Consider the following 72,089-nt stretch of genomic DNA (forward strand, 5'->3'; position numbering starts at 1 on the left):
CACCCAGGGAAAGAACTCTGGGAGATGACTATGAACCACTACATAGAATTCCCAATCCCTCTATTTTTGTCCGCCTGCATTTTTTATTTCCTTCACAAGCTAATTGTACACTATTTCAAAGTCCAACTCTTTTTGTACAGCAAAATAATTGTCTGGACATATATACATATATTGTATTTAACTTATACTTTAACATGTATTGGTCAACCTGCCATCTGGGGGAAGGGGTGGGGGAAAAGAAGGAAAAAGTTGGAACAAAAGGATTTGCAGCTGTCATTGCTGAAAAATTACCTATGAATATATCTTGTAAATAAAAAGCTATAAAAAAAAGAAAAAAAAAGATAAGTGGAAAAGAACTAAAAAAAAAATGTCAAATCGTGGTTTATCCATTTACTTCTTCCAACATTGTTTTTCTGAAATAAAATTGATCAGTCAATTGCTAGTTCCTTATGATAATAGGGAATTTTAAAGAGATTTTCTGTTCCAAACTCTTCAATTTGTAGATGAAAAAACTGAAGGTCAAAAAGGGTAAAACACTTCCTCCAGGTTTCTTAAACAGAAAAAGATCTGTGAATCAGAACCCAAATCTAACATTCTTTTTATTGTATGCTTTTGATTCCCTAATGCTAATGTCATGAGGGTACTCATTTTTCTGTATTGTTCTCTTCCTGAATCGGTTGAAACAAATCACGATTTTCCATATCTTACAGGGAAATGATCAGAAGGAAGTAGACCTAATTTAGAGTATGAATATAGAAGTATAGACCTTGGATTCTACACTGTCTTGGTTACCTTCCATCATTTGTTTTTATTTGAATTCTCTAAGATGTGCCAAATCATGATATCTTACTTACTCAATATTTTAATCCATTTATAAGATCCAGAGAACAAACCCAATATATTGTATCATCTTCACTGACATTGCCTCTCTCCTTTTATGTGACAGTTTGAAAAGAACATTTAATTTCATTAGCACTCTACAACTCAGGGAATCAGGAAGACTACCGATAATATAATCCAGATAAAGTATGAGGGTTTAGGAAACCTTTTAAAATCATTGAGAAAAATAAAATGTTCAGTGTATTCTGAAGTTTCAGTGATACTCTTGAATATTTTTCTAATCAGTTCTGACAAACCCACTAATAATTTGCAAAGAAGAGCTCTAAAGAATTTCACTGGACAGACACTAATGAATAGATATTCAAGAAAGAAAACCATAGATCCATCATCACTTGCCTACTTACATTATTCTAACTACATTATACTTTTAGGATGGGAAATTATGCTTCGTTGGCAGTGAAAACAATCATGTCAAAGATAGACTGGATCTACCAACAAATGTATAATGATCCTGAAGTTTTTACTGCATTAAAATATCTAGGAAAGAACTTGACCAGTGGGGAGGGGAAGTTTTACTAATCAAATTGAGCCTAAAATTATGAAAAAAATTACTTTTGGGGGTAAACAAAACAGAACATCAAACTAGAGAACAAACGAAGCATCCTAAAATAGATTATCTAGATCCTCCAGTAACCTAAACTAGTACAACAATGATGGTTTCTCTTTTAGTCTGTTTGACTTTAAAGTTAAATACTTCCCCAGAAGGTAAATCACTATAGCAAACATTCTAACATGTAACCAGAATCTGGGGAGACAAGAAGCTAAGTAGAGATAATCTCCATAAGAATTAATTTTAGTTATAAATTTTATAATTGCCCAGTCACATCTCATCTAGTTTCCTGACAGCATTAGCAGTGGGACCTATATTTTGTTTAATTCGTTTAATTTTTGGTTATGCATTATGGAATATTATTGTTCTGTAAGGAATGACCAGCAGGATGAATACAGAGAGGACTGGCGAGACTTACATGAACTGATGCTAAGTGAAATGAGCAGAGCCAGGAGATCATTATATACCTCAACAACGATACTGTTTGAGAATGTATTCTGATGGAAGTGCATCTCTTCGATAGAGAGCTAATTCAGTTTCAGTTGATCAAGGATGGACAGAAGCAGCTACACCCAAAGAAAGAACACTGGGAAATGAATATAAACCGCTTGAATTTTTGTTTTTCTTCCTAGGTTATTTATACCTTCTGAATCCAATTCTCCCTGTGCAACAAGAAAACTGTTCGGTTCTGCACACATATATTTTATGTAGGATATACTGTAACCTATTCAACATGTAAAGGACTGCTTGACATCTGGGGGAGGGGGTGAAGGGAAGGAGGGGAAAAATCAAAACAGAAGTGAGTGCAAAGGATAATGCTGTAAAAAATTACCCTGGGATGGCTATCAATAAAAAGTTATTAAAAAATTTTTGGTTATGAATTTGGCTCTTTCCTTTCTATTATATTTCCCCCTTAAGAAACACATTACCTGTTACAGGTCTAAATGCATAATTAAGCAAAATATATTTATACATTAATCATCTATATGTCATACTGTATATTCTATGTTCTTTTTTTTTCCCTGAGGCAATTGTGGTTAAGTGACTTGCCCAGGGTAACATAGTTAGAAAGTGTTAAGTGTCTGAGATCAGATTTGAACTCAGATCCTCCTGATATCAGGGCTGGTGCTCTATTCACTGAGTTATCTAGCTGCCCCTATTCTATATTCTTGAACACTTATTTTGTCTATAACCCCAGAGCAAAACCCAACTGTGTTGGTTATCTACAGACACAACATCTACTATATAAGAATATAGATAACAGGCAGAACTCATAATTCATTCATGGATCACTCTGTTCATTGCACTCCAAATAGGAATTTGCTAGTCCATTGTTCACTCTCCCCAATTTCATTAGCAGAACAAACTTTATTCGTCCACAGAATAGTTCCTCTATCTCCATAAACTAAGAAACTACTTAAAAAAAAAAAAAAACACATCTTGATTCTGATTTATCGTTGGTCTATATGGAATAGGGAAAAGGGAGAATGACAATTGTCCCCAGTAGTTCTGTCCAGAACAACGTCACATTAATCATCCACTTTTTATCAACAAAGCTTTATCCCTTAAAAAGAGACTATCTCCAAAGAATAAAAACATACATAATATCTTCAACTGTCAAGAGGAAAGAATAACAGAATATTAAATAGTAAGGTGAACATTAACTGATCTAAGTCAAAGATAGAAAATGAAGTTGGGCTAGTTTCATGCTTGCACTGAGTCATCATCCTTGGTAAATTCTAAGCTCTATATAATTCTGTGAGTGTAGACAGCCTTCAGGCCCCTAAATGTCTCCTTCTTGGTGGTTGTATTGAGTGCTTATTTGGAAAGTGTAGTTAACATGGAATAAGTTCTCAGCTGCTATTATATTGACAAAATCTTACTATATTTGAAGTTGCTATATTTCTCTAATAATGACATGACCTTGACATAATGAAATGATCTCCCCATAGGAATGAATAACCATAGTTGGCCATGATACAGCATATTCTACTTTTTGGCATTGGTCAGTAAAAAGCAATAAAACATTTTGTTATTGTAGGCTCATGTGCAAATCTCTCTCAGATATAGGTCCTTATGTCTGACATCATTCCAAATCCAGGAGTTCTAGGAAACATGTTACTCAATATTTTTGATTTTCATGGCTATTCCTCTTCAAGTAGACAAAGAAGATTAGACTACAGTTTGCTTTTGATATTTGATTCATGGACTTTGGGGGGCAGAGCCAAGATAGCTGAGAGGACATACATTTCTTTCTGACCTTTTCCTACATCCTTCAGACTAATTAGTAAATCTAGGCTCTGAATTAGTTCTGGACTGGCAGAATCCATGAATATTGGAATAACCAGCAGAAGATAATTTCTAAAATCATCAGAAAAGATCTGTTTCCATTAGAAAGAGGAGAGAAGCAGGCTAAGCACAAGCATCTGAGTGCAAACACCAGTGCAGACAACACAGAGCCCTGGGGCAGTGCAGAATCCAGGTGGTGAAGAATCTATGGAGACCAATCTACATGAATCTACACAAGTGTTGGAGACTAGGCAGAGAAGTTATAAAACATCCAACACAAACACAAAAGATAAATAGTGAATCCCAAAATGCCAGAATCTCACCTGGCCATGCCTGCACCAGAGCTGGGGCCACTTGGCGGCCACATATAGAAGAAGCTTGGAAAACCTCCCTTGCCCTAAAAGCAGACCTTAACATTAAAAAAAAATGAGTTAAAAAAACAACAGAGAACTCTTATCAGAGAAATTTTTTTACGGTGAAAGAGAATAGATTTCAAACTCTGAGGAGACTAAAAGCAGATCATCTCCAAATGAAGCCCCAAAAGGCGATATAAACTGGTCTCCATCACACAAGACTCTCCTAGAAGAAATTTTAAAAGGATCTTAAAAGAGAGCTAAAAAGAAAAATGGGGAAAGGAAATGAAAACTTTGCAAGAGGCATATAACTCTTTAAAAGATAGATTTGATAAAATGAAAAAAAGAAAGCAACCCTCAGAAAAACAGATTTGTGAAACAGAGAAAGAAAATAACTCCTTAAAAACAGAATTTGTGAAAGGTGAAAAAATTCCATAGAACAAAACAACTCATTTAAAATTTTAATATGACAAATACAAAAAAAAAGTTAAAAAAGTGAATTCACTAAAATTCAGAACTGAACAAATGAAAATGAATGATTCAATGAGACAACTAGAATCTGTCAAGCAAAACAAAACAAAAAAGTGAAACAAATAGAAAAAAAGTAAAATACCTAATTGGAAAAACAACTGACCTGGAAAATACATCTAGGAGAGACAATATAAGGATTATTGGACTCCTTGAAATCAATGATGAAAAAAGAGCCTAGATGCTATTTTTCAGGAAATTGTCAAGGAGAACTTCCTGTATATTATAAAACCAAAATTTGAAAGAATTCACCAAACATCTCTTGAAAAAGACCCAAAAATTAAAACTCCAAGGAATGTTGTGGTTAAATTTCAGAACTATCAGACCAAGGAAAAACTATTATAAGCAGCCAGAAAAAAAAAAAAAAAACACAACAATTTAAATACTGAGGAGTCACAATAAGGATTACTCCATTCTTAGCAGCTTTCACTTTAAAGGAGAGAAGAGACTGGAATCTGAAATTCTTAAAGGCAAAGGAACTTGGAATGCAGCCACGAATAAATTATCCTGCTATATTGAGCATTTTCTTTCACAGAAGAAGATGGACATTCAATGAAAATGGTCCCATTATAGAAAAAGAAATAGAATAAGCCATTAATCAACTCCCTAAAGAAAAATCCCCAGGACCAGATGGATTTATATGTGAATTCTACCACACATTTAAAGAACAATTAACTCCAGTGCTATATAAACTATTTGAAAAAAAATAGGAAATAAAGGGCTCCTACCAAATTCCTTTTACAACACAGACATGGTACTGATACCTAAACTACACAGGACAAAAACAGAAAAAAGAAAATTATAGACAAACCTTTCTAATGAATATTGATGCAAAAATATTAAATGAAACATTAACAAAGAGATTACAGAAAATCATCCCCAGCATAATACAACAAGACCAGGTAAGATTTATAACAAAAAATGCAGGGCTGGTTCAATATTAGGAAAACTATTAGCAATTGATTATATCAATAACCAAATTAACAAAAACCATATGATTATCTCAATAGATGCAGAAAAGCATTTGATAATATCCAACATCCATTCCTAGTAAAAAAAAAATCCTATTTATTAAAAAATAAATGAACTTTTCCTTTAAAAAGTCAGTAACATCTATTAGAAACCATCAGCAAGCATCATATGTAATGAGGATAAATTGGAAACATTCCCAATAACATCAGGAGTGAAAGAAGATTGCCCATTATCACTATTACTAGTCAATATTGTATTAGAAATGCTAGCTTTGGAATAAGAAAAGAGATTAAAGAAATTAGATAGGTAATAAGGAAAACCAAATTATCACTCTTTGCAGATGATAAGATGTTATACTTAGAGAATCATAGAGAATCAACTAAAAAACTATTAGAAGTAACCCATAACTTTAGCAAGTTGCAGGATACAAAATAAATCTATACAAATCATTGGCATTTTTATTTATCACTAACAAAATCCAACTGCAAGAGATAAAAAGAGAAATTCCGTTTAAAATACCTGTCGATAAAACTAATGCAAACAAGATTAGAAGGGAAGCAATAAGCTGGGAAAACATTTTCACAGTTAAAGGTTCTGATAAAGGGCTCATTTCCAAAATATATAGAAAATTGACTCTAATTTATAAAAAATCAAGCCATTCTCCAATTGATAAATGGTCAAAGGTTATGAACAATTTTCAGATGATGAAATTGAAACTATTTCTAGCCATATGAAAAGATGCTCCAAGTCACTATTGATCAGAGAAATGCAAATTGAGACATCTCTGAGATACCACTACACACCTGTCAGATTGACTAAAATGATAAGAAAAAATAATGATGAGTGTTGGAGGGGATGCAGGAAAACTGGGACACTGATGCATTGTTGGTGGAGTTGTGAATGAATCCAACCATTCTGAAGAGCAATCTGGAATTATGCCCAAAAAGTTATCAAACTGTGCATACCCTTTGATCCAGCAGTGCTACTACTGGGCTTATACCCCAAAGAGATACTAAAGGAGAGAAAGGGACCTGTATGCACCAAAATGTTTGTGGCAGCCCTGTTTGTAGTGGCTAGAAACTGGGAAATGAATGGATGCCCATCAATTGGGGAATGGTTGGGTAAATTGTGGTGTATGAATGTTATGGAATATTATTGACAAGAAGGATGAATACAGAAAGGCTTGAAGAGACTTACATGAACTGATGCTAAGTGAAATGAGCAGAACCAAGAGATCATTATATACTTCAACAACGATACTGTATGAGGATGTATTCTGATGGAAGTGGATTTCTTTGACAAAGAGAAGATCTAACTCAGTTTTAATTGATCAATGAGGGCAGAAGCAGCTACACCCAAAGAAAGAACACTGGGAAATGAATGTAAACTGTTTGCATTTTTGTTTTTCTTCCTGGGTTATTTTTACTTTCTGAATCCAATTCTTCCTGTGCAACAAGAAAACTGTTCGGTTCTGCACACATATATTGTATCTAGGATACACTGTGACATATTTAACATGTATAGATTTGCTTGCCATCTGGGGGAAGGGTTAGAGGGAGGGAGGGGAAAAGTCGGAACAGGAGTACAAAGGATAATGTTGTAAAAAATTTCCCTGGCATGGGTTCTGTCAATAAAAAGTTATAATTATTTAAAAAAATAAAATAAAATACCTGTTGATAGTATAAAATATTTGGCAATCTATCTGCCAAGGGAGGTTCAGGAACTATATGAGCAAAATTATAAAACACTTTCCACACAGATAAAGTCATATCTAAGCAATTGGAAAAATATCAAGTACTTCTGGAAAGATTGAGCAAATATAATAAAGATGACAATACTACCTAAACTAATCTATTTATTTAGGGCTATACTAATAAAACTCTCAAGAAACTATTTTACTGACTTAGAAAAAATAACAAAAGTCATCTGGAAGAACAAAAGATCAAGAATTTCAAGGAAATGAATAAAAAAACCAATCAAATGAGGGTGGCCTAGCTGTATCAGATCTAAAACTATATTACAAAGCAGCAATCATCAAAACCATTTGGTATTAGCTAAAAAATAAACTAATTGAGCAGTGGAATAGATTAGGTTCACAGGACAAAATAGTCAAAGATAAACTTAAAGACCCCAGATTTTGGGATAAGAATTCAATATTTGAGAAAAACTGCTGGGAAAATTGGAAACTAGTATGGCAGAAACTAGGTATAGATTTGTATATCAAGATAAGGTCGAAATGGGTTCATGATCTACACATAATGAATGATAATATAAACAAATTAGAAGAATATAAGATAGTTCACCTCTCAGATCTGTGGAGGAGGAAGGAATTTGTGACCAAAGAAGAACTAGAAATTATTATTGATAACAAAATAAATAATTTTAATTATATTAAGTTAAAAAGGTTTTATAGAAACAAAACTAATGCAGATAAGATTAGAAAGGAAGCAATAAAATGGAAAAACATTTTTACATCCAAAGGTTCTGCCAAAAGTCTCATTTCTAAAATATGTAGAGAATTGACTCAAATTTATAACAGTTCAAGCCATTATCCAATTGATAAATGATCAAAGGTTATTAATAGACAATTTTCAGATGAAGAAATTGAAACTATTTGTAGTCATATTTAAGATGCTCCAAATCATTATTGATTAGAGAAATGCAAATTAAGACACCTCTGAGATACCACTCCACACCTGTCAGATTGCCTAAAATGACAGGAAAAATAATGACGATTTTTGGAGGGGATGTGGGAAAACTGGGACAGTCATATACTGTTGGAAGAACTGTGAACAGATCCAGCCATTCTAGAGAGCCATTTGGAACTATGCTCAAAATTTTATTAAACTGTGCATCCAGCAGTATTTCTACTGGGATTATAGCCCCAAAAGTACTTAAAGAAGTGAAAGGGAACCACATGTTCAAAAATGTTTATGTCAGCCTTTTTTGTGGTGAATTAGAAACTGGAATCTGAGTGGATGCCCATCAGTTTGAGAATGGCTGAATAAATTGTGGTATATGAATGTTATGGAATATTATTGTTCTGTAAGAAATGACCAACAGGATGATTTTAGAAAGGCCTGGAGAGACTTACATGAACTGATGCTAAGTGAAATGAGCAGAACCAGGAGATCATTATACACGGCAACAAGAAGACTATACGAAGATCAATTCTGATGGACGTGACTCTCTTCACCAATGAGATGATTCAAACCATTCCACTTCTTCAGTGATGAAGAGAGCCATTTCCACCCAGTGAGAGACTCAAGGGAACTGAATGTGGACCACAACAAAGCATTCTCACTCTCTCTGTTGTTATTTGCTTGCATTTTGTTTTCTTTCTCAATTTTTCTTTTTCTTCCTTCTTGATCTGATTTTTTCTTGTGCAGCAAGATAACTATATTAAATATATATACGTATATTGGATTTAACATGTATTTTAACATGTATTGGACTACCTGCCACTAGGAAAGGGAGTGGGGGGAGAAGGGGAAAATTTGGAACAAAAGGTTTTACAAGGTTCAGTGTTGAAAAATTACCCATGCATCTGTTTTGCAAATAAAAAGCTTTAATAAAAAAATTGATTCATTAATTCAATATGGTTAGTCATTAAATAACAAATCAGCAATTCTAGACCTAGGTTTTTACTCCAGGGAATAAAGATAGAAACGTGCTTCACCAATACCTTTCTCATCTATTTGATGGTTGTAAAGAAAATCTGATCCTGCTTGATATAGGTAGCTCATTATATATGAAGTGGAGTGAATGGACTCTATGAAAGAGTCTTACTTTTGCTGCTGATAAACTGCCTTAGCACCTCTTTGTTTCCTTGGTACCTTTAGTCCCATGGTTTCTCTGCGCTATTGTGGATTTGATCAATCTATTTGCATATTTTTCCCAATGATACTCAAAGCCCATCTACTTCCAAGAGAAGAGGAGAGGCAGATACAATGGGAAGGACCCTAGAAAAGAATTCTGAGCAAAAATCTTCCTAGAATCAAGTATCAGACTAGAATAAAGGTATGGGACAGCAGCTCATAAATCCTTCTCTCTCTCTCTCTCTCTCTCTCTCTCTCTCTCTCTCTCTCTCTTTCTCTGTCTGTCTCTTTTTCTTTTTCTTTCTCTCTCTCTCATATATAGGTCTGTTTCGTGTATAGAAGGATTCCCAAAAGGGAATTAATATTAATATCTCTTTTCTTGTTTGTTTGTTTTTCTCACTATCTCTGCTTTTAAGAAGCAGTTAGCAATACAGACCATCTTCTGTATAGTAGTAATAGGTACTTAGAAAGTATTTTAAGTTACATAAAATGTTCTATATTAAATTTTACATTTGATCATCACAACATCCCTGTGAAGTAAGAATGACAGGTATAATTGTTATGCCCTGAATAAAATTATTATGGCCACCCCACCTTTCTTACCATTAGGACTGGGAGAATTGAGTCAGGAAAAAACCTTGAAACTTTGACCACTTTACATACCATTGTGTCATAAACTCCAGGTACATTATCTTGGACAATTGCCCCTTGCATTGCTGTCTCCTGTCTTTCACCTTCTTATTTTAACCTTTATTCTGTCAGGATTAAGTAATGATCCTTTCCTGGAATTATGGCTTGGCTGCCCACCAATGTCCTGGTCCCCCTCATCTGCCTTTGTTTCCCCTATAAAATTGTATACTCAGGTTATGTATTCTGTTTGCAAACTCTAATTAGTTAAAACTCTATATAAGTTCCCTGCCTCAGTTCCTTGTGGCCTGAATGGTTTTGACATGAGTCTCATGCTATCAGCTAGCCCAAACTCTCCACAATAATGGATTAAAAAATAATTTATCTTGCCTCAGTTTCTCTGTTATTACATAATTACCCTCATTTTACAAATGAAGAAATATAAGAATTGAAGGTAACAGAATTTAAGGGACTTGACTTGGTCATATAGCTAAAAGTGCCAGAAGCAGGATTTGAATTTGTTTCTCCTGACTCCGAGTCTAGAAAATTGACATTCAACTCATTCTTATCCTTAATCTCCAATATATCTTATTCCATGGCTTAAAGATATCTAGTTGTTTTATGTGACTGTGGGTTTGCTTGTTCCCCACAATTTCTTCATTGAACAATCAGGGCTAAATTATTGCTTTCCATTACTATAAGGCTGGATCTCCATAGCATTTTGCCTTAAATTGACAAAATCAGTCTCAACTACATCTACTACCTGGAGGCAGGTAGGTTACCCAGGAAAACATATTCCTGAGTTCAAATTGAGCCTTCAACACTTATTAGCTGTGTGAGTCAGGGCAAGCCACTTTTAAGAAACCTTAGTTACCTCAGTTTCTTCATCTACAATATGAGCTAGAGAAAGAAATGGTAAACCATTCCATAATATTTTTGTCAAGAAAAGACAAAATAGGGTCACAAAGAACTGGTCAGTGCTGAAATAACTGAACAACAAAGAAAAACTCTACACTCGATTTATTCCCTTTCTCTAGTGTTTAGAGAGTTAGTTTTGAAATCAAGGATAAAATACTGATTATGACAAATACCAAATAACTATAACTCCAGATATACCCATATTGGCTATGTGTTGAAGTGGAAGAGAGGAAGAAATCATAAGGGAGCTGGAATATTATATGGTGACCAAGATAAAATCCTTCATATAGAACATTTCTGTGCTCTACCTTTGTATTACTTCTAATTATTATCTTAGTTTTAGTTTTCTTTAATTTTTGCTTAATAAGATAGCAGTGTAATCAGGAGCTTTGCATACTATGTATAGCATGAGCTAGATTAGATCAGGTCTATCAAACACTAAGCTAAGTGCATTTCTATTTTGCAAAAAACTTAATTTGTATATAAAATGAAGTAACTGAAGCAGAAGGATTGGAAAGAATGAATTATATTAGTAAGTACATTATATTGTAGATATGTAATAGAAATGGGTTATTCTGCTGCCTAACACTATTTCATTGAAAAGAGAACCCAGAGAAGAAAATCATACAAAGCAATAACATGTCATGAGAATGTCTTGCAATCTTATAACCATTATAAGCAAAAGACCACCGTGAAGTTAACATCAGCTTAATTTACAGGATCTGTTAAAGAGGATTTAAAGCTAGAGAAATTCTAAAAAGATAACGATTTTATCAATACCACTTAATAATTATCATGCTTGATAATTTAAGAATCATACTAAAAATAAGGTAAAGTCACACTAAAGAATCATGGAGCAGGAATTAATAGTTGTAATTGGGAAAATACAAAGCTAATGAAATATTTCAAAATATTTGTAGCAGCTCTTTTGGTGATGGTAAAGAATTGTAAAGAAAGTAGAAGCCCATCAATTGGGGAATGACTGAACAAATTATGATATATGAAATTAATAGAATATTATTTTTCTGATAAAAATAATGAACAAGATGATTTTAGAAAGGCCTGGAAAGATTTACACAAATGATGCTAAGAGAAACAAGCCGAACCAGGAATGCATTGTACACAATAACAGTAAGATTGTGCAATGATCAACTGTGAAAGCTTTGATTGTTCCCAACAGTTCAGTGATCCAAGACAATCCCAATAAACTTTGTGATAGAAAACACCATCTGCATTCAGAAAGATGAATGTAAATCAACATGAATATAAATCAACACATGCTATGTCCACCTTTTTCTGTTTTTCATTTCTCTTGTGTTTTATTTCCTTTTGTTCTGATTTTTTTTCTCCCAACATGATTCATGAAGAAATTTGTATTAAAAAAAGTAATAAAGATGTATAGCCAGAACAAAATGAATCCCTCTCCCCAAAGGAAATATTTAAGTGCAATGAGAGAGGTATAGTGTCTAGGCTTGGATAGGTAGTCTTTGTGGTATGCAGTGCTCAGATATCATTTGGAATATTATGCATACTTCTAGATATTAAATTTTAGGAAGGACCTGGAGAAGCTGGAGTGTGAGGGGTGGGATGTAGGGAAGGATATTTACAGAAGAATAAGTAGGATCGTTTGTGATATTGAGATCATGTTATGTTAAAATTGGTATAAATAATTAGGAATATTTAGTTTGGAAAAAGGAGATATGGGAATACAGGATAACTGAGTTCAATTATTTGAAGACTGTCACATGGAAGGAAACATGGAATTGTTCTGCTTATCCCAAAGGAAGAACTATGGTATAAGTTTAAGAGACACAATTAGGTTTGATGACATGAACAACTTGCTAAAAGTCCAGACAAAAGTAATTATTTAAAAATATTGGTTGAATTACACTTAGATCAGACAGACTGCCTGTACTGCAATAAATGAAAATGGAATGAGTACTCACATTAAAAAGATTATTGATTCAAAATATTATCATTAGAATATGTTAATTAACCTATTTTAAATATGTGTTTTAAAACGTAACAATATAGAATTTTATGTTATCTCAAAAGTAGTTGGAATATTAGGAAGAACACTAAATTTGGAGTCAGAAAACCTGAATGTTGGTGCAGTATCTAACACTTATGAGCTTATGTGAGCCTGAGCATTTCATCTCTCTTTGCCTCAATTTTCTCATCCAGATAATTGTATACAGCTAGGCTCTGATTCTTGCAAATAATTAATTTCCTGAAGTGGTAGCATGTATTATAGATACATATTCATACTATTTTAGTTTGTAATTATATAAAGGCAATTGGTTCTAGTCCAATAGAAGTATGCAGTACAAATCTGAATATTATCAGCCCAAGGGAATTCATCATACTCAATTTTTAGGACCTAGTAACAGTCCTATATTCTTTACAGACTTTTTGTGAGAAAGATGGTCTATAAACCTTAAAGAACTGAACAAATATGTGTTATTATTATCCATAAAGTTCTTTTAAAAATATGTGATATGTGTCACCAAAGTAGTTGACTACTACCTTCCAAGTTAATTAGCACTCTGAAACAACTGACTTCATAGAAAATAAAACAAACCTAAAGCCACAAAACTCTATAGCCTAAGTTGGGAATTCTAGAGAGTCTATGCTCAGAAAAGCTGCATCTAAAACTTCCTGATCTGAAAACTTAACTTCAGACCAGATAAAACAGCTTCATTCATTTCTTTGACGGGTCATAAAGCAGGGTCAGTAGTTATGAAATCCCATTAATTGGTTCTAGGAAAGTACAACTTCAATGGAAATGAATTAGGTTCAGAGAAACAATGTTATAAATGAAAGACAAGTTCCTGGGCAGCCAAGATTTTGACTATAAAAATTTTAAATGGGGCTTTTACAGAGATCTTAGTCTCACTAGAATATGTCAAAGCTGGGATAAGCCAACCAGGGATAATTGGATAGTTAATGGACCTAACGCAACAAGAAGCAAACACAAATTCAGTGATTTTGTGAAAGAACCAAATACTTTCCTCTCTGGGAATTCCCAAAAACTACAGTCTGAAATCTAGAGAGAACTTCTTTCAGATTAATGTAGTCACTGTTTCTAACATAGAAATAACTGAAATCCACATAGTGCTTTCAGGTTTGCAAAGAACTCTACATTTCTCTTTGATGTTCAAAACATTAGGACTTGGTTATTCTTACCCCTTTTTTTTAATAAAGGAAAAAATTGAGTCTCATAGGAGTTAAATATTTTACCTCAACATTATCATAGCTACATAATAGTTATCAGATATAGGGTTTTAAGGTTTGCAAAGTACTTTTTAAATATTATTTTATCCTCAACTCTAAGAGGTAATTTCTATTAAATAGCTGAGGTATAAATATCTATTTTGCTAAACATCTTGACTTGATGTCCAAAACTCTATCCTATTCCATGCTATCTCTTTATATGGAATTTTATATCTATGTATACATACGTAGTGTCAATATTATGATATATTATGAGATAATATCTATATAGATATACAATCACAGTTATAGCAAGTTCAATCAATCTTCCTAAAAGATTAAAGAACACCTGAAAAGTACTGAATACAAGACGTGTAATAAAGAGAATAATTTATAAGAGCATCACATTCTGAAATCAGGAACCAAACTCAATGTAACAAACATTTATTAAGTCCCTGCTATATTGTACAATCTCTACAATGTGCTGAGGATATAAAAGCAAAGATGAAATATTTCTGACCTCAGATCTTATATGCTTCTGTTTCCCTTTCCTATGGTGTGGCAATTAGTTTGACGTCTCTGTACTGGCAGGGTGGTTAGAAGAGAATTGTTTGTATCAAGTAAAACTTAAAACACATTATTTCTCTCAAAATCAGAAGTTTTCTGCCTATGGGAAGTCTAGAAAAAATATTCTTCTGTCTGCTAGGTTTGTTTTGCTTAGTTAAGCTTTTTTTTATCAAGAGTTTCAAAGTACATTGACATTGTAGATGATTTCTATATAGCAATTAAATGGTGAGTAGAATTTTTCATTTATTTTCATTTCATTCATTTTCATTATAATTAAAACTGGTACATTTTTTATCAGATACTATAATAAAAGAATAATTTACCAGAGCCATCCTACTTGGGGTAAAATTGACCAAGACAATTTCACTATATATACATACATAAGTGTGTGTGTGTGTGTGTGTGTGTGTGTCCATTTATATTTGGAAAGAGAGAGAGAGAGAGAGAGAGTTTGACCATCTGATAACTTTAATTAGAATACTGTATTTCTAAACACTGCCTATTAAATGGAACATCAGCAAATGAACATTCTCCTTACTCTAAGCTGGCCTACTACATTAACTATCATAAATTCAATTTCAGAGATGTATGGTTATTGAGACATATTCATCTAACTGACCAAATGGACTGAAATCAAAAAGCTTTAATATAAAATATATTCATGGTTTTGAAATTTTAACTGATAACCAAGAGTATTTTGTGGAAGAATAAGGGAGAATATATTCACTATCATCTTCTAAAGGTATAAATCTTTGATCAGATTTGTTGGTGCCTTATTGACATGATCATTGAACAATTAAAGAGAATCAGCTGATGATCGCTAAGAGGACTAGCCCAATTGTTTGGGCTCATCCTTATGTTTCCCTTCACTAATGTAGATGCAGGACACTTAGAACCTGTTCAGGTGTGGGACAAGTCACTTAGAGTTTGTTTGTTCTTTGAAATGAGAGAGATGGACTAAAGGGCCTTTGATTTTATTTCTACCTCAAATAAATGTTGTTTTTGTTTCCTATCCGTTTATAACTTATTTTGTGTGATTTAAGGCCAAGTTCTCCTTTAATTCTTGATATAGAATTTGCTCAACATGTAGGATGTTATTTCTTTGGTTCTTTGTTATTTCTTTGATTAGGGATTCAAGTATAATGGAATCATAGGACTTCGATTATTATCCCTTGGTCTTAGATGATCAGTAACTCATGAAACATTAACACAGATCCTAATTAAGATACTTATATTAAACCTAAAAGTATATTGCTTTTTTAAAACAAGAACATTAACATTTACTTTTATCTACTCTCTCATATTTGAAAAGGAACCATATAGAAAAACAAACAAAAAATTATTCTATGAGCATTGCAGAATTTTTCCTCTTCCTGCTTTTGCTACACTATCCAGATTTATTTCTAGTTAAGCCCCGCAACCACCCACTAATCACTCAGCTACAAGTAGAGAATGGACTCAGCTCCATAATGACTGAAAAAAGGTGTATATTTTTCAGGAGAAATAAGGCTTCTGTTGCTGGGGAAAAAGGGAAATGAAACATGATAAGTAATTGGAAATTGGTAATGGTTGGCTTTCTATAGAAATCCATTCTCCTATGTCTTTATTCTCCTCCTCCTAAGTCATACTATTTTTGGAACTGTTTGGTTCCCTTCTGTTCATACATATATATTAAATAATTCTCCACCATACCTTTGATATTACTTCTCTATAGCTCTTGTTGTTGAAGAAGATAGCCTACATTTGTCATCTAGCATCAGGCTGTAAAATCTAGCAAGCTCCCTAATTATATACAAAAAAAGTAAATTTGAAAAGGAGCTAGCATTCTCAGGACAAGGGTAAGTAATATTAAAACATGCTAAATGCAGCTATTCTATTTCTTTCCTCTTCACTTGTATTGACTATTGATTTAATATTGATCCTATATATTTGCTAAAAATTGCATGAATTACAAAGGTATTATATAGAATCTCTGCTTTTACAGATTTATTTAATTTAACTGGAAAGCCAAAGCTACATTTTGTTTTTCAGTTGCTCATAAATATGGACAGCATGGCTTGTTAACAGACTGGAAGCCAGAAAACCATAGTTTCACATCCAATTTCTGACCTTGAACAAGGTACTATCTCTCCCTTACTCTCCCTTAGCCTCACCCCAATTTCTCTAAGCAATTCCACATGATTTCCAAGAGGGAATTTTTGGTCTAAGATTCCATATTCTAGTGAAATCATAGATTTAGTTTCTATCATATTCCACAAGGAAATATATAAAGAATTGTTTCCTTGTAAGCCATAAATGATGAACATTAAAGGAATTAAGGGAAAAGACATACTAAAATAGGTGAATATGTTTATGGAGCATTAAACGGGAGAGAATTGGTAATCAGGACAGATCTTGCCATATGAGAAGAAATTCCCAGGAGGAGATTTAAGAGCACAAGCAATGGCAGATCAGTCTGACTGGACCACAGAGTTTGCATTGACCTGGCTTATTTCCTGTGTTTACTTTAAGCAACATCTTGACTTGGACAAAACTGTCACTAGTGGTTTCTCTTTTTCTCTTGCTATTTCTTAGGTTTTAACTGTGAATATGTTTGTTTTATTTTTGTTCATTATTTTTATTTTTAAATCCTTTTTCATAAAGAATAGTTCACAATTGACTAAAGAATTTTTTTTCAGGATTCCTTGACTTGTTATCTAAACATGAGCTATTTTCCTTCCCAGAAAGAAGCTATTTGTACTTTTTTAGAAGATATATCTAGGTGATAGATATGTGACAGAGGATTATTTTTTATCAAAAAGTATAGCGCAGCAAAATAACACTATTTAGAGTCAAGAAAGCTACAGAATGAACGAAAGTGGTGAAGAAAGCTAAATACAACCAAAAAAGATTTTTTACTTTTTTTTTTTAATTTCTGTTGTTTTAAGCTTTGTTAGACACAGAAAAAAAGGATCAAAGAAGCCATGGAGCTAATTTCCTACATCAATAAGATGATTAAAATTAAAAAGAAAGACAAAGATGGAACAGTTCACTTTCTATTTTTCCCTTCTTTTTTCTCTGTTTAGAAGATAACCTTTGTCTAGGAATGACCTAATGAAAATAGCATATATGAATGGATACTAAAGAAATGTAATGTAGTAGTAAGAAAGGGGTAGTAAATGATAATCTAGAAAAGGAAGTAGTGGTCACAAAGGATAAAATGATAACTTCATCAAGAATAGATCATCTGACTTTTTTTCATCTTTTGACAAGATTAAATTATAGACCAAGGACTTATTATATAAATTATTATATATGTAATACATAATACTTATATACAAATTTTACAAATACAAAGTTTAACTAACTCCTTTTGTTTAAAATGTACATAATAGATTTGCAGTTTCATGTGTAATCATCTTTATTATTCTTATTATATCTTATTATATTGTGTTGTAAAAAAGCTTGTTTTTTAATGAATTAAAAGAAAATGTAGTTATATGTATGTATATTTAGTATATTTAAATTTTGGAGCAGGGAGGAGGATAGTGGTTAAATAGGAATTGTAGACCAATGATTCAATGGTGAGCTTTGCAGATGTTCCAAGAATCTGATTGATCCGATATATTTTGAATTTTTCTCAATAACTTAGAAAAAAAAGAGCATTTTCATAAAATTTTCAGGTGCTACTAAATTGAAAAACATACTTGTTTGAGAGGCAGAATACAACAATGTGCATAGCAATGTTAGGACTGTTTATAGTCAGGAGAGTTATAGTTCAGAATGACCTGCGGTGGTGAGAAAAGAAGAGTGGTATTACATTTAAATAAAAATGATAGCTATTAAAGCATAACAAAGTATGCCTGTGAATTGCTTTTATGAAAAAAAAACAATAAAATAGATTAAACATTGGTAAATTTGATGAGAAAAAGGAAAGAGGAAAATCAAATTGTTAGTCTTAAAAATGAAAAAGGGAATCTTTCCACTAATGAAGAGGAAATTAGAGGAATGATTAGGAGTTACTTTGCCCAACTTCATGTTAATAAAGTTGATAATCTAAGTGAAATGGATGAATACTTACACAAATGTAGTTTGTCCAGATTAAGAGAGGAAATAAATTGCTTAAATAGTCCCATTTTAGAAAAAGAAATAGAATAAGTTATTAATCAATTCCCTAAGAAAAAAATCCCTGGGACTAGGTGGATTTACATGTGAATTTTACCACACATTTAAAGAATACTATACTATATAAATTATTTCAAAAAATAGGGAATGAAGGAGTCCTACCAAATTCCTTTTATGATACAGACATGGTACTGATACCAAAAGCAGGTAGAATGAAGACAGAGAAAGACAATTATAGACCAATCTCCCTAATGAATATTGATGCTAAAATCTTAAATAAAATATTAGCAAAGAGATTACCAAAAATCATACCCAAGACAATATATTATGTCCAAGTAGGATTTATACCAGGAATTCAGGGCTGTTTTAATATTAGGAAAACTATTAGTATAATTGACTGTATTAATAACCAAATTAATAAGAATCATATGATGATCTCAATAGATGCAGGAAAAGTATTTGGATAAAATCCAACACCATTCCTATTAAAAACATTAGAGTGTATAGGAATAAATGGATTTTTTACTTAAAATAATCAGCAGCATCTATTTAAAACCATCAGTAAGCATCATATAGAATGGGGATAAACTGGAAACATTCCCAGTAAAATCAGGAGTGAAACAAAGTTGCCCACTATCACCATTACTATTCAATATTATATTAGAGATGTTAGCTTTGGCAATGAGATGAAAAAGTGATTAAAGGAATTAGAGTAGGTAATAAGGAAACCAAATAATCATTCTTTGCAGATGATATGATGGTATACTTAGAGAACCCCAGAGAATCTGCTAAAAAGCTATTTTTAAAAGCTTTTTTTTTTTTTTTTTTTTTAGCAACAAAGTTGCAGGATACAAAATAAATCCACATAAATCATCAACATTTTTATACATCACTAACAAAATCCAATAGGAAGCCATGCAAGGAGAAATTCTATTTAAAATAACTCCTGAAGCCCTCTTTGTAGTGGCCAGAAACTGGAAACTGAGTGGATGCCCATCAATTGGAGAAGGACTGAATAAATTGTGATATATGAACATTATGGAATATTATTGTTCGGTAAGAAATGACCAACAGGATGATTTCAGAAAGACCTGTAGAGACTTACACAAACTCATGCTGAGTGAAATGAGCAGGATCAGGACATCATTATATACTTCAACAACATACTATATGATGATCAATTCTGATGGATCTGGCCATCTTCAGCAATGAGATGAACCAAATCAGTTCCAATAGAGCAGTAATGAACTGAACTAGCTACATACAGCCAGCAAAAAAACTCTGGGAGATGACTAAGAACTATTACATTGAATTCCCAGTCCCTATATTTTTGCCTGCCTGCATTTTGGATTTCCTTCACAGGCTAATTGTACAATATTTTGGAGTCCGATTCTTTTTGTACAACAAAATAATGGTTTGGACATATATACTTATTTTGTATTTAATTTATACTCTAATATATTTAACATGTATTGGTCATCCTGCCATCTAGGGGAGAGGGTGGGGGGAAAGAGAGGAAAAATTGGAACAAAAGGTTTGGCAATTGTCAATGCTGTAAAATTACCCAGGCATATAACTTTGGGAACTTGGAAACTAGTATGGCAGAAATTAGGCATTGACTCACAGTTAACACCATATCCCAAGATAAGGTGAAAATGGGTTCATGATCTAGAAATAATGACATTATAAATAAATGAGAATAGCATAGGATAGTTTACCTCTCAAATCTATGGAGGAAGAAGGATTTGTGACCAAAGAAGAACTAGAGATCATTATTGATCATATTAAGTTAAGTTTTTGTACAAACAAAACTAATGCAGATAAGTTTAGAAGGAAAGCAATAAACTGGGAATTTGAATTACATTCAAAGGTTCTGACAAAAACCTCATATCCAAAATGTATACAGAATTTGTTAAGTCAAAACAAAACATCCAGCTCCCTGGATGTCCCAGGATCAGCCAGAGACAGGATAAGTAAAAGTCCTTAGTCTTTAGGGGGAGAAGTTAAAGGAGCAGGAAAACTGATAGGAGTTTTGTCAAAGATCTCTTTTAATTCTGGAGTCCAGAATCTCCACCTTTCTCCTCCTAGTCCTGCTGCCAAGTGAGTCTGGCTTATCTTATTCCACTTTTTCATCCTTGCCTATGATTATCTGTATACACCAAACATTGAGGAAACACCAGTGGTGAGAAGAGCCATTTTTCTAAACATATGCTAATAGGGTCATTGTCTTATATGGAATGGATAATTAGCCTTAAATGCTTTGTTGTCTGATTCAAGCACTCTTTTTCATAGTATCAGTTCTTTACAAGAATTGACTCAGATTTATAAGAAATCAAGCCATTCTCCAATTGATAAATAGTTCAAAGGATATGAACAGACAATTTTCAGATGAATAAATTAAAACTATTTCCAGTCATAAGAAAATGTGCTCCAAATCATTATTGATCATAGAAATGCAAATTAGACAACACTACACATCTCTTAGATTGGCTAAGATGTCAGGAAAAGAAAATGATGAATGTTGGAGGGGATGTGGGAAAACTGGGACACTGATACATTGTTAGTAGAACTGTGAACGAATCCAACCATTCTGAAGAGCAATTTGGAATTATGCTCAAAAGGTTATGAAACTGTGGATACCCTTTGGTCCAGTGATATTACTACTGGAATTACATCCCACAGAATCTTAAAGAAAAGAAAGGGACCCACATATGCAAAAATGTTTGTGTCATCCCTTTTTATGTCTAGAAACTGGAAATTGAATTGATGTCCATCAATTGGAGAATGGCTGAATAAATTGTGGTATGTAAATGTTATAGAATATTATTGTTCTCTAAGAAATGACCAGTAGGATGATTTCAGAGAGGCTTTGAGAGACTTGCATGAATTGATGTTAAGTGAAGTGAGCGGAACCACCAACAAGTTTATATGATGATCAACTCTGATGGATGTAACTCTCTTCAACATTGAGATGATTCAAATCAGTTCCAGTTGTTCAGTAATGAAGAGAATCAGATACACCCAGAGAGAGAACTTTTCTCTCTCTGTAATGAGATGTATCACAACATAGTATTTCCACTTTCTGTTATTATTTGCTTACATTCTTGTTTTCCTTCTCAGATTTTTTTTTCTTTCTTTCTAGATCCAATTTTTCTTGTATAGCAAGATAACTATATAAATATGTACACTGTTATTGGATTTAACATATGCTTTAATATATGTAATATGCACTGGACTACCTGACATATAGGGGAGGGATGGAGGGAAGGAGGAGACTAGTTGGAACAGAAGTTTTGCAAGGATCAATGTTGAAAACCCCATGCATGTTTTGTAGTAACTATAATAATAATAAAAAGAAAAATTAAAAACTCATTGAATAGAAGGATACAAAAGTTCATGTCATATTAGAAATGATCTCAAGCAGACCAGACCACAGATCTGTGCTGATCCATGTGATGTCCAATCTGCTTGTCAATGACTTGGATAAAAATATATATGGCATGCTTATTAAATTTGCAGATGATACAACATTTGGAGGAATCCAAAGGAAAGATTATAGGATCAGCAACATAGACCAAGAGCTGAAGGAGACATCAGAATTCAAACAGTCCAAAATGCTCATTTTACAGATGAGGAAACTGAAAACAAAAGTCTCATACATTGTTCAAATTAGTCGCTGGCAAAATTGGTCTTTGAATGCAACTCTTAATTGTGGTATAAAATTGGGCAGGACTTTTTAAGATGAAATCTAATAGGGCTAAAAGCAATATTTTACATCAAGAAAAGGATAATAGGAAAGTAGTAGAAAGAAGAATTTCTCTGGAGTCAAAGAACATTATGTCCTCACCTCTAATTTATGACTTGTGTAACCTTAAAAAAGTCATAACATCCCTGGACCTTTGTTTCTCCATATGTAAAGGGACTTGTATTAGATAATGCATAAAATTCCTTAAAGCTCTAAATCTATAATACTATGTATGAGTAGGAAAAAAGTTATGGCAACTTTTATGCATAATATCAGTAGAAAAAACTATTTGATTTTTCTTATGAAAAACTGTACCAAATCATAATAGATAAGCATGATAATTACCAACAATGCAATAGAGGAGCCAAAGTGAAAATTATTGTCTTTGGAAGTCAGTGGATTAAAGACTAAAAGTTTTTAATCAAAAGTTAGATGGTCACTTGTTAGAGCTATCACAGAAAATTTTCTTTTAAGGTATAAAATGGACTAGAGAGCCTCTGACTTCTTTCATTCTGATTTGATGGGTTGAGGTATTCTCCTCCCATGGTTTCGACTATTAATTCTAGTAACAAATCTCTATTTTCATCTTATGAATATCTCCAGAGCTCCATGCCCAAAGTTTCATTTTTGCTTAGGCAAAATCACTGAATGTCCCACTGGAATTTTGTGGGGGAATTAGGAGCCAGTGACAACACTTCTTTATTGAGAATAGCTCAGAAAATACTTACTGCAAGCAGCTATCCATTCTATGCTACTGTTCCAAATGACTGGAGTTGGGGATTTCCATCTACAGTCACAGCGAGGTCTATAAATTATCTTAAATTTGATTTGGAGTATATAGCTTCATTGGTTCCAAAGTCTATGGACTAGCCTGCCAACTGATGCATTTGCTTTATAAAGTTTATAGACTGAGCTTGTTTAGCTCAGGATATGGTTATTACCAAGTTTTATATGTATTATATGTATATATACTCTTCATATTTCTGCCCTCCTTAAATAAAACAGAGTAATAATTTTCACTGCATTTCAAAACTTAACAAAAAAAAGAAAACAAAACAAAACTCAGCATACATTTACTATGATGGATTTCAAGTGAATTCATTCAAAATGTCCACTTTGGAACTCTAAATGTACTAGTTAAAATGATCTTCTCACATTCAAATTGAAATCTCCATGTGCCAAATGAATAATAAACTGTACCAAATTATGTAGCTCTCGGTATTCATTACAACAGACTTATTCACTGCATACAGTCTTTTTGGCCTTTTAATCTCAAGTTTTAATCTTTATGTGAATAGCTAAATTCTCTAAGGATACAGCATCCTTATATCCTCACACATTACAGTGCATGTCATCTCATTAAAGGAAAATACAATTGGCCACTTTCTTCTACAGGTGAACAAGTGGATCATTGTACTTGACAGTGACAGCTGCCAAAATAAATGGAAAGCTAAATTCCCCTTAAGAAAAATCATTACAATTTATCTAGATTTTTTATCCTGATACCTTTCTCTTTTGTCACATCTCCTGTGTCCAGAATGTTAAGGGTATTCAAACAATCCTGCTTTTTATTTATGTAGTTACAAAATGGATAAGGGATTTGGAATTCTAGATTATTATTCTTGAATAAAATCTGTGAAATTATATCATTTTGTCCATGGTATTGTATGAGCTACTAAATGCACACACACAAACACACACACATACACACACATACACACACACACATGCATATAGTATAGTAGTATGAGGCGAGATCTACTGTGTATTCTTAAATATTTATATATACATATGCCATACTTGATTGCTTTTTGGTGCCAAGTCTCCTTTGTCCTCTGTACTAGAGTATATATTATCTCATTGTGTACTCTATTATTGACTTTAATTCTTATCGTAAGTCTGACAATTAGAAGAATAAGTTTTAATTTTCAGTGACTGAACACAAGATGATACAATTAGTTTTAACTCCATCAGTAACCTGTAACTTTAATTGTAATGTAGTTTATTGAACTGCCTAGTTCTTTCTATATTTTAAAATTTTACTAATACCTCATGTTTTATAACAATTATTTTTTTCCAATTTAGTCACCAGTATTAAAGCTAAAAATACTGTAATTGACATTATCATTTTAAATATTGAGTATAAAATGAATTGACTCTCTCTAATACCATAAATTTACTTGGATACTTCTTAATTCCCTTTTACCTCAAAATCATTAATATCTAAATATGTCTTTAAATATACTACTTTAATTAATATATCGTTTCATTTAGAATCCTATTAAATCTTATTTTGAACTAAATCTAACTTTGGTTGGTCCAATAATTCAGACTTGAGTTTAGGTTGAAATGAGTCACTCATAGACCTTAAAATTCAATAAAAATGACAACCAATAGGAAAGGATAAAAATGCTATGATTTCTATAATTGAAAATATAGTGATTCAGGTAAAGTGGCTAAGCCCCTCCCCACTCACCATGGCAGCTGGCCAAAATAAGCCAAACTAGGTCAGAAATAAGTTCTTCAAGAACAATGAGATATTTTAGGCAGTACTCCTCATAGGCTTGACTTTTTCTGCTTCAGAAAGCATGGAACCTAAAGCCATGATGACTCTTCCTTATCCTAAAAAAGACCAACCTACATAAAGCAAGTGCTGTTTCTACAACAGTTTTTAAAACATCCCTCTCAAATTTCATATTGCAGTGTAGAGACAAAATAATAGTTCTATTTCTTCTGAAAGAAACATTTTAAGCTATCAGCACTACCAACACTACAAAATTTTTACAGATTACTCAATTTTAAAGACTATTTTAGTTAAGTAGGTTAAAATCCAAATTACTGCTGTATTTTTCACTTACATATTATTCAGATTCTTACTTGCATTCATATACTCTGTTCCACAAACAATGGACCTCCCCTGGAATGAAGCCCAGGATTTCAAAGGATAACAAATGGCAATGATAGAAACCAGAGGATGTACTTCATGTCTTTATTTACATGCCTAGCCACTAGGCATCATAGAGCAACAATATAAGGCAAAGCTACCTCTTTCTGAGAAAATCGTCTTTATCAGACATGACATTTGCTTATGTGTGTCTGTAAATGTGTGTGTGTATGTATATATATATATATGTATGTATGTATTTTTACTTAGGGTGATGAAAACTCTGTAGGTCATTTGGAGATGAGCAGAATTATTAAATTTTTATTTTTGATTAATTTTTAAAACTTTATCCACCTTTTTCAACTCTTCCACCCCAAATAATAGCCCTTTCAATTTAAGACATCAGTTAGGGAATAATCTCTGTCACTTGAGAACATAGGATAATCACTCTAGAGTAACTAGGGACTTCAGAGGCTGTTTAGTGTAAACTCACTTTGTGGATCAAACAACTGAAATCCATTGTAGTTAAGTAAAAAGCTCACATAATGAATCCAAATCCCTCACTTGTGGACCACTAAAGCCCACAATGGTTAAAAAAAAACAGGTCCACTGAGTTTAGGTCAACCCCTTCATTTCCCCATATTTTGTGGATCAAGAAATTGAAGACCAGAGTGATTAAGCAATGGGAACATAGAAATTAATGAAAAGGTCACAGAGATAATGTCAGAAGGGGAAATTGTACACAATTCCTCTGGTTGGAATATTGTTTATCTATATCAGCAGTATGTAGAGCTTCATTTAAATACTGAATTTTTATAATTTAACAATTTTCTAACTAACAAAGTAGGAGGTTCCATGATAGAGATTATATCAAATTAGTACATTATATAGCAGAAGGCTTGCATGAATTGGTTTTCACTGACTTTTTTATTGTTCCTTACTTATAGTTCATAGTTATTCCTTATCTTTTTTTCTCCCTATTTTACTCCTATTTTCACAGAAGATCTAAAAGAGTAAATTGAATAAAAATCGTATCAATTAAATGCAAGTTAAGCCTTATGAGATGTAAACATAGAAGTTTACCTATTTTGTATGCTTAAAAAAGAGGTTTTCTGGCCCCAAACATCTGCTCCATTTTTTTTAAAATCCATTATAACTTCAGGCTTCAGAGTCTTAAAAATCTTCTTGACTTTAATAATTGCAAGTTAAAATGTAAAATAAACTGTGAGGTAGCCAAGTCAATCCCTTGGTTATCAATTAATATCTTGGAAGAATATTATTTCTTTTTATGCATGTTGATTCTATGAGAAGCTGCCAATGGTTAGAAGACATTGTCACATCAGAATTTGGTAAGCCAGGGGATAGGAATTTGCCGAGACAGGAGTAGGGCTGACAGAGACCATACATAATTCTTTTGTAGATTTGTTACAGAAACAAGTAAAATCTCAGTAAAATCATTCTATCAACCAGAAGTATCTTTTTTTTTTTAATTTTGTACTTACTGTGTTCTAATCACTATATTTGGCATTAGGAACAAATTTTGGTTCTAAACAGAAAATCAACCACGCACAAAGGAAGTTAGTTCAAGCAAAACTCATGAACTTATAGAAGTGACTTGGGGAAAAAAGAGGAAAGGAGTATAAAACAAAGTAAGTTCAGGTGATTTTGAACTGAAAAAAAGACCTTAGAGATAATGTCAACCACTCTTCTTATTTTGCAGATTGGGAAAGTGAGCACTAGGATTTTAAGTGACTTTCCCCAAAAAAAAACTCATAGAAAGCAGCATGTAGCAGAATATAGGTTTCAAATATATCTTCTAATTGAAAATCTAAGGCTCAAACATTAAATTAGGTTGTCTTCTGCTACAGATCTGAACAACTTAATCCAAAGTGTATAGAACAAGAGAACAGTGTTTATACATTAGATGTAAATAACAGACAGTTTCAAGGCAATCCCAATAAACTTTAGACTGAAAATGCTTCCCCTCCCCCCCCAAAAAAAGCAAAAAAACACAACACACATAGGTAAGGATATCAGCTATGAAAATTGAACTTATTTTATTTGTTTAATTGAAAATATTTTAAAGTCTTTTTAAAGGGGGGGCTTTACAAACTTTTATACATACATACAACATACCCACCTGAATAAAATAGGGAGTGAAGATGCAGAGACCATATTATGAACTTCTTTTTTCACTATCATACAATACCTAAAACAGTATATATCTATAGATATAGATATAGATATAGATGTACATATATATTGCTATTCTTATATGTAATTCCCTTCTATCACACATATTATTCCTGTGAAACCTAGTTCAAATAGTATCATTGCAGTAAATCTTCCCCAAACTACCATAATGTGAAAGGATCTTTTCCTCAATAAATTCCCATAGAAATTGCTTTTTAAACTTGATTATATGGAATATTATTGTCTTATGGGAAATGATGAGCAGGATGCTCTCAGAAAAAAAAAAAACCTGGAAAGGCCTCCATGAATTCAAGCAAAGTGAAATGTACTGTATACAAAATTATAGCAATGTTCTGTGATGACTAACTACAAATGATTTTGCTATTCTTAGTAGTATAATCATCCATGACTACTCTGAAGGACTTATGATTCAAAATTTAAAAAGTAGAACTATAAAGCTTAATAAAAGTTAAGCATGGAATTGAGAATTATTACAAATTAGGAAACAGATTAGAGTTATCTTGAAGAAACCATTGACCTTATTTAACACTAAACACATTTTGGATCCAAAATCCAAAATAATCTCAAAATTTGAAGCATAAAATGTTTAATTGTTTCAGCTATTCAAAAGAAAAGAAGATAAAAATATTAGAAATCTCATACTTTGGTATGTTAAAGGAAGAAAAGACTGCATCATGAGAAAAAAGTAATAGTTAATGTCTTTTGTTCTTCTCTTTTGAAATGATATTTAGATTTCTAGGAAATATTTCAAATAACTGGTTAGGTCCCAAATTAGAAACATTTCCACTTATTTTTTGTTATCAAGCAAAAAGAAACATGGCAGTGAGTATTATTAAATTTTCTTTGATTTTAATGATTCAGCATAATATGCCAAACTTTATAGTTGCCTTTAATCATTCAATGGATTCAAACCTCTGCTAACAATCACCTTTTCCTTGACATTTTGATAGGATAACGTGGCAATGAAAAAAATACAAAACAGTGAAATAACCAATATGGATATAATAAAGAATTCAGTGATGACATAAAATTGTTAAATCTTTCTTCCCTTGAATCCCCTAACTTCTTATTTAAGTTCTAGTTAGAGATAATCACACTTTACTATGATAATTAACTGTTTTTCAGATAGCTATAATGTACATGGATAGTCACATATATACATAGAATAGTAACTTACACTTATGTAGTACTTAAAAGAATGAACATTTGAGTTTGACTGTATTATGAGGTATTGACTACAAGTATTATCACCATCTGTATTTTTCAGATGAGCAAACTGAAATTGAAATAGATTCCATCTTGCTTATGGCCATTTACAATTGCTAAGTATCACAGATGAGGTTCAATAACAAATCTTCCTGACTTTTTTTTAACAATCTATAAGATTTTTTCCTTGGTTCTTATTTTTATTAAGAGTAACTACTAAGTATGTTGAGATTTATTTGAGAAACTAATTCTTAAATACAGAGTAGTTATCCAAAGATTAAATTCTTTTCAAGTTGGTTGATTGTTGTCCTTTGTTCTCAGAAAATCAAAATGATATCTGTATGTTAGAGTCAAGTTACAGTGTGTCCATTTGTGGCTGATCAGACATGTATGAGATCAGAGTGCTGCATCAGATTAAGCACAAAATGTCCCTATGAACATTTAGGGTGGATTCTCTAACTTTGTACATCTTAGGTTTCTTCTGAGATACTTCAGTTCTGTTTTGTTCATCTTCTCTGAATGGGGCACGCCATGCTGGGCAGACCTGTGTCTGTGTCTCTTATGTCTGACAATCAATTATGAAGTTCTTAAGAGAGTCATAAGAGTCACTTCTCCATAAAAATCTTTGGCAAGCATACATTTGGCATTGAAACAATGTGGCCAGCCCAAACAGAGTTGCACTCTCTGCAGTTGAGTTTGGATGTTTGCCAGTTTAGTTCAAGAAAGAACTTCAGTTTCTGGTAGATTATCCTTCAAGGTGATCATCAGAATCTTCCTAAGAGAATTCAAATGGAAGCGTTTATCTTTCCTGGAATGGCACTGGGATAATGCCCAACTTTCACAGGCATACAATAATGATGTCAGCACAATGGCTCTGTATACCTTCAGTTTGGTAGTTAGTCTAATATTTCTCTCCCACATTTCCTTTAGAGCCTCCCAAACATTGGGCTAGCAATTCAAACTCATTATCAATGTGTACATCCCTGGAAAGCATATTGCCAAGGTAAGTGAACTTATCTACAATATTCAAAATGTCTCCATTTGCTGTAACCAATGGTGATGCGGTGTTGGCTGATATCTGTTTTCTTGCTGTTAATTGTTGGGCCAAAATTAGTACAATAGCAGAGAATTGATCCATACTTTGTTGTATCTCATCTTCAGAAGCTTCATTGAATGCAAAATCATCTGCAAACAAAAAAATCATGCACCAACCCTCACTCCATTTTAGTTTTGACTTATAAGTTGAAGAATTTACTTTCAGTATGATAACTGATCTTGATGCCCTGGTCATCCCCTCTGAAGCAATTTGACAATATGACTGAAAATATCATGCTAAAAATCATGCTACAAATCTAAAACACAAGCACACAGTCTTGTTTCACTCGTGGTGTAAGGTGTGTTCAAGGAAGACTAATACCTCTCCTCTGAGGACTGCCTTATCCTTTTCAGGGCTGCTTTTCACCTTTGGTGACCACTTGATCCACATACTATCTCCTGCAGCTAGAAGAAGCTGGAGCATACACAGCAAAGACACTCTAGTAAACTGTTTTGGCAGATGGGCTAAATCAGGTTGAGGCTAACTGAGGAAGCTCAGACTCTATGGTGAGTTAGGGGGATGTTTATCACAACATGTAAAGACTTTCCCTGGCAGAATGGGTGGATAGAACAATTTGTTCCAACAGCTATGAAGGCAGATGAAGGAGGCACTATGGAGGGCTTAGAGCTTGACTAGACATATAAAAACACCAAGGCCATCCAATGTATCTTGTGTTGTCTTGACTGGTCTTGCCTCTGGATTACAGAAGAGAGAGTAAGGTAGATGCCTTCTTGCAAGTCTGTTTCACTTAAATCTAATTTCCACATGAAACAAAAGACATCACTCACAGCTTTTGTTTTAAAGTAAGACAAAGATGTAGATTATAGATTTCTAGAACTATAGAACTATTTAGGGACTATGGTTGTACTATAAATAGTATAGCATTAACATATAGTTTCATTGGTGTAAAAAATCTTCCAAGTGAGGAAATTTCTATTACCAAGACACACTGACTCCTCTGCAACTTATAGGGTAAAGTTAAATTACACAGTTAGTATCAGCAACAAGATTTGAACCCATATCCTTCTCACTTTAAGACCAGCTTTCTATATTCCATACCATCTCTGATACTCATTATACATAGATTATTCTCAGAAATATTTCTCATGTATTTACACAGAGAAATTTATCTCAAGATAAAAAATGCTGAAATTCCTTTCTTGCACATAAATATTTAAAAAGTTCCACTGTGCAAGGTAACAAATAAAACAAAAAAGTGTTTCAGATAAAGCATTTAGCCATATAAAGAATTGGGATAGCTGACACAAACTTAAAAATAAAAGAGAAAATGGGCTGAATATAAGGAACAAGTATATAACAACCAATAAGCATTAACATTTATTAAACACTTACTATATGTTAGGCCCTATGCTAGACATGAGGGATACAAAAATGAAAAAAAAATAATTTTTGCTTTCAAAGAACTTTATCAAAAAAAATGCCTTTATGCAATCCTCACATTATATAAATTTAATGTGAGCCTAGAGAGATGAACTGTCTCATCCAAGGTTACACCAATATAAGTGATAAAAGTTGTGATTCAATCACAAGTATTCAAAAATGAGATCTTTTGAATGAACATATAATATAGTAGTTATTAATTTAATAATAGGCTTCATGTCTGTGACTGTTCGTTTGCTCAATAACTAAATATTTGGCTACAACTTTAGGCAAAAAAGAGCCTTTAATTGCAGCCATCTAATCAAATGTTCATATAGGATGACATGGCTAATGTGGTCTCTTTCAATTCTTAGATTCTATAATTTTTAGTTTATTGTTATTTGTTTCACATTCCCCACTAAATTAACCCATAATGAATCAGGCTGTTTGGAGTAATTATTTAAAGACTTAGTGACACAAACCTTCATATCCAATCTATTTTTTAAAGACAGATATACAAAACCTGAATAAATCTAATGATTAAAATATTTAAGACAAAAGGAAAAAGAAAGAATTAAGTATTCTTAGTCCTTGTATAAATAGTAGTCTAATTTAATTTCAATCCTTTCCATTCCCCCACATAGGAAGGTCAGAGTTACTACAGAATACTCAGGCTACCTGGTAAAAAGCTTTTACTTGATTTTACCATGCCCATAAGCTAATGTCTTATACCTCTTCTTTTCTTAGTCAAATAATATTGTTCCTTCTTCCCCCTTAATTTAAATACTATATTTGAAACTACTATCAACATCAACCTCTTGAAAACTTTCTCTTCTCTGCATTTTTGTGACATTTCTTACTTTTGGCTGTCTCCTCCCACTTGCCAGACCACTTTTTTTCTTATATCTTTTGGTGGCACATCATTGATATCATAATCCATAACTGTTAGTGGTTCCCAAGGTACTGTCCTAGACTTTCAGTTCCTATTTCATCTGATTCTTTTTCTTCACTCACACAGCTTTCACCAGTGGTTCTTAAAGATATAGATCCTGGGGATCTCTGAAACCCTTTCAGAGGGTCTACAAATTCAAGAATAGTTTTTATTTCCAATATGGTAAATGTCTATAAATATAATCCAGATAAACAAAAACGCTTTGGAGAGATCCTCAATAATTTTAATAAGATAAAGATACTGAAAACAAATGTTTGAGGACCACTGGCTTTCACCTTGGTTCAGAAATTTATCACCTTTCCTCCAGTTTATTGCAATGGTTTCCTAATTGGCCTCCTTCAAAGTTTCTCCACTCTACTCAAAACAATTTAAAAAAAAATACCACCAATAATACTAAAGATCCCTGACCTCAGCCTTCTTATTTTGTGCTGGATCACTGGAGTACATGAAATGGCCATATGTTCATTGTTACTTCAGTTTATAGAGTTCCTGTCTTACTTTTCACATAATTTCTTTTTAACAGCAATTAATCTTTTCTTCTTTTTACTCCTTCAAAGTAACTGCACAGTGCAATTTGTGATTCAGAAGGCTCAAAAGAAATATAAACAAAGGATATGAAAGCAGTGTTTCTCTAATGACTGCACAAATACATCTAGCTTTTCAAAAAAGTAGAAACATGTTATTTTCTTTGTTTATAATAAAATGTTTGTTTTGGGTGAGGGCATCTTTTCAAATAAACAATAAGAAATTAGTTTCACTTGAGCGCCAGCAAATGGATTCATATTCTAAATTATAGGTAAATAATAGCATTTAGCATTACACTTGGAAAATTCAAGAAAAGAAAATATTAAGAAAACCCTGTGCACTATTTCTGTTGGTTTAAGATATAGAAAGCTCATTTAACCTTTATGTACAAGTGAGTGTAAGTAAGGATATTACTTTTCACAGAGGGAATCTGCAAGGAATAATTAGTAAAATCATTGCTTAACACTTATATAATACTTAAGAATTGTTATGCAGTTCGTTTAAATGTATTTTTATAGTATAATTTATGTCTGCAATGTCCTTTACAATGACTTTTATTAGGTCTAATATGCTGTCAGTATCATTTCAAAAAATTCAGTTTATACAAAATTCTTTACTTTAGAGGAACTTAGAACAACCTAATTATTTTCTTTTTTATTTTTGATGTATATGAAAATGAATTACATATTTTCTTTCAGGAGAAGTCTGTCCCAAATAATTAGGACTAAATATTTATTAAGAATTATTAAGTTATCTAATCAAAAATAATCCTAAAAACTTATTGTTAAAAACACAGGAGGGTATGGAGAACATCTAGGATAACACAATTTAGCCATAATGAAAGGAAAGAACTAGGCCTCAAAGTGTAACATATTCTCCCAACTTGCTGACACTGTTCCCCACCTCAAGACTATCAGGCAAGCAGGCAATCTAAGTACAAGGAAAACAGTCTATAAGTGTTTGCCTTTGAGATTTTATTTCATTATATCACAAATACAGAGCAATAGCAAAGGACCAGTGTTTCCTACTAGGAAAATAAATCAGAAAATAATACAGCAGTCTTGAGACAATAAGAGTTGTAATGTTAGATATGGTTTTCTCTGTAGAGGTAGTATGAAAGAGGAGCAACTAACCAGGTTCAAATCTTGCCTTTGAAACTTAATACTTATGGTAGTCTAATCTCTATACATCCCAGACAACTCCAGGATATCTCTACTAGACTTTAGTTAGACTAAAGCAGCAGGGGTGATAATAAGTATAATTGCAAAGGTCCTTTTCCTCTCTTAGACATACAGTAATAGCAGGGGGTAGGAGAATTAAGCAATGAAGACATAGGCTTTTCCACCGATAGCTCTACTATCATTTCTTCTGTCTAACTCAAGGAGGCCTGAAATAGATTTTTTGATTTCCTTTATAGGACCAACACATAGGAGTAAGTAGGATTCATAGTAACTTGTGAACAAATTTTTAAAAAAGATCCAGATATCAAGATTTAGTTACTGATTCTCAGTGAGGTTTAAATAAGTCAACTAGAACTGAGACTCACATGTTCTCAAATCTCTTAGTGAGATTTAATGGGAATATTCACAGCTGCTGGAAATATTCTCAAAAGTCCTGAACAATTTTCTTTTCTCTTTAACTGTATCTACTTGATTAAGCTCCCTTCATCAGCTATCTATATATTCTCAGCAACCCCTTAAAAATATTTCAATTCCTGCAAAGCAAACCAAGGTACCTACAGGAAAATTGCTTTATAGCTCCAAATTTACATAGTTCTCTGAGGATCTAGAAAAACTCCACAGTAGCAAGCCTGTTTTCCTGATTGCTTTCTCTAGCTCTTTATATTTTCCCCAAGGGTGTCCAGATTTTGAATGTTCCCCAAATAAGTAATTCCATGTAAATATTCAAACTTTCCATATTGGGGTAGGTGGCTTAGATTGACCTCTGGCAAAAAGGCAAGTAAAAATAAGTATATAAATAATGAAAAAGGAAAAGGAAAAAATGAGAAAAATAAGAAATGAAGTTTATTTCAACATAGGGTTCTTAAATTTTTACTATGTAAAAGGCATTAATAATACAGAAACCAAAAAAATGAAATACCAAATATGATGAAGGAAATTATATTCTCTTGGGCAACACTTGTGATTTCTCAGGAGTTAAATAACCCCTTTCCTATGTACTTTTAGTCTAAAGGAATGCTGGATGAGGCACCATAAATATAATGATGAAGTACAATTTTTTAGGGTTAGGAAAAATGGTATATCTTTTAAAAATAAATAAATGAATGAATATTCCATAGAAACATGATTGAAACTCCAGGGATTTTCAATCTCCATTATTAGCAAAGAGATTTTTTCACCTTAAGAATTCTATATACTCAATAAGTAAATCATACATTTCTTCATACACTCTCATATCCTCCTTTTAGGAAAGGAAACATATTCTATGTTTATTTCTGTATATTTAGTATATCTAGTATAGTTGCAAACTCGTTGGATGTTTAAGAATACAGCTAAAAGGTCTTGAATATAATTACCAAACTGAAACAAAGAAAGAGATAGCACTGGATGGTTACTTAATTGATCCTAAAGCTTCTGGCCTTCTATTCACACACTCACATATACACACATGCGTTGACAAGTAACAAATCCCTTATCTATATAATGATCATTTCATCTAATAAAGTGTAGAAGGAACAAAAAGTTTTTCTCTACAGCATTGTGACAGTAGATAGAACACTGGGCTTAGAATCAGGAAGACTCGTCTTAACAAGTTCAAATCCCGACTCATGCTTACTAGCTATATCATGCTAAGTCATTTAACACTTTTTGTCTCAGATTCCTCATCTATAAAATGAGCTAGAGAAGGAAATGGCAAACCATTCTACTATCTGCCAAGAAAACTTCAAGTAGGGTCACATAAAGTCATACACAATTGAAATAATCAAGCAATCATTCTGTATTTAATTCATAACAACAAAGAAACTGGGCAATGATGTTAATACAACTAGAACTTTAGATGAAAGTATGTCAATATTAGAGTTACTAGTAATCAAGTAAAAGGACATTAGTCATTGTCAAGAGTATCCCATGTTTCAAAATAGTAATTAAAGAAAAAAGAAATAAAAAAGCTAAGTTTAAAATGGATAGAGTGTGAGACAATCTGGTCTCAGACTTTGATTAGTTATATTACCTATATTTGCTGCATTTCCTCATCTGCAAAATAGGGACACACAAGAGAAGAAAATGGCAAACCCTTCCCAGTATCTCTACCAAAAATACCCCAAATCAGGTCACAAATAGTCAAACATGACTGAAATAATTGATAATTATAAGAGGTCTAAGAATCAGGAGGAGTGGGTTTATGTATGGTTTTGGATAACTCAGAGGGCCTTCATTTTTTTCAAATATGAAATAATCAAGATGGTCTCAATAATCTCCACTTGATTCTATTACTACCACTAATTTAGATGTCAAATATGATTTAATGTACGATATAAAAAAGAAGTGGTGCTCTCAGAAATGAAATTCTGGCAAAGCAATTTTAAAATTGTCCTGATGAGAAAGAAAAAATTAAGGTTTAATTCATTGGTATGATTATATGGGAAGCTAATAAATTCAGATTTTAAAAATATATACAGAAAGAGTGAAATAAGGTCATATAGTAAATTATAAATATAAAAAATATCAAGACTAAATATGATGTGAGAAAGTCTAAAAGATTGAATCACCAAAGTTTTTGAAAAAAAATTGCTAAAGGCAACAAAAAAAGTTTTCTCTAAAAGCCATGTTTTGGGAAAGAATAAGAACTGGAAAAATAGGTAATTATACTACCAGAAGTGCCATAATGTTAACAGATGTAGAAGAAGCACTGCAGTCTTATTTTTATCCATTATTTGCACTAAGGGGAATAGTTTTAAAAACTGAAAATGAAAAGGATACTGAAAGTCAAGGTCAGTGAAGAAGTATAAAAGTTTATGTAGCTCCATTTTGTAGGTGGAAACAGGACTAAATATAGAGTCCCAGGGCACAAACCTTCAGTTGAGCTTCGATCTGTTTTATATGATTTTAGCAAGTTTTTTAATATTTATTGGCCTCAGTATTCTTATTCATTAAACAGATTATCTCTAAGTTTCTTTCCAATTCAAAATATTTTACCTCATGATCCCAAATAAAGTCAGGTTTCTAGGTCTCCAGAAATTATTCCCCAAACCAGAAAGATGTTGGGATTAAGGGGAATGACAAAAAGAACCATAGAGAAAGAGAAAGGAAAAGACAACATGCAGATAGGCAAATGATTGTATTTAAAAAGGGACGAATGTTAAAATATAGTATATACAGAATTGGTCTGTAGATAAATGAATTAATTCTAGGGATTATCCTAGAGGAGACTGATTACTTAGTTTTTAAGCACATAAAGGAGAGGTGGTGATTTGGAGCCAGCACAGATACTGAACAAAAGAGAAAAATTTCCAAACTAACTCAATTTCTTTTGTCCTTCCTTTTAAAAACATGTTATTAAATTTTGTAGATTGCTATAGATATAGCATACCTTGACTTTTTCAGTTTTTCAAGTTGATCCTTATATCTGAAGAAAGTCCATAAATTTTTTCTCTCAATGTTAAATTATAAGCAGCTCCCTAAAAGATATAGAGGATAAGCTATAGGATCAGAGTCACAGAACTGAAAAACATCTAAAGGAAAGTTTAAACCCAAGTATTCTGATGGCTGAGGGCAAAATATCCTCTTCATTATCCCATATTGCTTTATTAGAACTGTGTATGAGACAGAAAAAATATAATCTGCATAATAAGTTGGTTCAGTGGAATATATATACAAAAAATGTAGATTAATGGATTTTTAGAAAGCAGTCTCTATTGGCATATCTCAGTGATCCATAGTTAACCCTTTTTCATTAAACATTTTATTTCCTTTTAAATGAAAAATTATCAATCATGCTTAAAAAAACATGTGACAGGCACATAACTAACAAAGTCTCTTGCACATAGTAGGCATTCAATTAAGATTTGTTTAGAAGTGAATAAGAAGGAATGTCTAATAATAGAGTGAAAATAAATAATTTGGATTTTATATATCCTACAATTATAATCTGAATCTACCATGGAATTTTTTGGAAAGAAACTTATGATTTTTTTAATCGTCTGTTTACTTAGGGATTGATTGGAGGAGACTTTACTTAATACAAATTTGTATTCAATTAATCACTTTATAAGCACAGTGCATGGTACATAGGTATTTAATAAATGTTTATTGATTAATTGATAGCTTATATATGTGCAGTAACAGAAGATTGTAGGGATACAAATACTGAGAATGAAGCAATACATATTTGTGTATTTACATTCCTTATAGAATGTAGCCTTATACTTCTAGTGACTATAAAATCAATGGAAACCAACATGGCTGACATTCTTTTGTCTTTCCTTTTTAAAAGGAGTTATAAGATTTTTGTAAATTTCTATAGACATAGCATACTTTGATTTTTTTCAAAGTTCTTCAAGATGGCCTAGATATCTGAAAAAGATCATGATTATTTTTCCAATGTAGAGAACTAATAAAGTAAAAATAATTCAATTTTCAGTTGCATAGAGTTATAATGCCTGATATAAAGAAGCAAAAAGTAACTTCATTAAATTATGCCTAGAATATTATGCTCATTTCTAGAACAGTATTTTTTAAAAATAGTAATCAACTGATTGTCAGAAGAAAAACAATTAATCTTTTGAAATATTATTCTTTGTTTTTTCCCCTACCACAAAGTCATAAAATGAAAGATTAAATTCAGTGGGAAAAAAAAAAGATATGATAGATGTCTTCAATATTTGAAGGAATGTTTCTCCAAAGTTGGCTTAGACATTCTCCAGTGGATAGAATAAGTGAAGATTAGAGAAAAGCAGATTTATTAGTAGATTTATTATCAATGAAGGAACTTTTTTAGAGCTGTCTAATAACTGAACTGATAATCTCATTGTGGTAATGAAATTATACTATGGGAAGATGGCAATACTTAATTTGGACTGAGAATACTTGGGTTTATCTCTTTACTGTTATTAACTATACCATCATAGATTATTTACTTGAACTATGAACTTCCTCATCTTCAAAGGTGTGTAATAAAATCTCCCACAAAAGGTTGTAGTGAGCTTCAAATAATATGTTAGTTATAAAAACATACTTTAATATTTTAAAGTATTTTAAGACATTATTATTAATAAAAACTCCATAATTGGGTAAATTTAAATATGATGATATCTCAGAGGTAATTTCAGCAGGGGACAGAGATTGAACTAAATAATTTTTTAAAGTTTCTTCAAATTTCTAAGCTTCTATGATTATATAATAAGAGATAATATAAAATAATCATAATCAATAAGTATTTAATTTTAGAACTGTTGATTTTAAAAACTGAATAATCTAAAGTATTTTTCACAATTTTAAAAATTAATTTGTTTCTTCTCTCTGTGAGGTCTATCTTTTGAGCCATTTTTTTAAACGAAGCAAACAAATTAATTTCTTATTGACTAAAAAGATTCTTCTAAATCCATATTTGTTTGTTGTTTTGTTCCCGATCATCTGCTGGAGTGGTGGGGGTGCAGTTCAATATAAAAGATTGAGCAAACTTTGAATCAGGAAGACCCAGATTCAGATCTCACATTTGATATACACTGGCTGTATGACTCTTGTCACTTAAATTAAAAGAGGCCTATACAACTTTTGAATAATATAGTTTCAGAACATTTTTTTAAAATAGTATTGATCTATTATCCGACAACCGATTCTGATGGACATGACTCTTTCCAACAACGAGATGATTGATGCCAGTTCTAATGATCTTGTGATGAAGAGAGCTATATATACCCAGAGAGAAGGCTGTGGGAACTGAGTGTAAATCACAACATAACATTGTCACTCTTATTGTTGTTGTTTGCTTACATTTTATTTTCTTACTCATTTACTTTATTTTTTATCTGATTTTTCTTGTGCAGCAAGAGAATTGCTTAAATAGGTTTATACATATTGGTTTTAACATATTTTTAACATGTTTAACATATACTGGTTGTCTGCTATCTAGGGAAGGGTTGGGGGAAGGAGAAGAAAATTTGAAACACAAGGCTTTCTATGTAAGAGTCAATATTGTCAAATTATCCATGCATACTTTTGAAAACAAAAAGCTTTATAAAAATTAGTATTGATCAATTGAACTATCAGAACAGTTTTTTGAAATATGTCCTTCATCCCTAACCTTCCCACAAGTTATAGAATGAGAGATTTAATGAACTGAAAAAACAAAGAAAGAAACAAAAAGTAAGGTATGATAGATTTCTTCAAATATTTGAAAGAATATGTCTACAAAGAGATTTTAGACATTCTCCATTGGTAAGAACCACCACTACCTTCAACAACAAAATATAGGTGAAAATGACAGAATTTTAAGACCTGAAGAGACCTTAAAAATCATTTAGTCCATTCTCTGCTTCATGTTGAATTTCCTCCATTATATGTATCTGCACTACATTTTTCTTAACAAAAGTTCCCTATGCCAATGAAATTTTATATCCAATTAAAGCAAAACAAAAAAAAATTGAAAAAAACAAAGCAAAACAAAATAGTTGTTAATTTGCATTTATTCATATATCATATCTTAATTGTGATGTTTCTAATAAACTTATTTTTGATTTCCAGTAGATTTCCAATTATTAAAAATACAGGAGAAAAATGTACAACATATAGAATATTTTTTAAAACCCACAAATTAAAAAATGCTTAATATTATACCTTAAAGGCAAGTCATCAAAAAAATTTTTATCCATGAATTTAATTTGAAAAATCTTAAACAGAAAAACAATAACTTATTATTCTAATTCTGTACTAATTTCTATTGCTCAGTTGGGGATAAGGATAATGGGAATAAAAGAACACAATGGGCAAGGAAGAAGAAAACTAATGAATTTAGGAATAAGTGCCTTTTCTCTTTGCTTATCAACTTCCATTTCAATGAATTCCATTTTATACACAAATACATAGGTATATTTATGCACACACAAACGTGTGGGTGTTTGTATACATTGCATATTTATCTTGAACTTTCTTAGAAGTATCAGGGAAGGTGATAAGTACCTGATAGGCTAGTAGCATAATAAGATATAAATATATTCAATAATTATAAACTATTATGTGAAAATAAAGAATATTAGAAAAATATTCATATACTATAAAATATGATTAGAATTTGGTAATATCACACAGCAAACTGTACTCAGATACTTGGATAGAACTGTGGCTTCATCAATTTCAATACTCAGCCCAAGAATCCAATTTCTGGTTTATTAGGAAAGTTTATTAGGTAAGGCACAATGCTAGCTTTCCAAACAGCCCTGGTGACTATAAGAAATGACAAATACGTTTTAAAATAAATCTTCGGAAGAAAACACATAAATAAAGTATATGTTCTTTTTTCACAGAGGGCTAAAATAGTCATGAAGAGCAAGTGAGCTACCTATAAGATTTCTTAGTGTTGCCTGACTTTGAAAGGACAGCTTTAGAAAGCAAACACTAATTCAAAAAAATCTTTATTTTTGCACTAATAGCACAATAGATTTTTCCACAGATACTGCTTTATGGAGAGGTCCAGAGCCCCAAATCAGCAATTTTAAAATTGCTTCCATCTCTAAGGTGAGGATTGTAAATGCTATATGCCATAAGGTGACACACAACAGAAATTGAAGTCAAAAGTCATATGGTAAAGTAAAAAAAAAAAAAAATACAATGGACAAAAGTTTAAATCCAAAGAGTTCTTTGCTCTCATCTTGAATCATATTTTATTCAATGCTCCATTGCCTCACAGGCCATATAGTAATACAGGATCCATCTGCCTTTGCTTGGAGTACTGTAATACAGATAGATAAGTAGATAAATAGAAAAATATGGATAGAATGGGACTAAAACTCAGGTTTGAATCCTGGACACAAATATAGGTGCATCATGATCTTTGAAGTATATAAGAGGGAATTTCACCATGGGATCAAAATTGGATTAAATGACTTTTAAGGTCTCTTGAAACTCTATGTCTATGATTATGTAATATGAGATGTTATGAAACGGCCATAATCATCAAACATATACAACGGTTCAAATATAGTTTCCTCAGATTTCATTGGGGAAGTGAATATCTGATGAAAAATTGTGCTTTCTCTGCAATTTATAATATAAGAAAATACTTTAGGCTCTGAGAAATGACATGATTTGCTCAGGATCACAGAGCCAGTATTTGTATGAGGCAGACTTTTAAGCTCTGAAATTGGCTTTATCCACTGTGAAATATTGTCCTTGTCTGTCTTCATTTATATATCTATAGATGAATTGTCAGATAGATAGATGACAGATAAAAAAGGAAGATAGATATGTACTCATATAATGTCAGGACAACATAGCTAATTTTTCCAAACCTAAATCATTCCTGAATACAAGTACATAAGTCAAGAACAATTCTTAATACTGATTTCATTTATTTACAAAAATTCCACTCATTACAGCACTTTGGGTATATCAATGACATCTTAGTAATGATTTTTATGAGACAAAATATAGACATCATAGGGGAAATTATAAACAAACACAGGTACATGTGCATACATGTTTGTGTATATATATGTGTATTGTGTAGCATTATATGGTTATATATGCATGTGGGTATGTATATATATACACACACACACACACACACATACAGACAGACAGATCGATGCTTGTATGTACAAACATATATATCTGAAGCATCAAGTCAAAATGAACAAACAAGTTAAGAAAGAAAATAAATTTCATAAAAAATAATCCTCCATGGTAACAATTTCCCTATATTGTCTCTAACTCAAATGAAAGGAATATTAGTTAATTTCTCTAGTGTATTTTAATTCTTGCTCTGAAGAATTGGTAGACTTAGGAGTCAGGGGATGCTTGCACATATTCATCTGTGTTTGTTTTTGTCTATGTGTGTGTGCGTGTGTTTACCTTTCAAATAAATTGTATTGAGCACCTACTAAATTCAAAGTATTATCTCATATGCCTTTGCATAGAGCCTCATTAAGCAAAGCACTCTTCCTGACTTCAAGGGCTTTCAATCTAGCAGTGACACATTTTTTTAAGAAGAGTTATAATGATTAATTTAGCTTTGGTGCTCTAAATGAGAAATGATTGTCCAATTATAAACTAGTGGGCATCCTTCTAGAGGGACTAAATCATACCAATCTTCACATTTTCACTGTAAATGAATCAGAAGAACAAAAGAAATTTGCAGCTAATAGGGTTCTCCTTAGAAAGGAATTGACTTGGCTGAGATGGTTTTAATTATAAATAGAAAGGCAACAAGAAATATATAATGGGTTTTGGTCCTTTTGTGGTACACATGGGAAGCATTTGGAAAAAGAATTATAGCTTATGGATAGATATGCATATATATATATGAAATATATATATATATAAAACACACATGCATATGCATATACACATTTAGAGTACATATATGTGTGTATGTGCACATGTATATGCATACCTATATTCATTTACAGGTTTATAGTCTAAACCTTTGGCACATGAGATATTTCCTTATTTTTATCAACATTTTATGTTCCCATACAAAATAAATCCCTCAAGAATAAGAATTATTTTGTTTTTATCTTTGTATCTCTAGTACCTGGCACAATAAATCTGTCATATCATGATAACTAAATAACTGCTTGAAAAAATTAATGGGTTTTAATTTTCTAAAAACAATAGATATGATAATTGGATTGAGTTTTCTGAGTTGTCTATAAGACTTGAACTTTAACCTTTAGATCTGAGCCATTTCCCTCCAATAGTTTTTATTATCTTTTCTACACCACTAAATACTTCAGATGGTTTTGTTGAAATCTTCCTAAGATGTCCCTAATTCCTCCTCAACCATAACAGATATTATAGTATTCAAGGTCTCAAAATCTATTCTGTATAGCAAATATTATTGTGGTATTATCTGGTATGATCTAGATTTCTGTTAATATAATCAAAAATAGATTAACTGTTTTGTCAATGAAATCATGATACTGATTCATTTTAAATTAATATTTATTTGAAACTTGCTAGTCAATTTCATCTGAACTGTTTGCTAGTACAGGTCTTCCTCACATTTTTGTTGTTATTTAATCATATCCAATTCTTTTTTATCTCATTTGGGTCTTGGCAAAGATATTGGAGTGATATTCCCTTCTCTAGTTCATTTTACAGATGAGAAAACTGAGGCAAATAGGATTAACTGAATTGCTCAGGTGACTCTGAGTCATCACAGTCAGCAACTAAACTGGGCCCAGATGTGAACTCTGGCAGATGAGTTTTTTGACTTTAGGTCTGCTACTTTATCCACTGTGTCACTATCAGTAATCTGATTTCTAAGTAATAAATAGAGGTTATGACTGAACCCATCAAAATGAATGAGATCTTTGAGGAAAATGATGTGAAGAAAATAGAATAATGGGTTAGGAATGATTCTTGAGTAATATTTATTTTCAGGAATTTGTAGCAACAATTGGAATAAGTAAAGAAAATGGGGAGGAGTTTCAGGACATAGAGGAAGAATTTTAAAAAGTATGACCATATTACCACAAAAGGGGAAGAAAGATTAAAGAAGGTGATAGCTAAAAATATACTATTAAGGCTACTGAATTTAGCATTTAAAAATTAACTTTCAAGGAGAAGTTTCAATATCTTGTTAGGGAGAGAAACCAGATTTAAGAAGGCTAAGAAGTGAGTGGGAAATTATAAAATGGACATACACCATTTATATAGATCATTAGCCTGCATAGAAGATTCTGACTAAGTCAAAGGCATTTTGTTTTTGTTTTTGTTTTTTGTTTTGTTTTTTGCTTTTCTAGCAACAAAAACACCACAAAAGAGAAAGTCTACAGTTTTATATTTGGAAGATAATAAAATTGACCCATAAGGGTATTGAGCAAATAAATGAATACATGCTCATCCTAAAATACAATTAATAAATTAAACATTAGTGACAATAATTATTATATTAATCAGTGAATATCCATGCTTCTATAGAATACACATTTTTGAGCATTCAAAAAATAGTAGCTACTGTTTGGTAAACTGCTTAACAAGTCAGGCAGCTGCATGGAAAACATTTTTATTATTGGGCAAATTATTTCAATCTAGAGCAGAAGGGACCATCCTCCCCTTGGTATGGAGACATATTATTCTTTAGCTCAGCAAGGCAGAACTTGCTAATTGTATTAAAACATACATAATTAAACAAATGTGATTGGACTTTCATATTTCAGCTGATGAAATGCTTGGCTATGTTGATTTTAAATGCTTCATATAATTTTAAATGTGGAACTCTAGCTTGTCTGGGAAGAGTGCTAAAATGCGATTTAACAATAGAATTACAAATTCTGTATCTCAACTTATATTTTTATATTTTAATTTATTTCTGTAATCTGCTTAAAGTATTGGACAGAATGAAACTGAAATAATCTTGAAAGTATCTAAGAATACCAATTAGAAGAGTATTATGCTGTTTGATCATAAGTAATATGTCAATAAAAAAACTTTCTATTGTATAATGCTAGTCAAATGTAAAGCTTCTATAAATCAAATTTTCTTCTCTGCTTTGTGTGAATTACTCTGACAAGATTTCTAATTTTAATCCTGGTTGGAAAAATGAAAGTTCTTAAATATCTCATTAAAAAGTCTTAACAAATAAGAATAACAAGTAACAATATTAATAATAATAAAATCTTAATTTAAATGTCTGTGATAATCACAGGCATGTAAGAATTAAATGTTACACAATGAAAACAGGGGACTGAATTCCATTAACACTATTCATTGAGGATTAACGATTCCTCTGGAGAAGGAAATAGAAAATGATTCCAGTATTGTTGCCAAAAACAAAAAACAAAAAGGAAAATGTTGGTGTGATTTGGTGCATAGGGTAATGAAAAGTCAGACACAATTAGATGATTGAAAAAAAGAGATGAAAATCATATATTCATAGCTTAAAATGAACATGGAAAATAGAATAAATTACTGAGAGATTTGTTAGCATCTGAAATAAAAAAGTTACATGTATGTGTGTGAAGACTACAATGCATGTGCATATGTACATACATAAACATATTTGTAGCATACACACACATAGGCACATATATACACAGAGATATTTGTCTATAAGTACAGTGAATCAAATGACAATAAATTGGTTGTGAAATGGTAGCATATTGTTATACTACACATATTATATGCCATTAGATTGGGATTTTATCAATGCAAGAAACTCTTGGTATCATGATGCCATCTATTAATCCAACCCATTTATGACTGTAAATTATATATATATATATATATATATATGCCGATCTAAGCATTTAAAGCACATAGGACTTAGAATATACACAGGATCAAATAGCTAGATACTGATAAAAGTAGGATTTTTCCTGAATCCAAACTCAGAATTGCAGTCATTATGAGCTACTGCCTTAACATATATCATATGATGCTTTAATAATAGTACTAGTTTATTCAATGAATTTTAGAATAGATTATGTCTGCAGTTATAGTACTTCACTATTAGGGAAATATATAACAAGATTCTCTTACCATTGTGTAGCTATGGGCCACCTTCATGAGTTCAATACACCCCTGAGCATCTGCAAATGCTCGGATCCCTAAACAGTTTGATGGATGTAAAAGCTTCATGAGAAAATGACAGCATACTTCTACTACTTGAGGAAGTTGAAGAAGGCAAGCAGCAGCAAGAAGATTTTCAATAGTATCTTCCTTTAGTTCCAGGCAACCTGAAAATAAATAGACTCATGAAATTCTCTGCCTCTGTCTATATCTCTGTCTCTATCTGTCTGTCTCTTACCTCTAAGTGAGTGAAATTTCATTCATTAATTGAATATTATAAATTAAATTTTACAAGATTGATCAAGGAAAATGAGCATATAAAATTAAAAGGCATAAACATTTATCATAAGAATAGTAGCCACTCCAGTTGTAGCTACTACTTTCTCATGATTTAAAATTTAAAGAAAGAAATGAACTCAGTTTATGAACTTTTAGCACAAGTTTATGAAACTTCAGATCATTTAACTATATGTAAGCTTGAACACAAAGCTCTTAGTCTAGTTTATTTTACTTTATTTTTATTCTAAGTTTGGGAGTGCTTTCCACTGGGAAATTAAAATATCCTGTCTTCTTTGGATTATGGCCTCCAAGGTCAAGGGTTCTCAATTTTTTATCCTACTAATTCCCTTTCAAAACTCTTGCTTTTTACAATCCATATCACCAAAATAACAAAGTAACCCAGTTTTATTGTAGCGACTCTCTTATCAATGAACATCTATTTGGAATTCTTAAGCTCGGCTGCCCCTCTAGTTAACAGAGTAATTCTTAAACATTGCAAAGATAGAGGCTCAGTAGAATAAACCAGGATTTGGATTCTCATACTCATCCATAATTAAAAAACTAAAACTGATCACCTAAAATAATCAAAGCATACAAATAATGGAAACAAATGGCTACAGACAGACTTTACAGCTAACAAAATATTGGAGAAAATACATATACACAAATAAATATAGAAATAATTAATATGACAAATGCATAAGAATTATTTAAATAAAGTTTATAGAGGTTTAGAGAGCAATAAGGATTCAGTTATTGACACTACCAAATATCCCTTTGAACTTCTGCAGATGTTATAACTAACATATGGGCCCTTAATGTTTGAGACACATTGTTTCTACAAGAGGAAAGTCATATCCTGTTGCATATTCTCTATATAGAAAAAAAATTACACAATACAATCAACAATATTTTTATAAAGAAAGGTAAGTTTTATAATACGTGGTTCATCAAAATTTAATTAGAGGATATAGCATAATGAGAAGTCACAGTCAATATAATTCGCCAAACATCAAGTTCTTTTATGAAAAAAGTACTTTGCTAGGTTGTGGAAATACAAAACCAAAGACTAAATAGCCTCTACCTGTCAAAATATTATGGTGTGTCAGTATGAAGGTAGCCTTAACAGTAATTAGGAATTTAGGAAGTGAGGAGGAAAGATAATGAGTTCAGTTTGGGTCATGCTGAATTTAAGATGGCTATTGATCATCCTTTTTTAGATTTCCAATTGTGACCTGGAGATATGAAACTGTAAATTGAGTGAGAGGTAAGAGATGGCAAAGCAGATCTGAGAATTATCAGCACAAAGATGCTAATTGAATCAATGGGAGTTGATTATATCACCACTGGAAAAAAAAGAATTGAAAGAGAAGAAAGAAGAGGGAATCCTGGGGAAAACAAATCAATGACTTCAATGAAACTCAGAAAAGGAGAATAGGATGGAGAAGACAGATAACAGAAGAATCAGTAGAGATTATTGTCATAGAAATATATTAAGAAGTGAACATCAAGAAAAAGATGATCTAGTAAATTGAGAAGAAAAAATACAACTTTATTTTCACTAGCATCAAAGTAAAATTTAGTTGTTCTTTCTTTTTCTTTTTTTGAGTGAGAGTCTTTAGAGAAGGCAAGAAGAATGAGAAGACTAAGAAAGGTAGCAGATGGGCAATAGCTGAATAGCTGAGCACTGAATGACATTACTTCTAATGAAGTGATCTTTTTTCCAGAATAATATATGTTGCCTCAATAATGTTTGTCCCATAATTGACAGAAAAATTAGAAGAGCAGCTAGATGGCACAGTGGATAGAGCACCAACCCTGAAATTAGGAGGACCTGAATTCAAATCCAGCCTCAATAATTAATATTTCCTAGCTGTGTGACCATGGGCACATAATTTAACCCTCAGCAGAAAAAAAATTAAATTTTGCTTTGATGCTAGTGAAAATAAAGTATTTTTTTCTCACCAATTTCCTGGATCCCCTGAAAATATAAGGGTCTGTGAGTCTGAGGTTAAGAAATCTTGCTTTAGACAGTTTGTAATTATATCTACAAGTGTAAGAACAGAAACCTTGCTTGGTCTTTGTTTTTTCCTCTGACTACTCTTCTCAAATAAGAATATATAGGAAATAGCATTTCACAGCATTGCTGGGTCTCCCTAAAGTGCCCATGGTTTGTTTGTTTTGTTGTCCTACCTGGGAAACTTGAGATGTAAAAGAATGATAGGTACTCCTGACTTCTAAAATGTTTTAGAATTCTAACTCACTTTACCTAATTTGGTCTGACAAGAGCAAATTCTTTTCCTATAATGCAATATTTACCCCTCTGAGCTGTGAAAATATTTATATGATTAGGGAGAGAAGCTGTCAACTCTTAGAAATATATATTTTAATCAGTTTTTTCTTAAAATATGTTATGCATACATACATGTGTGTGTTCATACACATGTATATATGCACCCAGAGTAAATGTGTGCAAAATATACATTTATACATACACATATGGTATTACTTTAAAAAATCCTTTTGAATAGTCTACCTTTTCACTATGTCTCTTGCTGTCCTAATGGACTTTAAGATTTATGTTGACAACTACTTTTGTGAACTTTCAGCAAACTCAATGCAAAATACAGCTTCACTTGGCCATTTATAGTTTCTATGATCTCATACAGAACTATAAATTCTGGGCAATTCCTGATCTTTCCTTTCTTTTCTCTTCTGCCCTTAACTGATCAGATGGCAATATATTATTGTACTTTGCCTTGCCTTGTTCACCATGTCCTATCCTTTCATTCCTTTGGGACATTCATTCCTTTCCTCTTGTCACCTGAAGTTACTTGCTCAACTATTCAAGCATATATGAATGTAAATGAACAAATTCTTATCATCACTATAACACAAATCAGTAGCTGTTCCTGCTTCTTGCTGGTAAGTCCTATATGGAAATGCAAATTGTTATTAACTTCTGATCTTTTACTTTTTTTTTTCTTTCCTCTTACAAAAATTAAACTTTTGATTTTTTTTTCTTTCCACAATCCTCTTTACTTTCAGACATGTAAGAAAAGGATGAAGTAAAAGGGACAAGATATCAGGTAAGAATAGTATTTAGTGGATATTTTCACTTGAGCTGTAATCCAAATGCAATCCAAAATGCCTGGATTGCACTTGCAATATGTAACTTTCCCTTAGCTAATTGGCAAAATTCCTTTAAAATCCAGTGTCTTCATGAAAGGAACAAGTGGGATTTGCCTGAATCTTGAATGAAAGAAATAAGGATATAAAAATGATCTTAATTTAAGGTTGGGTTGACAATAGCAGTTCTATCCCAGAACACAACAAGGAGGGAAGTTGGGGTGATTAAAATTCAAGCTAGAGCAGAGAAATAAGGCACATCAACTAAGAATTTTGATCTCCCCCATCAGTAATTTTCTTTCCCTGCAACTTTTGTGTATTTTTTTAACTAAAGTAAATTGGAATTAATTTATGTTAAATAATGGGCACTGGGCAGGTGAAACAACTAAAATTTTGGAGTTTAAAGGCCTAGGTTGGAGTCTTAGTTCTGATATTTACTAGTTGTGTAGCCTTGGGACAAAATTCTCCAAACAGGAATTTTATTCTCTTTAAAATGGGACTAAATTATCTGGTTGTTGCTGTGAGGAAAATTTTTTATAAACTTCAAAGAACTATATAAATGTGACCAATTATATTTCATTGTGACTTTTTAAGTTTACTTCTTTTTAGAACTGCAGTCTTTTGGCATTGGGAGCATGGACTTCTCTGAAGAAATGAATTGTTCTCAAAGACCAATGAATTGGTCTCAAAGAAAACTATCTGACAAACATTAAATTCAAGAAATTATTTCCATTATATGCATCCCAATCATTCATTTTATGAGAAGAAAGAAAATAGAGGAAAAAACAAGGGAGATTCTTCATTTATTTATTCTCAACTATTTGCCATCTGTACTTTAGTGCTGCCTTCATCAATCTTTTGATTAGAAATTAGATTAGATTAGATTATGCTAAATACTGGTTCCATATATTCAGCTATTAAAAGAAAGACAGTCCCCTTTTAAAAGGACTTACATGTAAATGAAAGAATACAAGATATAAAAGGAAACTGAAAAGGATGGCAGGTTGGTACCCAGAAAGGTAGATTAGGTTCAAGGAAGGAACTCACATATCGGAGGAGGAGGTGCATCTTTAGTGTGAAACCACATGTAAACAGAAAGTCTGTACACAGCATAAGACAAAACTATTACAAATTAAATAAAGTTTTAAAATTATTCTCAGCATTTTAATTTAGATATCTCAGGGCTTGTTTTGGCAGCACATATACTATATATATATTTCTCAGGTTGTTGCTCATTTATATCTGACTCTTTGTGATCCCATTTGGGGTTTTCTTGGTAATAATGCTGGAGTATTTTGTGGTTTTTTCTTCAGCTCATTTTACAGAGGAGGGACTGATGACTTTTCCAGAATCACACACTTAGTCACTCTGAGGCTAAATTTTAACTTAGGGAGATAAGTCTTGCTGACTTCAGCTTTAGTATTCTATGTACTGTGCCAACTGTTCCTAAAATTATCAGTCTAAATTACAATTAATGTATTCCTGTGACAGATCATAAAAGAATACCTGAGTCAGAAAAGCAAAAGCTTGGCTCTGGACCTCTGAGCTAAGGCAAAGAGCACAGAGGTCTGGCTTTAGAGTCACAAAAACCTAGTTTCAAAATTTTCTTCTGAAATACTTTGACTATGTGACTCTGGGCAAACTATATAGCCTCTTAGTAGCTTCAGATAACTCTTAAAAACTACAAATTACAAAGTATTTCCTGACCTGTACTGGTGGAGAGAGTCTCCTCATTAGGAGTTCCCTACGCAGGGTAATGAACAGGGAAATGACTCAACAAAGGAGGATTCATGTACCAATATATCTGCCTTCAACTCTGTGATATTAATACATTCCTTCTTAATTCAGCCTGTCACCAAGCATTTATTAAGCACTTACTATGTGCCAAGGACTGTATTAAATGCTAGATATACAAAGCAAGACAAAAATAGTCCTCAAAGGACTTACGTTCTAATTTGAAAGGAGAAAACAACTATGTACATATAATACAGACAGATGAAAGTTGATAAGCCTAATAAGAAGGCATGAGTATTAAAGAGAACTGGGAAGGGGGAAAGTGGAATAAGCATTTATATTGCACTTAATATGTTCCTCACACTCTATAAATATTCTCATTGATCCTCACAATATCCTGGGAGATAAGTGTTGTTATTATCTCCATTTTATAGTTCAAGAAATTGAGACAAACAGAAATGAAGTATTTTGCTCAGAGTTGCACAGCTAAGTGAAGTTAAATTTTAATTCAGGTCTACCTGACAGCAGACCCAGCAATCATTGGGCCAACTAGATGCCTCCTAGCTGGGAAAGGCTTCTTGCAAAAAGTGGAATTTAAGCCAATATTGTTAGTTCATATGTGTAGCACTAGTAGTAAAAATAGAGATAATTCCATCTGTCTCTAGAACTTCTTTTTTTATCTAATATCAATGATGTTGAGTAGATAATAAATAGACCAGAGGGCCAGCTGACATAGGAAAGTATCTCTTCCCAGGATAGTTTGGAAATTAAAATGAACTATTTCTAAAGTGCTTTGCCATATTTAAAGAGTTATATTAAAACTATTATTATTATACTCCAATTCAGTGCTGTCATTTCTTCCCATGCTCACTGTCTATTCTTTTACCTTTTAGTATATAAACTCTTTAAGGATAGATAGTTTCATTTTTCTTTTTTTATTCTCATTGAATAGCACTGTATCTGTCATATAGGAGAAACACAATAAATTTTTGTTGATTTGTTCAATCTATCTACTTCAAATCCATGGAGCCTGCCTGCTTTTCCTTCGGATAGAGATTATTCTCTTTTCCACATAGCTACCATTTTCTTTTCTGTCCACACCCTCTGCTCTTTCTCCATATGACTGCTTCTTCTTTCTTCTCCCTTTGTGAATGTCTTCCTAGTATGACCATGCATCTGTATGTGAGGCACTTTCTGCAACGTGGATCAGCATTACCCATCAGAAGTATGGACAGCAATAACAGAAAGTTTGAATTGAATATAAAGACAATATCTTAAATGTATGCTCACAAAGACTTTAATTTCTATAACAAATCAGTTTTAAATTTTATGCTTTTGTTGTCTATCTTTCAGAGTAATCAAAATTAATATGATCAGACCAGAAATGGATGCTCTTTTAGTTAAGGGAGGTGTTTGTGTTTGTGTATGTGTGTATATGTTTTTGCATGTTTGGTTTAAGGGTTTAAAGAAGGCCTTTAAAAGAAGATTTCGTTTGTTGCTCCATAATAAAAAAAGAGTACAAGTCAACTAAATGTTTCCAAGAAGCCCCGCTGCAAAGGAAAAATAAGTAACGCACATTGAGAATAAGTAGAATTCAATCACCAAGTTTTCTGGAATGTGGAATGATTTTTGTTTTTTATGTTTAAATATTTTCTTTAAAAAAGATCCATTTTCAGGGAGAGGATAGGAGAAAGAGGATAGAACTTGGAACTCAAAACTTTAAATAAAATGTTAAAAAGTTGGGAGAGAATAGCAATTTTGTAAACGCTAGAAGGCACAATGTAGAATAATGGTGAAAGCTTAGGCTGAATGCACACAAATTGTTTTTGTTTTTGTTTTTGTTTTTTCACATAGATGATGTATTTCTTTACATATCTTACCTGGTCAAAGACTTAGGTGGAATTGACAAAATTTTGCCAAAAACTTGACTTCAGGAAGATTTATTCTAATAAAGATGTGAATATTACTAACTAAAAAATTAAAAGATATATTTTCCTAATCATGCAGGTCATTTTATTTTTCAATTTCAAAATATTATGTTTGAGGTGTATTTTTTTGAAATGGCATAAAAATTCCTAATATCTACCTGAAATTTGCCCCTAAGAACCACTAATATCTTTCAATTATTTAGAAGTAAAAAAGAAAACATCTTTTCTCCATAAAAGAAAAAGATGACACAAATTGTAGACCAAAGTTAACTTACCAATAACAATAACAGTATTTAAATATTACCATTAGGTTTGCAATGCACTTTATGTAAGTTATCTCATTTGATTCTGTAGAATTGGACAAAACTAACATCTCCAGAGACTGATATAGTCATATTAATAACAACAAAAATAATACCAACATGTATATAGCACTTACTATATGCCCAGCACTGTGCTAAGCACATTAAAATTATTTCAATTCATCCTCTCATTAGTTTTGAGAGGGTAAGATGCTATTTTTAATCATCATTTTCCAGATGAGGAAACTAAGAAAGACAGAATTAAAGTGTCTTTTTAGGGTCACGGTTAGCAAATTATCTGGGGGTGGATTTTATTCTTGACTTGACCTGACACTTTAAACACCATATCCTGTACTGCATCCTTATAACATCCTAGAAGGTAAATGTTATGAATATTATTCCTATTTTACATAAGAGAAAACCAAAGCAAATTGTAGGTCTGTGTCTGGGGAGCCTGAGGAAAAATTTGAATTCAACTCTTACTGACTCTAAGTCTAATTCTCTTTTCCTGTACCTCCTAGGTGATTATTTGTACATATTGTGACAAAATAGCATTAATAATTACTATTAATAACAATAATAATAAGGGGCAGCTAGGTGGTGCAGTGGATAGAGCACCATCCTGAAATAAGGAGGACCTGAATTCAAATTTCGTCTCAGACACTTAACACTTCCTACCTGTGTGACCCTGGGCAAGTCACTTAACCTCAATTGCCTCAGCAAAAATAATAATAATAATAATAATACAAGCATTAATAAGAATTAGTGGGAAATACATACTATATTCACAATTTTAAGGCCTGTATCATCTAGGATAATTAAATAGCTTTGTTTTTTTAAAGCTTTTTATTTTCAAAATGTATACATAGATAGTTTTCAATATTCCCCCTTGCAAAACCTTGTGTTCCAATTTTTTTCTTCTGTCCTTCCCCTTTCTCCCTGCTCTAGATGGCAAGTATATGTTAAATACGTGCAATTCTTCGACACATATTTCCACAATTATCATGCTGCACAAGAACAATCAGATCAAAAAGCTGAAAAATGAGAAAGAAAATAAAATGCAAGCAAACAACAACAACAAATAAGTGAAAATACTATGTTGTGATCCACTCTCAGGTGCCACAGTCCTCTCTCTGGGTGTAGATGGCTCTTTCTATCAGAAATCTACTGGAACTGTCCTGAATCATCTCATTGTTGAAAAGAGATCAAATGTGATCATTATATAATCTTGTTGCTGTGTATGTTCTCTTGGTTCTACTCACTTCATTTAGCATCAATTCATGTAAGTCTCTTCAGGCCTGTCTGAAATCATCCTGCAGATTATTTCTTAGAGAACAAAATATCCCTTAACATCCATATAGTATAATTTATTCAGTCATTCTCCAACTGATTGGCATCCAATCCGTTTCCAATCCCTTGCCACTATAAAAAGGACTGCCACAAACTGAATGACTTCTTTAAGTCTCAGTTTCTTCAGATATGAAATGAAAAAAATTGGACTATAAAATATCTAAGCAATCCTTATTATTCCAAACTCAGTGAATGGTGCAGAACTATTAGGACCATATATGAATTTATATCTTCCTGTTTTTAAAATGTACAAAAGTTCTCCAAATATGAATGGATTTTTTTCCCCAAAAGTTCATTTTTAGGTCAACTGTTTAGATCTCAGATGACATTTTCCCTTAGGAACAATATTAAAAATGGCACTTGGATGGCTAAGTGGCATATAGGCTAGAGTGTTGGATTCAATATTAGACATGGTATATAAAAGAGTCAAAATAAATATAAGTTCAAATATGGACTATATACTTACTAAGTGCCCCTAGACCAATACCACAGTTTGTCTTTTGCTATTTAACCTTTATCTGCCATGATTTTCTTATCTTTATAAGGGGGGGAGGGAGGAGGAAGGAGAAGGATACTAGCAGCTACCTACAAGTATTGTTTGGATAAAATGTGATTTTTTAAACAACTTTGTGAACCTTAAAGCAAATTATTAGCAACTGTTATTTATTATTTTCAAACTCATTATTTTCTTGTTAGCATATAAAAATCTGCTTAAGCTATCATGCAGATTAATATTATATCTCTTTAACTTAACAGTAAAACGCAATATTAACAATTTCTGATATTAAATAAAATGGTTTTAAAATTAAGTAAGAAATTGTATTTCCTCGTATCTTGAGAAGTTGAATCAAATTAATTAAATTAGAGAACTTTTGCCCTTGGCTAATTTGTACTCAGTACCAAAGTTCTACATACTTTCATAAGGCTGCCCTCTTGTTCTTTACATAGAACATACCTTGGATGGAGAAGCTGCTATTTAATTATATTGGGGCTACTCCTGTTACTTCAGGAGTCCCATGTCATGACAGTGAATTCCCAATCTCTTCTTTGTTCAGATCCAGGGGGAGAATCTGCTTAAATCTGGATCTTCCCAAATCATTGCAAGCTAACTTTTTTTTTTTCTAATTAGTTTCCTCCCAATTAACAGTGAAGTTCCCAGGATTTTTCACTCTCTACCACAAATGGAAGTAAAATACTTTATTTTGTATTGATATTATTTGAACCTAGCTTTACTTGCCTAGAAAAGTGTTTAACTCAAAACAATAGATTATGCTGACCTAGCTAACCCAGAGCACTTAGTCCATCCATGTCATAGACTCCCCAATAGCTTGTGTTTTGGCTTTATCCAAATTATAATGAATGTTTATATTTATTACTGATATACATAACAAGCAATCTTGGAAACAACTTTTTTTCTGAAAACTGCTTTCTTACCAAGTACTGGCTACCCAGCTGCTTGTACTTTTGCTCTTGTTAGAACTCTATAGAACACGAGACATTGAATTCTCCATATCAGACTTAGAAATTTGAGAGATCCATACCTTTTCTACCTCTCTCCTCTCTGAACCAATTTAATAAAATTTTTCATAAAACTTTTTCAGGTTTCAGGGTTTGTTCTTGATAGAAAAACCCTCCTTTCTTTAACTGGAGTACACGTTGGTCATTATTTATGCCCTAATATCCCCTGGGCTGAAGTTCAGGCAGAAGATGTTTTTGAGAAATTGAAGATGCTGGTAACTGCCACAGGCATGGTATTAATAGCCACAATCTCTATCTTCCTCATCTGAGGAATGGGCTCTACCACTCTTCTCTTAGCTTACAATGCATAATTTTTTTCTTCAATAAAATGCAAAAATCTTATTGTATACAGTTCTCAAACAGGGAAAAACATGGCCTTGACTGAGATAGATTTTTTTTTTCTTTTTCCTGCTCTACAGTGTTTGTCACCATAGCCAAAGTCTTTGGACCAAATCACAGAGTCACCCCAAGTAATTAATGCCTTAGCCTCATTTTATTATTTTTTCCCTTATTTATGTGCCTTGGTTTAGAGGCAGCATGGAAGAGAACTATATAGAAAGAGCTGCCCTCAGTAACACCTGGGTTTGAGAAGCACTACCTTTCATCCATACTGACTCTGACCTTTGATATAGATGAATTACCAAAGGTCACAAAATCATTATTGGTGAGTCTCTAAGAAACTCTGTAAGCTGCAGAACAGTGCCGCATTCATCAATAGAGATAATTTTCAAACAGACATTCTCTACACCAACAAAATCAAAAGATCCTGTTCAGGGAGCACCACATGCAATTTATTGATTATGAATAAATACAAAATTTGGTATTTTTAAATATTTTAAAATTAGAAATATTTACTTCTTTTTTAGTGGGAAAATGTAGTTGAAAAATTTTACTGAATATATGATTAAAATTTCTTTTCCCTCTATTGAGTTTAGATTCCATGCAACATATTCTCTATTTGCTTAGATCTCTTTTTCCTTAGTATTTAAAGGAGAGTAATTCTCTTCATCTTTTTCCCCTTTTATGTGAGACAAGGTTTTCAAGCAGTTTTCCACTTCATCCAGTTATAGGTTATTAATAGAAAGAAAAAAAAGACATTTTCAACATTTGTTGCATGTGCCTATTTGCAAGAGATATTTCCATTTGCTTAAGTACTTTGAAAAGTGTGAAATATATTGCTGTGGAGAACTTGCATGAATGACTAGATAGGAATGTATTTTTGCTTTTGATATTGCAAATTTAGAAGCTTAACAAAATGTTAGCAAAGAGTCACTGAGAGTATTCTACTATCTATACCATACATCACTGGATAGCAATGATTTATGCTTATGTGGTATATATCTCATTTTAATTTCAAGGTATGTCATAGATAACAATATCAATAATATCTGGAACTACAGTATATTAAACTTTTGTTTCAAAAGTTACCTAAGGATTATATATTGCATCATGCTAAACTGTTAAATGTTTCCACCTTGTTTCTGTAGCTATTTCTAGGCTATATTTTTTTGCTTCTGAGCGTTTTGTGTTTTACTATACTATAGTATATAATATATTACTATACTATACTATACTATACTACACTATACTATAATCCTTTTTATTTTTATCTACTTAACTTCTATCATTTTTACTCTAATTTTACCTGATTCTTCTACTAGAGTTGAGAAAAAGTTAAAGGGAAACAGGGAGGTAGAAGGAGAAAAATAGGACCCAATTGGTATTTTCACTGGCAAAGGGAAGCAAAAAAGAAGACAGCAGAGAGAAATTATTTCCTCTCCACAGAAGGTAAAACAACCAGCTTTCCTTCTAAAGGCCACCTCCATCTCAAAAGATTAAGGAATATATCTACACAGCCTTATTTAGGTGATGTAACCTATTTTTAAGAAGAAATATTTCCTCACTCTCCATCAGTAGATTCTCCCTTTATTGTAAGGAGAAGATATGTATGTATTTAGAGAATATTTGAAGAGTATCTGTGCAGTATGAAGGGGGAAATTAAATAAACAATCTTAAACTCCACAGGCTAAATTCTTGGAAACTATGAAAGAGACACATATAGTCATGGGAAGGATAAAGCAAATTTACATTCTAATACCCTATACTTGTTTGCCAATGAAAAATTAGATTTGTCCTTGTTTATACAAAATACTAAAGGCCATACAAAAATCAAACGAAATGTCAGCACACTTTGAAAGAGCTCTGCTAGTTAATCAAAATTAAAATTTACTTGACCTTTTTATGAGCACATATACAAACAGAAACTCATTGAAATTAAGTGAAATATTCAAGATCAGAAGAATTCATATCGATGGGTTAAAAAGGCAAAGAATATACAAACATAGCATATAACAAAAAAATATCAACTTAATCTTGAGGAAGAATTATTTTTATCTTATGACTTTAAGGCTTTAACTCATTTTTTGAGTTTTTGCTGTGGGGTCTTACTGTCTTGGTTAGTGAGTATTTCACTGACACACTATTTCAGGCAAGTGATAGCCATGCTTGGCTTTATTCGTTACTCCTTACTTCCTGGTCTTCTCACAAGATGCATCATGTACACACATATAAACACATACAACATACATACATACAAGTTCTAGAACTGTAATTAAATAAACTCTGATCTTGCTCATGGAAGGGAGGTGTTAATTTACCCCTCAATGGTCCCATTCACCATATGTTTAACTTGAGACCAATCCCTTGCATGTGTTATTGCCTTTTTAATTAGAATATAAGAATATAATTAGAATATAATCTTGGGGATGCGAGACTGTCTTTGTTCTTGTACTTACTTACATCCTGAGGTTTTTAAGCAGTGTTTGCCATATAGTAAATTCTTGAATGTTATATCCATTTATTTACTCAGTGAGTCAGCAATTCTAATATTTTTGAATGATGTAAATGTTTTCCTCTATATTTTCAAATGTGCCAGTTTTTATGTATGAGCAATAGCAAATACAGTAAGTAATAATAATAAAAATTCCCCCATCCCCAAAGCTTCTATTTCATATGGATGTTAAGGTTCCCTGGAACATTTAGGGAACACATTTGTTTGAAATATAAGAAAAGGTTGAACAAAACAATCATAATATTTGATTTTCTTTAGTTTATAAAAGGTACTTCAGTCAACTAAAGTGTAGACCATATATTTAGCAGAGTAAGACATAAAGAAAGCATATGTCTCAGGTTCCTTTAAAAACACTCTTTGCCCCAGGCCAACCAATCATTCTGTTTTGTGTTCTCAGGAGTTTTCCTGAAACCTTCAGCAAACCCTTTTTTCAGCCCCAACTATTATAGTTGATATTACAAAGAACATTCTGAGCTTGAAACATTTCTCAACCTGCCAACCTACCTTATGGGATCCATCTTATTGTAAATTAGATGTTATTTTTGTCTAGGTCAGACTAGCAATTTAACATTTCAGGGTTTTAATGTTGTTTTCTTATATTTCAAATGAAACAGAAAATTATTGCTCAACAATTAGCTAAGGATAATCTGAGAGATATCTAGATATTATGGAAGGAAAACTTGAATAAGAGTCAAGACTTTTTTTATGAATCCCAGCTCAAATATTTCTTATTCTAGTTACCATGGGCTAGCTGCTGGAAATTTCTGAGTTTCAGTTTCCTATTCTGTAAAAGGAGAATAATGCTTGGCAATACTTATTTCAAAGAAAGAACTTACAAACTATGAATATATATGTAAAGTGATGGTGATGATGATAACTATCTAATGATAGACATCTACTAATGATGGTGACAGCTAGCATTTAAGTAGCACCTGTTATATGCCAGGTACTGTGTTAAATGTTTAAAATATTATCTCATTTGATTTTCTCAACAACACCTGAGACATAAGTGTTACTATTATCCTCATTTTGCAATTGAGAAAATTCAAGGCAAATTGATGTTATTTGACTTAATCAATACCACATAGTTATTAAGTATTTGAGGCCATATTTGAATTCATGTCTTTCTGCCTCCAGACACAGAGTTCTATTCACTGTTCCTGCTAGTCATGATAATTTTACTACTGATTATTGGTGGTGTTGTTAATCATTTTCATCACAGTGGACTCTTTGTCACTCTATTTCTGTTTTTCTTGGCAAAGAAATTGGAAAGGTTTGCTTTTTCCTTCTTCATTTCATCTTATAGATGAGGGAACTAAAGCAAAAATGATGAAATGACTTGCCCAGGATCACACAGCTACTAAGTGTGGGAGGTTAGATTTGAATTCATGAAGATGCTCCTTTCTGACTCTAGACCCAGCGCTGTCTACTGTCCCACTTACCTTCCCTAATAACGATCACAACAAAATAAAAATCATATTCCATAAAGTTTTGTGGTGGTTGTTGTTATTGCTAAAATATCTTTAAAAGCACGTGCTAATAAAATGTACAAGCACACAACTTTTAAATTTAATCTGCATTATCAAAATTTTTACCATGATTGTCTTAGACAATCAACAAAACAATAAATCAAATACTGATTTATAGTATTTTCCCATTTCTGAAGTGTAAATGCTCACACTAAAGATTTGACAATCAGCTCTGGAGATAGTGTGAGCTGGCACCAGCTGTGTCTCTGTTACATTTTATCCAAGACTGAATTCCCACAGTGTCTGGCATCTATTTAAAAAAGATCACAAGCCTAGTACCAAGCAGAGACCCAGCTGTCTATCATGATCTGTCAGCTCTGCTTCTTAATAGCCAACTATGAGGCTGAATATGCTGAATATATATCTTCTCCCTGATATCCTCTCTGTCCTGGATCTATCTTACAAGATTACTGGGGACTATAACTCTGTCACAGTAGTTCCTGATCACTTTTCCTGGAAAAATAATAGCTGAGGCAAAGACCACTACTCTATAAAGGATAAAGGGAGAAACTCCAGACCAATTTAGAACCTCCCTGCTTCTCTGAGTATTAGCTGACCATATAATTCCTCACTTATATTTCACACTGTAATTCTAACATTTAATACTCAAGTCCTAAGACAGTGCAAAACTGATGTAAGAATCTGCTCTTTTTCTAATAGAGCTGAGTAAAAACCCTGATACTTTAATATTCAGTCATATCTCCAATCCTCTCTACCTCCTCTCCCTGCCCATTGCAAACACAGTAGTAGGGGAAGTAATAGTAGTAGTAGTAGTAATAATAGTAGTTGTTGTAGTAGTAGAAGTTGTTGTTGTTGTAGTAGTTGTAATAGTAATTGTAGTTATTGTAGTTGTAAAAATAGACATAGTAGTTTTTGTTGTTGCTATTATTCATTTGTCTGATTCTTGGCAAAAATACAGGAATGTTTGCCATTTTTTTCTCCAGTGGAATAAGGCAAATATCAGTCATGTGACTTGCTCAGAATCAATATCTGAGACTGGATTTGAACTCAGGTCCATACTCCAGATCCACCAACAGAGATCACCAATTGTCTCTAAGCACAGTAATATACTACACCAAATGTGTATCCTTTATGTAGGATACAGAAAGACTTCTGTCAAGTCTTGAACTAACCATTTGGTAAAGGGATTTAACTTACTAAGGACTCCTGGATTAGGGGTCACTAAAATCCCTGACAGCATGTCTCTTCCAGCACAAGAAGAGAAACCTTTTCTATCAGTATCAGAAGTAGAGGGTGGGGGTTTCTGCTATTGCAGGAAAGAACACAAATAAAGCAGTTGTCTTGGTTGAGCTAGTGAAAAGTAGTTGTCTTTCCAGAAAACTGAGTAAGTGTTGTAGAGGATGGATGAAGCATTTTCTTTTCTGGGTTTAAAGATTAGCTTATTAAGAGAATATAACTGAGAGTTAATGAATTTTGAATTCTTGGAGAAACTTTTAATAATGGTTAGTATCTATTCACCTCTTTCTTCATTTTCCTGAAAAGGGGGAAGAGGCAAAGTTAATCATTAAATATTCCTTTACATTTAAAAAATTTGCCTAATGGATATAATTATTAAAAATTGTTTGTTAGATGAAGTTAAAATAATTCTAATTATAATCTGAGTTTGAGTTTTTGTTATATATTTATATATGTATATTGAGAAAGAAAAGAAACATGTGTATATTTGATTGTACGAAATTACCTGGGTGGTAGGTAATTAATGTTTCTCTTTGGCAATCTGATGAGTGCCTGGGAACTTGAAGAATTTTATGTAATTCTGCATGCAAATTTTATTTTTAAAATTTTTATATGGTTTGTGGGTATGTGCCTATTTTGTTAGTTTTCAAGAGAAAGAAATGTTACAATATACTAATATAATGTCCAGGCTAGTTTTCTGGAGGTCATTCAGACGGGTCTTGGTCTCAGCAAGATAGTCAGCATGAGGACAGGAATAGAGTCTAAAGTCATTATTGTCTTCTTCACAGTCTATGTTTGTCACAGTCTGAGTCTGCCACAGTCTGAGTTTGCCACAGTCTCCTCCAGCAATCTGACTCTGTCATGGTCTTACACAGTCTGACTCTTCCCCAGTTCTCTCAGCCTTTAAATACCCTATTATAATTACATCAATTATAGAACTATTACATCACCATACTAAGTATTAAGTATATGTAAACTAGAGAACCATCATCTCATCAATTCCACTGAGTTAACACTTTGTTGTAAGTATCCTTGTTTCAAGTATATTTCTCCAGAGTTCTGGTCCTCTACATAATAACACCTTTACTTTTAAAATATTCACAAGCTAATGTCATTAACTATAAGCAGATAGGTCTTTCCAGTTTTCCTGAGATGAGGATTTTAGAGTCACATACTGAGATAGCCATAGTCACTTCTTCTGGGAAACACCTTCTTATACAGAATGCTCTGGTGGCTAAATTACACAACAAAAATATAAAATGAAGAAATAGTATAATTAATTTTAGCATTCTTTTAAAAAGTTAATCCATTAAAAATTACCAAGTAGAATTTGCTGCCTACAAGATAAAATCTAGATTCTTTATCAATACTTGCAAGATCTTTTATAATTTGTCCTTAATTTATTTCCAGTATAAATTTCATGATTGCTTATGTAAAAAGTCTATGTCTGTGTATACATACACATGTATACATATATATAAATATATATATATATTCATATACATATGAATACATGCAATATAGACACATGTGTGTATATATGTAACAAATTATTTAAAGATAGTGGTATAACTTGACCCTGTGCAGTACAAGTTCTTAGTTCATAAAAGAAACCAAACAAAACAAAAAAATGGAAAAACAACAATAACCCAATATTCACATCTTTTCTTCTTTTGAAAAGGTTAGCTTAATATATTTAATTCCATTTCTTTTTAGCTTTGGATTACAAAATTACACTAAAGTTTGTCAATTATGAATTTAGCAGCAACTTAATATCAAGTCAATTAAACTAAAGTCCTTATTGATTTGCACAGATTTATCTTTCCAAATAATTTTTGGAATCTTTACTTTCTTTCCTCAGGAATACTTTGTACATCATGTACTAAAGAATTTAAAACACTAATGCTTCATGACGATTGGAACTAAAGATATATTCAGCTCCAATTTCCCCATATGATGTGTTAACTGCAATTGTACCTTGACTTCTCAACTCACTTAAAATGCTGAAAGTCCTTTAAGAACCAGATCAAATGTTACATCTTCCATGAAGGCTTCCCAGATTTCCACAGTCAGCTGTGATGGCTCTCTTATTTGAAATGACAATAGCATTTTGTTTGTTGGTTTGTTTCTATTAGAATATATGTATTATTCTTTAGCAGAGGAGAAGGTAGCTTGTCTGCCATTTTTTATTAAATTGTAAGCTCTGTGAGGGGAAGAAAAACATCTATCTATCTATCTATCTATCTATCTATATGTAGTCTGCCCCCTTTTATTTTTTTTAGCAAATATCTCATTCAATCTTTACAATACTATGAGATAAATGTTGTTATTCCCATTTTATATTTGATGAAATATATTAAATGACTTGTGACTATTATAAGCTCATAAGTCTCTAAGGTAACATTTGAACTCTGCTCTTCTTGATACTAGGTCCACCATTCTAAGCATTGAACTATCCAGCTGTCTCCCTTGAGACATGAGTAATATAAGTAGGACATAGTACAATAGGTGGTTTTCAAGGACTTCTCTGACTAAAAAAAAAAAAAATCATGTGTGAGTATATCCACATATAAAAACATCGGAATTTCTTTTTTTATATATATAGTGTATATATTTACTCCATATATTTAATAAATATATAACTTTATATTTCACATATCATACCTACATATTAGACACATAATAATATATTAAATATAACATAACTAATATAGACATATTTGTATATCTATAGAGAGAGTTTACCAGGTTTTTTTTTTCTTTTTCCAAGCAAATTCAAGAAGACCATATCCTAAAACCTTTCATGGTTGTCAACTTGCATCAGGGAAAGGAATAGCCACATTAATGAATATATGGATGTGTTGATGCATTGAAAGAGAAGCCAGTTGAATCAGCCAGGGATTCTGAGTGTAAAAATCTCTCAAATCATCTTAGTGTATTTCCTCCCCAAGGAGTTCTCTACTAACATTTTTTCTAACCTAGTAAACCATAGTACTTTATCTTTCTGTCCCAATGTTTTCTTTTTGCTTTAAACCTGTGACTACTATTGATAACAGTCATCTTAGCCAACTTATCTCTTTTTTAATCTCACCTTACCAGTAGTCTGTCTTAATCACCATCATTACCACCATTACCACCAATTACCATCATCACTTAACAGTCTTTCCTACTCTGAGGTTTCCTTTGGCCAATGTCTTTACTAGACAAATCATGACTTGTGGAAAGCAAACTTTCTTTTGCAGCCACTCACTGCCTTCACTATATCATGAAAAAACAAATACCCTTTGTTCCTACACAGATTTTCAAAAATAAATAACTTTTTATATAGACCATGTAGATTTCCATCTGTAAAATTAAAAAGACATGCAATTTCTAAAGCTGCAATAAAAAATTTTTGGCACAGAAGTTGCTTTATCCAGCTAAGTAAAATGTGTTTTGCATAAATTCTGTTGAGCAAACTGACAGTGAGAAAATGGCTAAAGTAAAATTCTAAATATCAGAGGTATAGGGCAAAAACTGTTTTACATGTCTAGATTTAGAGGAAAACAACTATAGCTTTAACTGTGTGAAAAAATGAATGGAAAGTCAATGAGATATATCAAGCCCTGGAAAGCTGTGGTGTATCAGTATGCCAAAGTGCTGTCTCTTTCCATTTGAGTTTCAGTTCTACCTTCAAGGATAAACTTGAGAATTGAAGTCTTTTCTGTGACTAGAAAAACATGAGGCTCATATGAAGAGTCAAATTAATCAATACAGTTCTCTCTAAATAAATCAGAGTTAATGATCAAATACCTACTTTCAATATTATCCAAATTTTTTTTTAACTTTACACATGGGGTTTGTTCAGTGTGAACATTTAAGTGAAAAAAAGAAATATGAATTCAATGCACCATGATGGTAGTACATTTAGTAGATATAGATATAGACAATCAGCTCTATGCTATTTTAAAATCGATACTCATGAGAGTTTGGTCTTTAACTTTGGAATTAAACTTCTGGCAAGATGAATAATAGTCTTTACATTTATTGGCTATACCAGTGAATATGGTGTTGGTGTTGAAGATAAGTAAATAGTAATAATGAATAGTCTTTAAAATCTTTTCCTTCCTAATTCCCTTTTCTTTTGAACTTGATAAATCCTGATAAAATAATTATTTTAAGTCAAGGAACAATATAACTCCATTCCATTCCACTAACTGCCCCACAAATGTATCACTTCTATGTTCATAAACTCTAAAATTCCTTTTTATGACTATGATTTGTTGTCATTCAAGTTTTGATATTTAACCCCATTTTAAAAATTCTATTTCTTGATTCTTGATTTCATGACTTCCAATTCCTTGATCTCTCAGTTCTTTCCCAGGCTATCACTTCTCCAATGGCTACATTTTCCTCCCTTCCCTATCCTGACCCCTTAGAGACACAATTTGAGATAATCTTCTTTGCTTGAATGCCTTTGCCACCTGATCCCACTGTCTATCTTGCTCTGTCAACCCTCAGATTTGCATTACCCCCACTAATATGATTCTTACTCTCACAGCTGTTGAACCAAGCTGGAGAAAATCAAGAAACTCTACTGAATGGATTCACTATTAATATATATCATGCAGTATCAACTAGGCTTTTGGTAAAGGAAAGCAATCTTTTTACATGCCCTTAATTGACTTATTGCCCCATTCCCCAAAGCAACTTTTCTACACTTCTTTGTCCTTTCTCAAACTTTGAATAGTAGGACTTCAAATCAGTAACATTTGATTAAAAATCCTACCTGAGATATTTCCTAGCTGTGTGACCCTAGGCAAGTTACTTAACTACTGTCTGCTTCTGTCCCTCATCTGTAAAAGGAAGATAATAATAACACCTTTGTCCTAGACACTAAACTATCCTCCTGTCTACGTGACAACTTCTCATATTCTTTGGGGAATTTTTGTCGAGATCAAGACCTCTAACTATGGGTATCTCCTGAATTCTCTTCTTTTCTCTCTTTATATTATTTACCTTGGTGATCTAATCAGCTTCTGTGGATCCAATTATTATCTCTATCCATATAGCTCGCAAATCTAATTATATACCAAGACTTCTCATATAAACTCCAGAGAGTTATCACATAGGGGACCATCATCTTCGTGGTCACTCAGGCTCTTGATCTATGCATACTCTTTTAATTCTCATTTATCCTTATATCTGCCTCATTTCCAAATTGTTGACAATTCCTGTTGATTTTGCCTTTGTAGGATTTCTTGCATGTTTTGTCTTCTCTTTTATATTAACTATCCTGGTAAAGACTTTTATCATCTCCTTCATACCTGTACTATTGTAGTCAACTTTTGAGTGGTCTCCCTGTGTCAAAAATTTCTTTATTTAGTTCATCCTCCAATCAGCTATAAAATGGAACATCCTGAAGCTCAGGTGATTTAAAATGGTATATATCCTTCCCATCATACACACATACACACATTCATGTGTGCACATGTACTTTTCTACTCAGCATAATAAATTTATAAGTAGCCAGTATAAAGAGGCAATAGAAGGAAATAAGATTGTATAAAGGATCTTAGAAGTTATATACAAACAACCTCAAAGGTCAAAAGAGAATAATTGACAAATTATATCATATATTTCCCAAAAATCACATTCTGGTAAAATATATGGAATCAGGGTAAGACATCTAGACTCTTTTGTCAAGGTTTTTGATTCTAATATGTATATAAATTTCAGTCAAGTTCCAGATATCCACAGAACATCAAAATATTCTGATAATTTTGAGGTAATGTGGCCTCATTAAGTCTGAAGTTTAATCCAAAGTTTGAGATAATTTGAACGTCAATTAACTTATCCCAAGATGGCATAGACAATAAGTGTTCTGTCCCCTCAAAAATATCTGATAAAAATGATCTCAAATCTTGCCCAACCTCTTCAAACACTCTTCCATCTCTACTGAGTCCATTTTACCTAGAGCTCTCTATTGTAATCTAGGATTATTTGAGTGACATTCTCTGCCTCTCCCCCATGCTACCTAAGCAGGTAGCCCCTTCACCTCCCATCCCCATGTTGTCTGCCTCTGTGCCCCTTTTACAGATTGACTCTGTACCTTATTAAAGTGATTACAATCCCTTTTTCTACTATCATGAACTTTCTCAGGAAGTATTCAAAGAACTGATCATCCCTGCCTCCATTTCATAAATTAATTAACAAGTGAACAGGTCTGATCATCTCATTCAGTCCCCATTTACACCACTTCATTATATAAACTCCAGTTCCTCCCTATCACCTTCAAAATAAAATGTAAAATTCTTTACTTGGCATTCAAAGTCTTCAAAGCCCTTCATATAATGATCTCCTTTTGTCTTTTCCCCATATTCTTGCTTCCTACATATACATAATGATCCAATGACCCTGGACTTCTTATTTTTCTTCAAATAATACATTTCATTTCCCATTCTATACAGTTTCATTGGCAGTCCTCCATTCCTATTATCTCTCCCTCCTCATTTCTGCCTTCTTGTTTCCTTCATGTTTCAGATAAACACTCACCTTCTACAAGAAACCTTTCTTGATTCCTCTTAAACTGTGAGTTTATGGAATTTACAAGTTATCATATGTACATAAATTGCCATAATATGGGGGAGATTTTGATGAGTATCAAAAATAAAAAATAAAAATTAAAAAATTAAATTAAAAAAATCAAAATATAAAGAGCTCAAGATAAATTTAGTTGGAGGAAACTGTACAACCAGGAAGATCAGGAAAGAGGTGCTGATGAAAAATGGCAGGCAGGGAAAAAAACTCTCCATTGAGAATTGACAGAGTTGCAAGCTTTGGGACTTGAGAAGTTCAGCTCCACAGCAGTGGACCTCTAAGCCCAGCTTCCCTAAGATGAACAATTGAAGTTTATCTAAAGCATCAAACCCTACTTACCCAAGTCTAAAGCAATCCTGTTCCAATGAATCATGCTTCCTTATCTCCTATCTCTTAGATAATCAAGTATAGTAGTTTTATAAATCCATGATAACTTAAAACATATTAACTACGCACAAGCGTACGTGTGTGTGTGTGTTTTAAGGATAAAGTATAAAAAGTCTAAAATCAGGTGCAATTGATCTCCATCAAGCCTTCTGGCTATTACTACTCAGTGCCATCTCAACTAATTGGAAGTTGAAAAATAAAGAAGCTAATGCCTTTTGTTGTCTCTGAGTGGTCTGATTGTGTTTTGTACACTGAATTCAGTTTCTTTTGGCATACAGTCTATGTTTCTGATTTTAGTGAAGTATTTTCTGCCATAAATGCAACAAGAGCCTGTAATCATGGGGTCTTTTCAATCTAATCCCTTAAATTGAAACAGAGCAGCTTGCAGTCTAGAGAAAACTCTTAAGTTTAACATTTTGCTAATGTTTTTTGCATAATTCATTCCATTCAAATTAAACTGGTGGGGCTAATAAAATTATAATTTAACTTCAACCATAATAAAAACTTCTTTATTAACTTTAGTTGTAAAACTTGTAGCAAATCTAAGCAAAATGATTCATATTAATACTTTAAATAAATTTTTAAACACAGTATTAAACATTCCATACACTTTATGCTAGGATTTATTTTATTCATTTATTTGGCAATAAACATAAGATTTTTTTTTAAGTCACTCTAAGTATATACCAAAGTTTTAATTAACTTCAGTACTAGAAAAAAAGTTTCTCAAAGGAAAGCTAACACTCACTATGATTAAAGGTTTGCCATTTGGCAGTTTAATTTTCTACTCTTCTCCTTAATACTGCTGCTGGACGGACAGCTTCCTTTATTTAAACCTTGTCCTTATCAATTCACTACAGAACCTGACACTTTGCTAGTAACCCTGTAATTCCAACTCCTGTATTTGTTAGGACTCTATTTGCTTACACATCAATGAACACAGAACATTTTTAGGGGATGTCAGGATACCAGGAACTATGTAAGAGATAAATCAGAACATAATTTGCTGTCAGACTAAAGGCAAATTTAAAAAAAAAAAAATGAACCCTATACCTTCTTTTAAAAAAAAGAAAACAGAGCAATATTTCTTTTTAACAATGTAATAATCAACATTTTGACAAGCTCTGACATCCCAAAATGTATAAACAAAAACAGCATATTAACCTTCAGCAATTTATAACATGCACCATACTGTAATAATAAAAAGCAAAGAAGGTTCATTTTTAAAAAGATGATCAAGAATGTTTTATCCTTGCAACAATGCATAGTAATGGGGACAAAAAGTTTATATGAAGGCTTAAATACTTTGGAATATGTATGTAGATACATACATACATGTGCGTGTGCTGCACACACACATATGGGTGTGTGCATATGTGCACACATAAACATATGCATATATGTACATGCATGTATACATACCCATTTATGCACTGCACATGTATATAAGTGCATTGTGCATAAATGCACATATGTACATGTCGATCTTTGTATGTACATATGCATGCATGTTTTGTGTGGTGATTGTGTGTATATGTAGCTAACAAATGACCACAGAAATCATTAAATATTGAAATGGCTAAGTACTGCAGTAAAGGCACCTTCTTTGGATAGAGACTGAAGTAGTGGAAGTGAGAGGATATTGTGATAAAGTAAATTGTAGGCTGAAAGTTGGAATCAGTCTTACTCTACCACCATGAACAAGTCACAATCTCTGTATGCCACAGTTTTGTGATTTAACCAATAAAATATTAGATTTTCTAGTCTAAGGTAGATGATTGTCTCCGAGAATTAGTTCCTTCATCTGTAAAATGAGAGAGTTGAATTGTATGGTTTTTAAGGCCTTTCCTCACCCTAAATCTCTAATCCTATGATTGTAAACCACTCAGGGCAGTCACAAATGTCTCAGAATTCACAGTAAGAATGTTCTACATGTTACACAAATTGTTGCAAGGATAGAATTCTGAAGATTTCTTCTCATGTAAATCAACAACATTACTGAAACTATAAATCAATGGCTAGTATTGACACATGGAACCCCTAGGATTGCTTCCCCTGTCTGAATTCTCCAGAGTATCTTCCTCTAATGGAACATGCAAAATATACCTTTTAATATGAGGAGGAAACAATTTATTACTAATACCATAGATAGCGATAATCTAGTTAAGCAGCATCCCTCATAGTACCTTATAGGAAAGGACAAGAACACTAGAATTGAGAGTTTTCAGTTCCATTTAGCTTTCAAATATACATTACCATAGGTTTCCTTATGTCCAAGAGAAGAACTTGAACATCAAAGGCAGAGGAACCATGTAGGGAAAAATTTATATACACATACACACACACACACACACACACACACACACACGCGCACACATATTAGAGAGTCATTATATAACATGTACAACTCATATATATGTACAACATACATACATTCATATATAGCATATATATAAAATGTATGTTTTCTAAATCATTAAGTTTAAATATACCTCTAGATATATTCTAAAACATAAAATGTAGTAGTTTGAACTTTTCCTTTGAAAATATTTTGCAAATGATTGCTAACCTGCTTAAATAGTCTTGTAATATATATTTTTTATCCTTGCTTTTTTCTTCTTTTTTACTTCTTACAATTACCTATTATTCTCTGGGAGCCTTTCCTCTTCAAATCAAAATAAAGAACTTGGCTAGTTCAGATCTTTCTTCTAAAGAATTAATTGATCAGAATTTTAAATAATAGTGTTAACAAAGAGAATTTAAATTGATGCTGC

Source organism: Antechinus flavipes, chromosome 3 (genome assembly GCF_016432865.1).
Source record: "Antechinus flavipes isolate AdamAnt ecotype Samford, QLD, Australia chromosome 3, AdamAnt_v2, whole genome shotgun sequence".
Classification (NCBI taxonomy): Eukaryota; Metazoa; Chordata; class Mammalia; order Dasyuromorphia; family Dasyuridae; genus Antechinus; species Antechinus flavipes.